A 65472-nucleotide genomic window follows, 5' to 3' on the forward strand; every position below is an offset into this window, starting at 1 on the left:
CTCTGTGTAGCCAATCGATCCAAGTCCCTCTCCTCGCATACACCTCATGATAAGCCTTTTCCTTTGCCACCTGTCTCTTTGCTGTAGACTTCCTACTTTCTTCATCTCCCTGGTTCTCCCACTTTTTTCTTAGCCATCCTCTCTCTTTGGATACTTTCCTGTATTTCCTCATTCCACTACCAAGTTTCCTTCTTTCTTGTCTCCAGAGGATACACCACACACCATCTTGGCTGTATCCCTCACCGCTTTAGCTGTATTCTCCCTGACATCTGGCAACTCTTCAGCACCTCCTGTTGCAACTCCTCACTGAACTCTGCACAACATTCTTCCTTTTTCAGCTTCCTTGCCTCTGCCTTCACTTGTTTTGTCTTCTTGGTTTCCAAAGTCATTATACAGACTCCCACCCGATGCTGCCTCGCCATGTTCTCCCATGGCATCTCCTTGCAGTTTCCTATCTCCTTCAGATGGCATCTTCTCTATAGTATATCATTTACCTGTGAGCATCTTCCTCCACTCTTATAGGTCACTCTATGCTCCTCCCTCCTCCTGAAATGTTTATTTACCACAGCCATTTCCATCCTTTTCACAGTCACATGCAGAGATAAAAATATTCAGTATTTTTTGCATACCTGATAGCAAAATGCATAAATGTAAATAGTATAAAATCTAAAGAAAAAACATGACTGTACTACAAGTAGGCAGCTTGATTTACATACATTTTCTACCGCTTTATCCTCTGCTTGAGGGTTGTGGGGGGGTGCTGTGCCAATCTCAGCTGACACACCCTGGACAGATCACCAGTCCACCACAGGACCACATAGAGACAAACAACCATTCACTCTCACACCTACAGTCAATTTAGAGTGTCCAATTTACGTATTCCCCATATTGCATGTTTTTGGACTGTGGTAGGAAACATGCAAACTCCATGCAGAAAGGCCCTTGTTCCGACCAGGTGTTTGATTTCCATTCTAATCCAATATAGGCTGACATTTCCTGAAGAATGTGGAAATCCATGCACATTCACAAAACCACCAGGAATCCATTCCCAGGGAGTCCAAGTCCTCCGCATACAGACACACTCATAGAAAAGGTGTACATACACAAGATTACAGAATTACTCACTCACTCACTTTCTGTTGTTGCCTGCCGGGCAGTGATAAAATGTTTAACATGACTAAAAAAAACACCATTAACTATAGATTATACGACATATTAGTAGGAGGCACAATTGCACATGCATTATCAAACCTTATTATTCAGCACCATGTTGAATTAATCATAACATGAATGTTTTACTCAAAGCTAATGCCTGCCAGTGTGCTTTCTCAGTATTTTATTACCAGTTTCTAAAAGCATTTTGAATCGTAAATGTGGGTTTGAAGAGAAAGTCCAATAGCTTACGCATCATTCAGCAGTAAAAAAAAACAAAAAACTGACAATCGCCCAGCCAACAAATAGTTTTACATCCTCAGTGTTTCGAAAGTGTGTGGAAGGCAGTCACTAAGAATGAAAGATATTTAGAATAAAAATGTGAAATCTCTCAGTGGCATTATTTCTTATTTTATTTTGAAATGACTTAAGTTATGTCTTTTTTTGCTTATTTTACTACCTGCCTCTGTGTTTTTCCCCTGTGTAATTGGTCAATTAGTCTTTATATGTACCTATATTCTAAGATCCAGAATCCTGTTTTGAATTGCCTTTGTTGTTTTTGATCCACTCCGGTCTCACCTTCTCTCCAGCCTTTTGCTGGACTTGTCCAGTAAATCTCTGTCCATCAATCTTCCTGGTGTCTGCGTTTAGTTCTAATCCCTCGTCAATCCTGTTTACATTGGTAGTGAACAACTTTCACATTTGTGTTTCACTTTTGTCACATTGAAATTAAAGCCTATTTTACAAGATCTAGTCATGACATGCAAGTGGAAAAGCAGGTGAAAACAGTCAGACTAAAATACAAATAATATACAGTAGATGCAAAGAACACAGTGCGATACAGCAACATGTATGCATACATGTACGCATTAATCAAGGTGGTGGTGTCTGTCTGTCTGTCTGTCCATCTATCTATCCATCCACGTTGTAATTGTGCAGTTCCGCCACTAAGTGTAGCTGTAAGCCAACTTATATCTGTGATCACTCATGTTCTGCAGATTATGGCACAGACATAGGTTTCACTCAGTCTAATCATGAGCTGTAACAAAATGCTGCAATCATTTAGCTGAAATGATGAGCGCCTCATCTGTAGTCATACATTTACACATTCAATTTACATTCTTACAAAACACCTGTGCATGCCTGCCTTCCTAAATGGACACACGAGAACTGTCTTAGTTACAGCATATTTGCACCCTTTTTTTTAAAAAAAGAAAAGAAAAGAAAGAGTGTTATAATAAGCGTTGTACAGGATATGCAAAAATAAGCCACGTGCTTCTACCTATTCCTTTTTCAGTTATGGGCATAATTATGTTAAATGACTTCCCTTTATGTTTACTTTTTATATGAATGTAACGGAAATAAAGATATTCATTCATGCATTCATTCATTCATTCAATAACAAGCAAGAGCCTTGTGCCTCACAATGCATGCAGCATTACCATGGCATGTCAAGTTTTGCACTTAAAGAGGGATGTTGATATGTTCCTAATCCATACTATATATATATATATATATGTGTGTATATATGTATATATGTATATATATATATATATATATATATGTATATGTATATATATATATGTATGTGTGTGTGTGTGTGTGTGTGTGTGTGTGTGTGTGTATATATATGTATATATGTATATTGATTCACATATTTCAATACAAAACAGTATCATGACTGAATATAGAATCAGGATGCAACACATTTACACTAAGGGAGAAAAAAAAAGTTTGATTACCTTTTTGGACTTGGGATTTTTAATGTGCAGTCACTTGAAATATATTTTTACGTGTGTATGTGTGTATATATATATATATATATATATATATATATATATATATATACATATATATATATATATATAATTGTATTATTATTTTATTTTACTAATCTAATATATAATATATGGATTTCTTCATCCAAATTATTTTCTACTGTATAGTTGTCCACAATTTTATTTTGTAGTAGTATAGTTGTGTTCTGCTGTAATAGTCTTACTTCAAAGACTGTTGGTCAAATAAACATTTAACCTAGCCGTCATATAGGTAGAATCTGTAGTTGTGAAATTAAACATTGCTGATGAATGTTTTGGAAATCTTTCACGGCTACTTTGACTATAGACTATAGTTTCATGTGTGTTGTACAAATCGTGCAAAGACACATTTTGGCTCCACTTTAGACATGTATGTGTAAGACGGCAGCATTTTAAAAGCAGTGAATTACTTGGGACAAAAAAAGCTTGAAAAGAAAGGGAGGGGGGGAGAGGTGATGGAAGTACTGTGTTTACTTTGTTTGATCAGATGCCATATAATCATTTAGTTGGTTCCTAATTGCCGAGTAATTGTCTGATTGTGACCATTCGCTGCTTGCAATCTGTGTTAGCAAGCAAATACTTTAATCAGGTTTATATCAAACAGTAGCCTGTAAAAACATGACATTTACAACGGAGCGCCATAAAGCTGTGTAAGCCAATCAATAAGTGTGCACACACACACACACACACACACACACACGCACACTCAAACAAACAAGCACAATGCATGATTTAATGTCAGCTTCTCTGCATGGAGCCAAACCAAGCAGCAACACAGGGCAACCATTTGCTCGTTCCATCTGTATGAGTGTGTGTCTTTGTTCCTCTCTACGTTTTTGCTAAATGTGAGAAATATTTGTTATTAAAACGTGGCTTTTAAGTTGAAGACTTTTTTCTTTGCTGTATTATTCTGTAATAAATCAATATATATATATGTATCTATATATATGTTCTAAATCACAAAGTAATATCACTCACCCAAGATTGGCAAATAATTGTGTTATTTAATTTTTTTTTTATCCATCATACATTATTGTTATTGGTTTGAAAAACCTCACAATAACTTTTTTTTTTTTTTTTTTTGGGGAAAAAATTAATCCTACAAAAATGTAGACAGACCTAAGAGCCATTTTAGGTTTGCGCGGTGTAGCACCTCAGTCGTATGTAAATGAGGTTGTGTCTGACTGTGCTGTTTCACCCGTTTTAATCAGTCATTTGAGTCAGAGTGTTTGTGGTTTTCTCATCCCCTGCCTCCGTCTTAAACCCCCACCTCTCCTGCCACCAATTAGTGCCAAATCGCCTGTTGTCAGCTCGCCCATTTCTTTCTTTTTTTTCCTGTATTCATCCATTTTATTATACTCCAGATACATGCTATTACATTATTGGCAGACATGGCATTGAGGATCCCTGGATTATCAATCAATCATGTGTTTGAGTCGGTTCGACAAACAGCAGCTCCTTTCATGTCATTAACTTTCCCTGCTGGTTATTGGATCAGCAAACACACTGTAGTGTGCATATTCCGCTCAAGCACCGTCATAAAGTCGTACACTTAGCCCTCTGCGCCGATGACTCAACCTATCAGGTAAAACACAGCATTGTAAAGATCCGTGCGGCTAAATCACTGCTTTATGGTGGTAAAACATGGAGCGTATTGCTTTTCTGTCTGTTGTTTTTTTCTTTCTCCCTGCATCTTTGATTCTGCGAGTTACAGCTACACAAAGGAGCACTACAAGAATTGTTGACTTGCATAAAGCTGGACAGGGTTACACAAGTATCTCTAAAAGCCTTGATGTTCATCAGTCCACAGTAAGACAAATGGAGAAAGTTCAGCACGGTCACTACTCTCCCTAGGAGTGGCCTTCCAGTAACAATGACTGTAAGAACACAGCGCAGAACGCTCAGTGAGGTGATAAAGAATCCTAGAGTGTCAGCTAAAGACTTACAGAAATCTCTGGCACATGCTAACATCTCTGTTGACAAAGCTACGATACGTAAAACATTGAACAAGAATGGAGTTCATGGGAGGACAACACGGAGGAAGAAAAACCCCATTGCTGCACATTTGAAGTTTGCAAATGAGCACCTGGATGTTCCACAGCACGACTGGCAAACTATTCTGTGCACAGATGAAACCAAAGTTGAGTTTTTTGGAGAAAAAAAAGCACAGCACACCAACATCAAAACCTCATCCCAACTGTGAAGCATGGTGGAGGAGGCATCATGGTTTGGGGCTGCTTTGCTGCCTCAGGGCCTGGACAGATTGTCATCATCAATGGAAAAATGAATTCCCAAGTTTATGAAGACATTTTGCACCTGTCCACCAATGGAAGCTCGACAGAGGATGAAGCAACAGGACAATGACACAAAGCACAGAAGTAAATCAACAACAGAAGAAAATACACCTTCTGGAGTCCTGACCTCAACCCGATTGAGATGCTATGGTAAGACCTCAAGAGAGCAATTCACACCAGACATCCCAAGAATATTGCTGAACTGAAACAGTTTTGTAAAGAGGAATGGTTCAAAATTCCTCCTGACTGTTGTGCAGGTCTGATCTGTTGGTTGAGGTTATTGCTGCTAAAGGAGAGTCAATCAGTTATTAAATCAAGTGTTCACATACTTTTTCCACCCTACACAGTGAATGTTTACATTGTGTGCTCAATAAAAACATGAAAACATAATTGCCTGTGAGGTATTAGTTTAATAAGACAGTGTTTGTTTATTGTTGTTACTTAGATCAGATCACATTTTATGATCAATTTAAGCAGAAATCTGGATAATTCCTAAGGGTTCACATACGTTTTCTTGCAACTGTATATACATATAGATAGATACATATAGATAGATATACATATGTATATGTATACATGTGGTTGACTAATGCTGTGTGTCGTGTTTCAGATGCTGCAGGACAAATGGACGCAGGCGGCGAGTCTGAGCGAGAGAGAGACGGTTTGTTCGCCCTTCACCAGCGACGTGGTGCCATCAAACAGGCCAAAGTTCACGAGGTCAAATGTCACGAGTTCAGCGCCACTTTCTTCCCTCAACCCACGTTCTGCTCCGTCTGTAAAGAGTTTGTTTGGTATGAAAAACTTTGTCCTGAAAGATGTCTCTTTGTCCTGAATGATGTCTCTTTGTCCTGAAAGATCTCTCTTTGTCCTGAATGGCGTTTCTGTTTGTGTTTCAGGGGTCTAAACAAACAGGGTTACCAGTGTCAACGTAAGTGTGACGTTTCTTTCATGACAAGTCTCTGTCAGAATGTAACGCCGTCGTCTCTGTCACAATGTAACGCTGTCGTCTCTGTCACAATAATAACGCCGTCGCCCTGTCACAATGTAACCGGCCGCTTCTGTCACAATGTAACCGCCGCTTTCAGAATGCAACCGCCGCCCTGTCAGAATGTAACCGTCGCTCCTGTCACAATGTAACCGCCGCTCCCGTCAGAATGTAACTTCTTTCAGAACAACCGCCGTTCTGTCACAATGTAACGCCAGTCGTCTCTGTCACAATGTAACGCTGTCGTCTTTTGTCAGAATGTAACGCCGTCGTCTCTTCAGAACGTAACAACGCCGTTGTCTCTTCAGAATGTAACCGTCGTCTCTGTCACAATGTAACGCCGCCGCCTCTGTCACAATGTAACGCCGTCAGTCTCTGTCAGAACAACGCCGTCGCCTTTGTCGAATGTAACCGTCAGTTCTCTTTCAGAATGTAACGTACCGCTGCCTCGTCACAATGTAACGCCGTCGTCTTTCAGAATGTAACCGGGCCGCTCCTGTCACAATGTAACCGTCGCTCCTGTCACAATGTAACGCTGTCGTTTTGTCAGAATGTAACGCCGTCAGTTCTTCTTCAGGAATGTAACGCCGGCCGCTCTGTCACAATGTAACGTTGTCGTCTCTTTCAGAATGTAACGCCGTCGTCTCTGTCACAATGTAACGCCGTCGTCTCTGTCAGAATGTAACGCTGTCGTCTGTTTCAGAATGTAACGCAGCCATACATAAAAAATGCATCGACAAAGTCATCGCCAAATGTACGGGTTCAGCCATAAACAGCAAAGAGACCATGGTGAGATTGTGCTGTTCTGTTACAATGACACGCTGATGATCAGATTATCATCTTTTTTGTTCAAACAGAGGAAGTCTTTGTTTCTGTGATGTTGTTGTTGTTGTTGTAGATGCATAAGGAGCGTTTTAAGATCGACATGCCGCACAGGTTTAAAGTCTACAACTACAAGAGTCCCACCTTCTGTGAACACTGTGGGACGCTGCTGTGGGGTCTCGCCAAGCAGGGACTCAAGTGTGACGGTGAGGACAAAAAAGAAAATCAGTAATAAAAAGACTTGTCTTTTTCATGTAGTGAAGAAATATTACTGTTACTTTGGAGTCACATGACAAAAAAAAAGAAACATTAAAACGTGATTTTTCACATGATCAGAACACAAATAACTGAATATCAGAATAAAGGTCAAAGGTCCATCACAGGGAAGGGTCACCATAATTCTACCACTCAATGATGTTCTTCATCATTCTTTGTGTCGATTCTTTGTGTCTTTGATTGTTTTGATTTGTTTTCACTGTAACTAACGTGTTCTTTGTTCTTCTGGCTTCAGAATGTGGGATGAACGTTCATCACAAGTGTCAGAACAAAGTGGCCAATCTTTGTGGCGTCAACCAGAAACTGATGGCAGAAGCTTTGGCCGTCATCGGGAGCAAACAGCAGGTGAGACTTTAAGAACCTTTATCATCTCTGGATGTGAGAGAATATGCAACTTCATACAGGGATCTTAAAGGGATAATTCAGTTTTTTTAAGCTGGGTTGTATTTGACATTCACGTGACTGAAGACAAACTGAAGACAAGATGTCTGTCCACAGAGACATGACGTCTGTCCACAAAGACACATAAAGTTTTAGGTTAAAATATGGATTGAAATATTCTGATACATAATCTGAGTGTCAGTGATCATAATTTAACTTCATACCTTTAACCTTCAGGCCCGAAGCACCAAAGACTCTGACATCATTGGTCGAGAAGGTCCAGTGGGTGTCGGCCAGGCAGGAGTTGTTCGCGCTCCGTCAGGATTATTGACAAGTTTACCTGTGAACAAAGGTTCGTCACCTTTAAAATCTTTTCTGTGACTTTATTTGAAATATTTATCTATGGTACTGACTGACCTCATGTTCAGAGCTGCAGGGCGTTTCATGGGAGGGGCCAACAGACGTCAGCAGGTCTGACAATGAGGCGTTGACGGAGGAGCAGGAGGAGGAGCCTCTGTACGCCGTCCCGAGGAAAGAGCACCAAGCCAAATTCACCGTCGATGACTTTGTCCTGCACAAGATGCTCGGGAAAGGAAGCTTCGGAAAGGTACAACCTGGGAAAAACAAAGCATTGGGATTATATCTCAGATTAGAAAACCAGCGATGACAACAGAGAATATTGTCATTGTATTTCCAGGTGTTTTTAGCTGAGCTCAAATGCAGCGGTCAGTTCTTTGCCATCAAAGCTCTGAAGAAGGACGTGGTGCTGATGGACGATGATGTGGAGTGTACCATGGTGGAGAGGAGGGTTTTATCTTTAGCCTGGGAAAATCCATTCCTCACACACCTTTACTGCACCTTCCAGACTAAAGTAATAAAAAAACACACCCACATAACTGTGGACGTTCCGATGTCCTCAGTTCTGATGTCTCTGTGTTTTCATGTCCACAGGAAAACCTGTTCTTTGTGATGGAGTATTTAAACGGAGGAGACCTGATGTTTCACATCCAGAGCTGCCACAAGTTTGACTTACACAGATCCACGTACGCTTACGTCATGATAATCCAATCCAATCCAATCCATTTTATTTATATAGCACATTTTAAAAACATAGATTTATACACCACATAAAAAGACTGAAAGACACCAGAGACCACACCATTCTCATACAGGGTTAAAAGCCAAGGAGCAAAAGTGAGTTTTAAGTTACTGAAAGATAAAACTGGTTTAACTTTAGATAAACACTGTAGCTGATAAAAACTGTTGAGTTTAAAAACAGTGTCCATAGTAAAACCAAGCTTTTTGACATAGGGTTTGCAAAAGGTTGCAAGGGACCAGATCAAGAGAGGGGGCAGTCAGAGTCCAACTAGGACCAAACGCAATGACCTCAGTTTCATCATCATTTCGATTTAAAAAAAAGGGTAAATCCTTGATGTCTTTAAGGCATTGCAGTAGAGGTGTCAGGGAGCCTTGATTGTGTAAATTCAAATGTCATGATATAAACGATATAGATCGTGTCGTACATGTGTGATTTATCACATAAACATCAGCGTGTTGATGTGTTGATGTGTTTATATTCACTTATAAATGTTTGACATTAAATCTAAAGATGAAACTTTGTTTTTCAGTTTCTATGCAGCTGAGATCATCTGTGGTCTCCAGTTCCTTCACTCTAAAGGAATCATTTACAGGTGAAGTCTCACGTGGTTTTTCATTCACTCTGACAACAAATTACAAGTCTTGCTGATTTGTGACTCCGCCCCCTGCAGAGACCTGAAGCTGGACAACGTTCTGCTGGACTCTGACGGACACATAAAGATCGCAGACTTTGGTATGTGCAAAGAAAACATGCAGGACGACACGAGGACGTCCACTTTCTGTGGGACACCAGACTACATCGCTCCTGAGGTGAGTGTACGACAGACACACACAGACACACCAGAGTTTCTAAACCAGGTCCTAAAACCTGCGTCGCTCTCTGGCAGATCCTGCTGGGTCAGAAATACAACACGTCGGTGGACTGGTGGTCGTTTGGCGTTCTTCTGTACGAGATGCTCATCGGTCAGTCGCCGTTCCACGGTCGAGATGAAGAGCAGCTGTTTCAGTCGATCAGAACAGATAATCCTGTTTATCCTCGATTTCTCAACAAACACTCCAAAGACATTTTAGTCAAGGTCAGACTCTCAACCTCATGCTGTTCTCATATCTGTCTACTGTTCATGTGTTCACGTGTTCATGTTTGCAGCTGTTTGTTCGTGAACCAGAGGAACGACTTGGAGTCACAGGAAACATCAGACATCACAGTTTCTTCAGCTGCATTGACTGGAACGCTTTGGAGCAACGGCAGGTGGCGCCGCCCTTCAGGCCGACCATAGTAAGTTCACACTGAAGACTGCTAACCTCCAGTTTGTGGAGTAAACTTTAGACTCCTGATCTTTTGTGTGTCGCAGACTTCGCCCAGCGACTGCAGCAACTTCGACAAAGAGTTCATCAACGAGAAACCGCGGCTGTCGTGCGCCGACCGGACGTTGATCAACAGCGTCGATCAGACGACGTTTAGAAACTTCTCCTTCATTAACCCGAGGATGACTCGCATCACAGCTCACTGAAGCTCCGCCCACAACAAAAACAACCTACTACCTACAGATGACGATGATGATGATGATGAACAACCACCAGGGGTCGCTCCTCACTCTAACTGGATTTTATCTCAAGAAAAAAAATGTCAGTGTTGATACAAAGTAACGCATTACATGAACTTATTTATACTTGATGAGTGAATGAATGGATGGATGATGGATGAATGAATGCATGGATTGATGAATGAATGCATGCATGGATGGATGAATAAATGGATGGATGATGGATGCATGAATGGATGGATGAATGAATTAATGCATGGATTGATGAATGAATGCATGCATGATGGATGGATGAATGAATGGATGCATGGATGCATGGATGCATGGATGCATGGATGGATGAATGCATGCACAAATGAATGGATGGATTTGTCATATTTTAATCTTCAAACGGCATTAACTCATAATTCACCACTTTCGGTTTAAACGCTTGAAATTTAAAAAGTGAAGTCGTCGAGAATCAAAGTCAGAAACTTGATTTAATTGAGTATTTGATGGTTTTAGAGCCTTCGTTGTGTAAATCAGTGGAATGTATTGACTTTTATCTGACGTGTGTGAATCACAGTGTCGTCTACTTTTATTCCCGAGTTCAATAAAATAATTGATGTTTGTCATGTGAAGAAACAAACGTTCATCACTAAATGTTTTTTCTGATATCAAACATCGTTCCTACTTTACTGAAAGATGAATCTGATAAAAGAGTCACATGACTCAAACATTCAGTCCCAGTTCATCAACTATAATTAATCATGTTGTTAAAGTTTTAGGAAGAAAAGAATAAAGGAATGTATCGTCATGAATCTAAAGTCAGAGAAACATTGTTACCAGGCTGTAAAAGTGTAGAGACTAAAAACATGACAATACACTTTAAACTTTTCTTCTTCCTCAGAGAAAATGAGGAAGAAGAAAAGTTTAAACTAGAGACAAAATAAAAGTCACGTGACAAACTTTAGTTTGAAAAGAAGATTTTTAAAAACTCACGTGACAAGCATCCACGTCGTTTAAAGATGACAAACAGAAGTCACTTCCTGTTTTCACCTTTTCTTCTGTGGCAGATTAGACGAAGAGAGCGCTAACCTCTGCCCCCTGCAGGTCATTTGTAGAAGTAAAAATCTGACCAAAAAATGAAGAACTTCTTTTGATTATTTCCGTCATGAATGAATGTGCATCAGCTCTTTTTAGTATTATAAAAAGGGATTTACTGTGAAAAAACAGCAACATGTCTCTTGTTCATAGTTCAACAGCCGAGAAAAAACATTAACAACGTGAACAAGGAAAGAAAATGTGCTTCATTTTTATGACACACACTCACACAGGTATATTTACTTTATTGTGTAGTGGTTTAATACTTGGCTTGGAAACACAACTGGACACTTTGTCTTCATACATAATCAGCACACGTCATCATCATCATGGTCAATAAGAAGCTGCATAGACCACAAAGTAAAGAACTTCATACATACTCATTTCATTTTCATTCATACTCCAGGGTTAGGGTCCACAGGGAAGTGTGATTACATGAGATACTGTCATACACTGTTGTCACCAGCAGGGGGCTCTCACAGCACAGTCAGCTCACACTATGACTTCCCCTGAACTACACCTTTAATGTTTGTGAACTTGTTTTCTATGAGAGAGTTGTTTTGTTGACCAGCAGGGGACAGTGTGGCACAGACGGATCATCTCCTGCCCGTGGTTCCGGCCGCTCTGCTGCGGCTCAGCTGAGGGAAGTGGACGGTGGGAGTTCTGGACGTGGGTCCGTAAAGACCGAGGTTCCTCGCTGCCGGCGACTTCCTGGGCTGTTTCACGCTTGGGAACGGAGAGAAGAGCTGCTGCTGTTTGGGAGTGGAGGAGGTGGAGCTTAACACCGGCGTGGACGGGGAGGAGGAGATGAGAGATTTAGAGGATGAGGAGATGGAGCAGAGAGAGGGAGTGGAGGGACAGGAGGTTTTATAAAAGGTGGAGGAAGCAGGAAGCGAGAGAGGGAGGAAGGAGGTAGGGTCTGGTGTTGGAGAGACGGAGCCAGAAGGAAGTGATGTGGGGACAGGAGAGAGAGATGAACTCAGGATGGAGGAGGAGGAGGAAGAAGAAGAAGGGATGCAGGCGGCGGAGAAGTGGAGTGATGGAGGTGAAGAGGTGGTGTTTCTCTCGGAAGCTGAGGAGTCTGACTCTTTGTGCCTGTTTGAAGAAGGAGGAGGAACTGAAGGACCATATCCATCTTCACCTGCAGGAAGATCTACAGCATCTTCACCTGCTGAAACATCGGCAGCTGGAGGAGCTGCAGGAACATCGGCAGCTGGAGGAGCTGCAGGAACATCGGCAGCTGGAGGAGCTGCAGGAACATCGGCAGCTGGAGGAGCTGCAGGAACCTCGGCAGCTGAAGGAGCTGCAGGAACATCGGCAGGTGAAGGAGCTGGAGGTTCAGGGACTGAAGGAGCTGGAGGTTCAGGGACTGAAGGTTGTGTTTCTGGCTTCGACTCGTTCTCTAATTTCACCACAACCTGTGAAACTTGTGCTGTGTTTGTTTCATCAGAAACTTGAGGAGCTTCTTCACAAACTGAACCAGTAACAGAAGGATCAGAAGAAGGAGAAACGGTGACATCACTCTCGTCTTTCTTCAGATCATCATCATCGTTCCTCTTGTTTTCCTCTTCACCTTCATCCTCTCTTTCCTCTGAATCTTCAAATCCCAGCTGAGCTCGAGCCCGGGCCACGTTCCTGCGATGGACCCGGACATGAGCTCGCCACGGTGACCCAGACTCGCCGCTGCCGTTTCCTGGAGGTCTGCTGCCGTGGGAGGGCAGTGATCCCCAGTGCTGCCTGCAGGGGGAGCTGTGACTGGTGGATGTGGGTCTGCTGCGTGGTTTACGACCCAGCAGCAGGTGGTTGATGACGGCGCTGGACGGGTTCAGCTGAGAGGCGAGGACACGAGTTGCAGGACATTTTTCTGGACAGATGTAGAAAGAGGAGACAAAAAGAAGAAGGAGGAGGAGGAGGAGACAAAAAGAAGGGGGGGGAGGAGGAGGAAGATAAAAAAAATATGTGAGATTCAATTCTATTAAATAAATATGTGATAAGACATCCAGAGTTAACTGTATCTGTTACTGGAGGGTCAGGGGGTGGAGCCAATCCCAGCTGATATAGGGTGAAAGGTGGGGTCACCAGTCTAGACCAAACAACCACTCACTCACTCACTCAATCACTCATGTAACCATGGAAAAGGAAGAGTTTGTTATGAAGGTCATTTAAAGAAGTTTGCACACATAAGAGACCAGAGATCACCAGAGAACCAACCCAGAGATCCGACCAGAAGAACCCTAACCCAGAGATCATGACCAGAGATCATCACGACCACGAGATCACGACCAGTGGAACCCTAACCCAGAGATCACGCAGAAGATCATGACCAGAAGATCGACCAGAGATCATGACCGAAGATCACGCACCAGAAGATCATGACCAGATCATGACCAGAGATCATGACCAGAAGATCATGACCAGAGATGACCAAGATCAGACCAGAGATCACGACCAGAGATCACGACCAGAAAAAAGATGCTCCTTGATTATTGATTATAAAAAGCCAGGTTGAGATATTTTCTCATCAGTACCATCAGAGTATCGGTCAGAACTGTTCCTGGGTTTGTCCATCTGCTCCTGAAGAAGTCCTGGACTCATGGGAACTTCATGTCCAAGTCCTACGAGTCACATCATCCTTATCATCGTCATCATCAAACATGTAACAGTGTTATCTTTGTGTCTCTGCAGGTTACCTGTGTGTGTGTGTGTGTGTGTGTGTGTGTAGTTGTTACCTGTGTTGTTGTTACCTGTGTGTGTGTGTGTGTTTAGTTGTTACCTGTGCGTATGTACAGTTGCATGGCCTGTTGCTGCTGTCGTCTCTTGATACGAGTGTACTGTTTCTTTAAGGCATAGATGTCGGTGCTCATCCTCTCCATCATCATACTGTTGATGGCAGCTTGATGTTCCGCCCTGGCCCCTCCCCCTGCTCCTCCCACTGCGCCCGGGCTCAGCTGTGTGAAGTTTCCCTGCTCTGTTCTCTGGTCTGAAAACAAAGAAACATTGAAGTGACTTTCTTTCCTTCACTTATCAGTGATTCTTTAAATCTGTTGACAACAATAACTATTGTTATAATGATGATAATAATAATAATAATAATAATAATAATAATACATCTGATTCACTTATTATTCCAGTCAGACATTTCAATCTATTAACAACAACAATAATGACAATAATAATAATGACAATAATACAAATAATAATAATGACAATAACAATAATAATAATGATACAAATAATTCACTTGTTCAGATCTGATGTTTCTGACTCCTGTGAGTCAGAGACGATGAAGGACGAGGAGATTAGACTGAAGGAAACAGGTGAACAGAGATTAGACTCTCTGGAGGAAACAGATTAGCAGATTAGACTCAGAGTGTGTGTGTGTGTGTGTGTGTGTGTCACCTCGCAGGTGTCTGTGGTATCTCTGCAGCTCTGGGGCCAGTAAACCTCCCAGTGGCCCCAAACACCCGAGAGCAGTGACCACAGAGTCTTCATCATCCATGTCAGCATCATCATCATCACTTTCCCAGCTGCCCACACCACTGCTGTAACCACACATCATCATCATCTGTGTGTATGTGTGTGTGTGTGACAAATGAAAGAGTGAAACAAACTCACCTTCCATTGGGTTTGACAGATGTGGGGAATGGAGTGATGTTGTATGTGTATTTCTCTCTGAGCTCAGACAACTGAGGGAAAGGAAACACCGCCATGGAATACACTTCCTGAGAGCAGAGGACACACCAGGGACAAGGAGGCAGGAGAGGACACGAGGGGAGAGGAGAGAATGTAACAATAGAACAAATGTAAATGGAACAACATGATCAATGTTTCTTTCTTCTCGTACCTGCATGAGTTCACCTGGATCAACGAGGTTCTTCTCTAACATTTCCTGAGTCAAACAACCCATGGTACTGTAGAAGTCATCTGCTGTGGGACAGTACTCGATCCTCCTGAGACACATGAGAGACATGAGACACATGCTGTGGGACAGTACTCGATCCTCCTGAGACGCATGAGAGACATGAGACACATGAGAGACACCAGAGACATGAGACACATGAGACACATGAGAGACACCAGAGACATGAGACACGCATGAGACATCAGAGACATGAGACACATGAGAGACCCATGGTAGAGATGATGTCAAACTAAAAAACAATAATAATAATAGAAATGATAAGATTAATAGGAATAATAATAACAATAACAACAATAAAAATAATAATAATGATAAGAAGAAGAAGAGCAACGTACTCTCCCAGTCGCTCCCAGATAGCGAGAGCGACGCGAAACAGAATCTCAGAACCTTCAAAGAAGACTGAGTCCCAGATCTTGAGAACTGTGGACGAAGGCAGGCAGGTGGCGAACATGGTGAGGAACCACTGCATGGTGAACACGTTAGTGAGAGGAGGCTCGTAACTGCCTGGAACACACACACACACACACACACACAGTGCCCCCTGGATTATTACTGAGGCTCAACATGAGAACCTTCATCAAACCTGAGAAAAGCTTTTTACCTCCAGCTTCTCTGTTTGCTGCTTTTTGAAGGTGATGGAGATGCTGGGAAAGTCTGGGAAGTTTGAGACGCAGCAGGTCCCGAAACACGGCCATGTCCACTGAAGACAAACAAACAAACAAACAACAACAAAACGACAACAACAATAAAGAGCTGAGAATCAATAACATCTGAGAACATGTCCACTGAAGACAAACAACAACAAAGACGAACGTCTGTGAACATGTGATATGAGACGATACAGTAACCATTTAAAATGTAAGCAGCATGGGTTTATTTGAACTGTCGTGTTTATCTAAATGTAAACTTTATGAAGAACTTTTCTAACTTCTGTTGTCGTGTAAATACGACGTGTCCTTGTTGTTGTTGATTTTTCTGTTCATGTTTGTTGTCCTGATCATAACTGTTTGAATCTCATTGACCACAGTTTGTATTTGGTGAACACATGAACATGGACACACACACACATCTTGGTTTGCCTGTTTTTAACGTAGAGGTTTGTGACACAGTATTCTCAGATCAGTGTGTGTGTGTTTGTGTGTGTGTGTGTTTACCTGATAAAGCTCGTAGGTTGTTGGCAAAATAACTTTCTGGCAGAACTTTGTCAATCAGGTAAATCATCACCTGAAAACAAAAAAGGTTTCTTCAAAGTTCATTCACTTGTTACAACTGTCGTTCTGTGTTGAAACGACACAAAACAGCCAGACCCTCCTCTGGCTGTACCCAGCAGCCAGAGGAGCCACAGAAGCCTCAGACCCTCCTTCTGAAGCCTCAGACCCTCCTCTGGCTGTACCCAGCAGCCAGAGTAGCCACAGAAGCCTCAGCAACAGGCTGCTCCTCCCAAAGTACAGGACCAACAGGCTGGGGGACTCGTTTGTCCCCCGGGCCATCAAACTGTACAACTCCTCACTGGGGGGGAGGAGGGCAAACAAAACAAGCAGTACGAACTAAACAAACATATGTCCATAATCACAACTCAGTGAAATGTGCAATAACCACAACAATAACAACATAATAACATGTGCAATAAAACCTTATAGACAGTGCAATAAAACCCTGGGCAATACGGGGTAACTGTAGGTGTGTGTGTGTACCTGTGTGTGTATGTATATGCATATATATGTATATATGTGTATGTATGTATATGTATATATATGTGTATGTATATATATATATATATATATGTGTTGTGTGTATGTATGTATACATACATATATATATAGCATGGGTCATTTATGTTTGTATTTTTATATTTTCTTAGATTTTTATTTTTATTTTATCTTTATTTTTAGCTTATTTTATTCTATTCTATATTTTATGGTGTTTGGTAACTGGGGTGTTTCTCTTTCCAGTCTCCTGAAAAGTGTGACTCTAATCTTAACAGTGCTGTGTGCTGATGTTGGAGCTGTTAATTTCCCCAAGGGAACCTCCCAAAGGGATCAACAAAGTCGTCTGTCTGTCTGTCTGTCTGTCTGACATGTGTCACACTGTATCTCCTGTCACCTCCAGTATTAAAGCAGCCAGGACGTTGTCAGTTATTGTGAGTTGTTGTTGTTGTTGTTGTTGTTGTTGTTGCGTGCTGTCGTACCTTCAGTGCGTCACTCTCGTCTCCCTCCGTCACCTCCAGTATTAATGCAGCCAGGACGTTAAAACCTTGACAATAACCCACACTTTTATTCCAGCGAGCAAACGCCAACAACACCCTCTTCAGCACCACTCGGTCCTGCTCCCCCTCCTGGCCACAGTAAGAACTGCATCCAGTCCTGTGCAGGTCCTGGACATGAGGAGGAAGAATCACAAAATACAGGACAGACAATGATTAATCTACGAAAGATCCTGATCAATAATCAGATTAAAACGCTGGATCCTGTTTTCTGGTGGTTACCTTGACGATTTGGACGCCGAGGGAGTCGTCGTCCGGGTTGCTGCGCTCATTAAAGGCAAAGCGAAGTGTCTTTTCCCAGTCGATGGAGATGGTGTGAAGATACTGGTCAGCGAGTGTGAGCCAAACCTGAGCACAGTGACATTCACAAATATTTAATTTTCTTTTAAGAAGAATGAGGTTTGTTTTTTACTCAATAAATAAGAAAGTTACAAACCCTCTTCCTCCATTCCTTTGGAATCCCAGTATGAAGTCTGGCCACAGCTTTCAGGGCATCGTACCACTGCACGACACAAAACACACGTTTCATTCGTTCATCTGTTTAATCCAGCACAAGTGATGGAGATTAACTCACCTGCTGGAATCCGTTCTTTCCCAGCGACGGTTCGATGGTAAACTTCAACCTGGTGTCAACACCTGAAAACAAACAGTGGTTTAGTTTAATGTCAGTTTTTAAATTCAGTTCAGGAGAAACACGTTGTTTCATGAGTGAAGTCATTAAATGTCACGTCTGTCTGTAAAACTGAAAAAAAACATGAGCAGACCATAATAACCAAACAATATTCTGGACAGAAAACAAAGTTGCAAAATCATGATCTCGTTGACCACTGACGTCATTTTAACACAGATGTTTGTGTTTAACAGGAAAATGTGAGTTTATTCACCCTAGCACCACAATAATAATAATAATAATAATAATAATAATAAACATGATAATAATAATAATGATAATAATAACAAACATGATAATAATGATAAACAAAATAATAAAAGATCTGTGTCTGTAGAAGACACTTTTATCAGAAACTCTGAACTAGTAACTTCAGTTACTAAAAATTAGTTTAGTAACTGAATCATGACAATAATAATAAATAATAATAACAACAATAATAAATAATAAGAAGAAAGACTTTCCTTCTACGCAAATTTGAATCAGTTTACTTTAAAACCTCTTTGCAGTCGCTGTCCACTTCCTGGTGCTGAATTCACTTCCGTGGAAAAATCTCTTTTTCGCTGAACTCAAACTTCTTTTGTGGTTTGACACGTGACCTTTAATGTTTGAAGAGGAGGAGGAAGAGGAGGAGGAGGAGGACATTTCATTTAGAAGTGAAGTTAGGAGGAAATGTGCGGACAAGTTTGTGTCCACAACCTGCGGCCATTTTCCCTCCTCTTCTTCCTCCTCTTCCTTCGACAGTGTGAAGACACATTTTAGTCTAAATAAAGGACAGAATGTGACTTTAACCTGAACGTTCCTCGTCTGTTCTTCTGCTCCGCTCCATCATTCTGCTGCAGCGTCGCATTATTTCGCTTTCAGAGATTAACACGGAAAAACACGCCCATTTCCGCTCACAGATTATTCCACAACCCACGAGCACCGTGCGCGCTGCACATACACACTGAAGGCTGAGCTCGTGACACAGAAACATTTGAAAATAAATCAACGGATCACGTTTCAAAGAACACTTCATAAACTACTTATTCAATATAAAACCCGGATCATCGGTTCGGACCGTGCGCGTGCACGTGGCGGATCACCTGGTTCTAACGTGCACAGCAGCCGCGGCGCGCTCCTGGAAATCCCGTTCCGTTTCTTCAGCACGTTACTGATGATGTTACCGACTCCTCCCGCTGCTTGCTGCCGCTGACGGAGGCCCGACCTCGGCCTCCTGCCGGCGGAGAGCCGCTCCTGCCGCATCACCCACACACAGTCCGACCACCGTGCGATCACAGTCCGTCCACCGTGCGATCACAGTCCGACCACCGTGCGACCACCGTGCGATCACAGTCCGACCACAGTCCGATCACAGTGATCATCTCATATTCCTATTTTCAATATTTTCTTCAGTATTTGTCAGAAAATGACGAGATGATTTCCGGCGTTAAAGACGAAGAAAATGATGTGTCAGATCACTTCCGGTGCAGATTCCTGTTTCAGCTCATCCTCAGTGATGACGCTGCAAAAATACTAATTTATAGAGAATGATTTTAGAAGATAAAGGAGAAGAGACGATCAGTGCAGCTTCATCATCTTCATCATCCTCTGCTCCAGCAGCGTCACCAGGAAGAGGAGAGAGGAGAGAATGAGGAGGATGAAGGGATGAGGAGGAGGACACTTTCTCAAATGTATTATCCTCAATGGACAACACTGGTTTCTTGGTGCTCCGCCTAGTTCTGAAGACCTCCTTCACACAGCGTGGGGAGGGACTGTGATTGACAGCTGGTAACATCCAATAGGTGGCGACAGTGAGGCGTTTCTTCTGGTTTAACAATAACACAAGGTGGCGCTAAACTTCAAAACAACATTGTTAACAGAAGAGTCTTTACCTACAACTGTAGACCATGACACAGCAGTAACCCTACAACCGTAGACCATGACAGAGCATTAACCCTACAACTGTAGACCATGACACAGCATTAACCCTACAACTGTAGACCATGACACAGCATTAAGTATATGATACAGCAGGTAAAAATCATGACACAGCATTAAACAATCATGACACAGCATTAACTAAGGATACATCATACACCCTACAACTGTAATGACACAGTAATGATACAGCAGGTAAAGATCATGACACAGCATTAACCCTGCAACTGTAGACTATGACACAGCATTAACCCTACAACTGTGGACCATGAGACAGCATTAACTCTACAACTTTAGACCATGACACAGCATTAACTCTATGATGCAGCAGGTAAAGATCATGACACAGCATTAACTCTGATATCAAACACGTTTGCTTTGTGTTTTTTTGCAGAATAATATTTGTGGAAAGTCACGTGAGAGATCAACCCATGACTAAGCATTTATTTTTGCACGTGACATCAAACTACAGTAGACGTTAGAGGAAACTAAAGCTTTGATTCTCTTTTGTTTTTTTATCCACATTTTCCTGAGACTATCAACCTGTTTTATTTTCATCCTTGTGTATATCAGAGGAATGACATTGATCATTTTTATAGTTATTTTAAATCATGATGTGTGTGTGTGTGTGTGTGTGTGTGTTCTTACGTCGTTTTTGAGAGACAGCTTGAAGACACGCTGTGATGATGTCATAGTTCTTCTGTAGTTTATGACAAAGACGGTCTCGTCTCCTCAGCTGACGAATCAGTTTGGCTGACTGAAGACTTATACGATATTTCACCTCCTGGATGATCGACTGCAGCTCCCCTGGAGCTAAAACATGATCATGATAATAAATATTATTATTATGAGAATGATTATAACAACAACAATAATGGTAATAATAATAATAATAATAATAATAACAATAATAATAATAATGATCATTGGCGGCTTGTCCACTAATATAATTACACATTATACAGCCTGTGACTCTCTCTCTGTCACACACACACACACTGAACACATACAGAGAACGCACACACGCACGCACGCACGCACACACGCGCTCACCCTTCTGTTGCAGGTAGTTCACTTGCAGTCTCCGGGTGTGTTTCAGCTGAAGCTCCTGCAGGAAACTGGAGCCGCAGTTGCTTCGGCCCAGAAACGCATCAGAACCGGATGCTTCGGTTGAGCTGTCCCAGCTGTCCACGGTTCTCCTGCTGCTGCACGTCTCATACAGTTCCACCAGGAGGCAGTCTAGTATGGAGGACCTGGCCGCGGAGAGTCCGTCACAGCGGGACTCAGTGTCACTGCAGTGTCCGCTCATGGTGCCGCTCTCCTGGGTCACAGAACCGGTGCGAGCCAGAGCTGGTGACGGTTCTGACGGTGACTCGGTCCAGCGCTCAAAGCCGCAGAAATCGTCCTGATGTTTGGGCTCAAAGTTGTCAAAGTTTTCTCCGGTGAACACGTCACATATGTCAACTTGTAAAAGTTCGTTCACTTTAAACTGCGACGACATTTTCCATCAAACTCACGGAAAAGAACCGTGTTTGTTTGTTAGGAACACGGCATTTTTAAACACGGAATAACAAACGGAACAAAGTTTTCCTGAACACGAAAAACTCCCGGAACAATCAATAAAGTTTTTTTTTTTAAAACCGACTGTGACAGGATCAATAAAGTTTCTGAGAAAAAAAACTTCAGGAAGAGTTCATTCTTCTCCACAAAGGTAGAACACCTCCCTATCTGAAGCAGTTTGGTTCAGTCCACTGGTCCACTGTCAGGAGCTATGGACCAATCACAGCGCAGCTAGAACGAGATCAACCAATCAGCGTTCAGGTTTGAGAACGAGGCTCAAAGGAAACAGGAAGTAGTTCTCTTATAAAAGTTTTATATATATTTAAACATTTTCAATATAAATCAACATAAAACAAAAATATAAATATAAACATTTGCTTTAATGTGGAAAATAATAAAACAAAACCACTTCGCGCTTTCACAGCACACCCGGCTATAATTTCTTTAGATAAACTTTATTGAAAACAGGAAGTATGACAGTTGTTTACTTTGTTACAGCTTGTGACGCAGACGTCTGAGTTTTATAAATAACATTCAAATAAATATGTTGTTGCGTCGCGTTTGTCGTTGGACTTTTAAATGAAGTTTCTTTCTAATGTTCGTGAACGTGAGTAGTGGAGTTTTATTTCAAACCGAACATTATTATGATCCTCACTGATGATCTGGACTTCACTATGAACGGACTGGTCAGTTTATTCATATATTTATTCATATTTGTTGATGCTCTTATGATATTGAATCACCTGCTCCACTGTAGACGCACAGTAACTTTATTGTAACCAAACCCCATTGACAAAAACAACAATTTAGATTATAATAACCCATGTAGACCGTCATCATTACAATGGTTCATTTGATCTTCACATACAGTGATTAATCATGTTCAATTATTCGGTTAAAGGTTTTTCTTGTCTTATCATGTTTGTATGCCTCCAAACGTACAAAATATTGTCATTTTAAAAATGTCACTTTGAATTAACATCTTCATAGGCAGTAAATCATTAAGTGTGTTGATTCTTCTCCAAATAACACTTAACACAACTGTTTCTTTATTACATTTCTAGGTCTCATTTAAAAATAGTGACCAAACTGAGGACACTAAAAGTAATTTTAGAAAGAATGACTTGAGTGTAAGGTGAAGCACATTTTAGTTTGTTATTATTTCAATCCAAGACATTTTTAGTCAATTCAATATTTTCTCTTTACTGCTAATTCAAAGATTTAAATATCTTTGCATTAGCAGTGACTTTATCATATTTTTCATTATTTAATGCATGACGTATTTTTTGATCTTTAGGATCTTTGGGCGTCTTAGGTGTTTATTTAGATTTTTAACTCGATGCCAAACCTACAAAACAAATCTTACTAAAGATCTCTGTCTAAATAAAGTCACAGAAATGTGTTTGTGGTTGAAACAAAAACATGATCAAATTAGTCTCATATCAAATGATCTTTTCCCTCCAGTCTCCACCGAACAAGACAAGAGAACTGATCGGTGAAGCAGGAATCTCGTTCTTAAACGCATTGAGTATGGTCTTTATTTTCTGATCCAGTCTCTGATTCAGTCTCCGATCCGGTGTGATATGAAGTTTAGAATATTTCAGTTATAATTCCAGTTTCAGAGAAATTAAATCATACGTCACCTTCAATCTCAGATCATTCAAATGAAGCTGGATTTGTGTTTTTCGAGGCGTTTTCTTTCCCTCAGTTTGTTGCCAGCCCCCTGTGCTGTCCCAGTCGAGCCAGCATCCTGACGGGGAAATATCCACACAACCACCGCGTCACCAACAACACGTTAGAGGGAAAGTGCAGCAGCAGAGCATGGCAACAGAGCGACGAGGCTCACACTTTTCCCGCCATTCTCAAACACGCCGCACAATACCAGACTTTCTTTGCTGGGAAATATCTCAACCAGGTTTGGTTGAGGTGTTTGACTCACTGTGTGCGTGTGTTTCAGTACGGACACTCGGAGGCTGAAGGATTGAAGCACGTTCCTCCAGGCTGGAGCTACTGGGTCGGACTGGTGAGTCTAGGACTAGGGAAATCCTTATGTGATCAGACTGGTTTTAAAACCTGATTTTAATCACAACGATATTAACACATCAGTTCAAGACAAAACAAACTGGACCGCTTGAATCTCCAACATATTCAATCAGAATCTCCTCAAACTGCCATGGAAAAATCAACTGTTCATCAAATCAAACATTTAAAAGCTTGTCAGCAAAAATGACAGAATGTGCCTTTAATAGTGGCGTCATAGTGATGAATACCAGATGCAAAAACACATCTCTTCCGACTCTACCTCGACTAAGACCACAAAAAAAAAAAAACTTGTACATGGCACTTATGACTAGCACTTCATAGTTTGTTCTACTTGAAGCTCTTACTTACTTCTAGCTCTGATTTGTACCCAAATGTTTAAATGCACTTTTGTAAGTCGCTTTGGATAAAAGCGTCTGCTAAATGACATGTAATGTAATGTAATGACCTGTAGGTGGCAGACTCTGCTGTCAGTGGATGATCTGGTGGAGAAACTGGTGAAGACGTTAGAGGTCAGAGGTGAACTGGACAACACTTACATCTTCTTTACCTCAGATAATGGTTATCACACGGGTAACTCAGCTCTTTGTTATAAAGCCATGATTCAATCACAACATGAATGAATGAAATGTAGAAAAGTAACTTTGTGTTTGTTTCAGGTCAGTTTTCTCTTCCTGTGGATATAAGACAACTTTAATCCTGTGTTTCCTCAGTATAAAGTGAATCTGTGTTAATCCTGTGTTTCCTCACATTTGAAGTGACTCTGTGTTAATCCTGTGTTTCCTCAGGTTTAAAGTGAATCTGTGTTAATCCTGTGTTTCCTCAGGTTTATAGTGAATCTGTGTTTATCCTGTGTTTCCTCAGGTTTAAATTTGATCCTGGTCAGATGTTCCTCCGTCACAAATTACGCAGATTACTCCGACAAACATGATGAAATGTTGTCACTCACTTTTTTCAGGATGAATGGATGAAGAGTCACATGACTGTATTATTGTTCTGTTTATTTCAAGTTCTACAATTTTTTTTTAAAAAAAGAAAAAAGAACAAAAAAGAATTTTTATTTGTTGTTTTTTGCAAGTGGAAATTCATCATTCATTCATTCATCCATTTTTACTTTTAATACATAAATTATTATAAGTAAAATAGTTAGAATTATAAATCAAAGTGGTCTTACCTTATATTATTGGTCTAAACAAACATTTCCATCATAGTTTTATGAATGAATTGTTGTTGTGTTTCCAGTTCATTTCCATGTACAGTTTGAGTTAAATGCACTAAGGAAATGTTCATGTGTTCATTTTGAATGAATTGTGATTTAAAGACTCACTGTTTCCTTGTGTTCTGTTGTTGTCGTCTGTCTTTTTCATTAACATTAACTTTAGTCAGAATCAATCATTTATTTCACCACATTCTAATGATATTTATAATCTGATTAATCTCTCTGAATAAAAACATTAACATTAGCCAGATTAACTTTTTCTTCTCCTGGACTGAATAAAGTTTAACGCTCTACTGCCCACCATCGTCCTATTTCTGAGTCGTAACCGAGAAGGAAAACTGAAATGAGTTTATTATTATTCTGTCCTGGAAAACCAAGGAATTCTCCAGGAGGACCTGGAAAAGAGTGACATCTGTGAACGACTGTAGACGTTGAATAAAACCTGGAAAAAGTCTAAAAACTCTAAATTTCCTCGTCGCTGCTCGACAAACATGTTTAAAATAAAATAAAAGAGGGAGGAGCCAGTTTTCCGTGTCCACCGTCAGTTTTCCCAGCGCTCCAGAACAGGCAGGAACGACAGTTCAGTGTTGCCCAGGTATGTCCTTCCTCGGTGCTGGAACACGTCGCTGATGGCCCACGTCAGACGACCTTCGGGGTCATGAAGCGTTCCCACCAACTCGCCGTCTAATCCCAGCTCCAGGACCAGAGCGTAACGTGGCAGCAGCAGATTATACCAAGTGAGTGGAATCACCTATTATAGTTCAAAAACATAAATCCATCCATTTAAATATGTAGTTTAATTTTAATTCATATAAAAGAGAAAAACCTACAAAATAATCTCTGAATACAAACAGTGTGACAGTGTGTGTGTGTGTGAACTTTGAATTTAAAGGAAAACAAAAACAAACCTTTGCCAAAAACCGTTTCACAGCTGGATACGGAGCAATCATATCCAAGAACGGAGGAAGGAACCTCCGGAACCGCGGTGTTGTTATTCCAACCAGGAATGTTCCGTGGTCACTCAGGCGGATGTTGTCAGGGTAACCGATCATGTTGTCCATGACAACTTCCTTCGTTCCGGCCTTCGGACCCTTTAACCAAAATCTGAGCACAAATGAGTCTGAGTGGTTTATGTCTGACATAACGACATTGTGAAGACATCGTAGACTTTACCTGAGGACGCGTCCCACGCTGGTCTCAGCCAGCAGCAGGAAGTCTTCGTCCGGAGACAGGACGATGCCGTTGGGCATGAAGAGAGAATCCAGCAGAACTTTGACTTTTTGTGTTTGAGGATCAAACGACACAAGACGACCCAGGCTGTTCAGCTCCAGCACCTGAAAGGTCAAACACAGACATGTGAGACATGTTAGAGACATGTTAGAGACATGTGAGAGTCCTGCACAGATTCTTCACCTCCAGTTTGACATGTCTCCGTCCCCAGCGACTGGATGAGTCGGTGAAATAAATCATCCCAGTTTGTGAGGAAATGTCCAAACCATTCAGAAAAGAGAAGGGGACACCGTCAGCTCCTGAGGACAAACACGAGGGACATACAGACCATACACTCATTTAACATATACCATGTAGGACAATGTCCACTATTTATGTGAATGGTCACAAACTGATTTATTACATATTCTTATAAAAGATGTTCACACACGCAGACAGAACCACAGGTTTGTTCAAGTGGTCCTCCACAGACCTGGTCCAGGGTTAAAGGTTAAAGGTTAAAGTGAACACCGCTTACCCTCAGAGTTTGACAACAACAACTTCTTTGCTCCAGTTTTCACGTCAACACTGAAAAGTCCCAGGTATGAATCTGCAACAATCAGCTGACCGTCAGCGTCCAGACGAACGCCGTGAGGACGACCACACAGCGGCTCATAGTCTGGACTGCTGCCTGAACACACACACACACACACACACACACACTTATTATTATTATTATTATTATTACTACAATATAATACAATGTAATATAAAATAAGTTAAAGAGAAAACAAACCACACTCTGGAAGATTCTGTCCCATCTGTGTGATCAGAGTCAGAGAATCATCAGGAGAAATTCTCCATAACTTTCCATCTACTGTTCCTGTGTAAACATGACCTGAGACACACACACACACACACACACACACCACACACACACACACACACACACACACACGATTGACAGATTCATCAATAATGAAAATAATAAAAATCATTAGTTGCATTTTTATTTTTGTCAAAAACGTAACCATCACCGTTCTCGTCTGCAGTGAAGGATTCTGGTCCGTGAAGTTCTCCAGAGAAAAGTCTGCGTCCGTTGTGAAGACGATTGTTTACAGCCAGAGGACCCACGAGTTCTGGAGGCGGTCCTTTCAGTCTGGGCGGGGATTAGCGGCGTCAACAACAACAACATCATCATCAGTTGAGGTATGCGCGTTTGTTTAAATGTACCAGTGTTTGTTGTAACGTACAAATGTTTGTTACATTACATGTCATTTAGCAGACGCTTTTATCCAAAGTGACTTACAAATAAAGAGAAAACAAACAAGTGTGTTTTAGTGTACACGTGTTTGCTTTCACACACACACAAGTGTTTATTTTAACGTACGTGTGTTTACTTTAATATAAGTGTGTTTGTTTAAACGTACGTGTGTTTGCTTTAACACACACAAGTGTTTATTTTAACGTATGTGTGTTTACTTTAATATACGTGTGTTTGTTTAAACGTACGTGTGTTTGCTTTAACATACAAGTGTTTATTTTAACGTACGTGTGTTTGCTTTAACACACAAGTGTTTATATTAACGTATGTGTGTTTACTTTAATATACAAGTGTTTATTTTAACGTACGTGTGTTTACTTTAATATACAAGTGTTTATTTTAACGTGTGTTTGTTTACTTTAATATACAAGTGTTTATTTTTAGTCGTGTGTTTGCTTTAACACACAAAGTGTTTATTTTGCGTATGTGTGTTTACTTTAATATATGTGTTTTGTTTAAGCGTGCGTGTGTTTGCTTTAACATACAAGTGCATATGTTTATATGTGTGTTTACTTTAATATACAAGTGTTTATTTTAGCGTGCATTAATGCGTGTGTTTGCTTTAACACACAAGTGTTTGTTTAAATATGCGTGTGTTTGCTTTAACATACAAGTGTTTATTTTTTGCGTGTGTTTTGCTTTAACACACACAAAGTGTTTTACAACGTGCGTGTGTTTGCTTTATTATCGTGTGTTTGTTTAAGCGTCACGATGTGTTTGCTTTAACATACAAGTGTTTATATTAACGTATGTGTGTTTACTTTAATAACCGTGTGTTTATTTTAGCGTGTGTTTGTTTAAAGATGCGTGTGTTTGCTTTAACACACAAGTGTTTATTTTAACGTATGTGTGTTTGCTTTAACACACAAGTGTTTGTTAAATATGCGTGTGTTTGCTTTAACACACACAAGTGTTTATTTAACGTGCGTGTGTGTTTGCTTTATTACTCGTGTGTTTGTTTAAGCGTCACGTGTGTTTGCTAACATACAAGTGTTTATATTATATGTGTTTTACTTTAATATCGTGTGTTTATTTTTAGCGTGTGTTTGTTTAAAATGCGTGTGTTTGCTTTAACACACAGTGTTTATTTATGTGTGTTTGCTTTAACACACAGTGTTTAAGTGTTTGCTTTTATTATACGTGTGTTTGTTTAAGCGTCGTGTGTTTGCTTTAACATACAAGTGTTTATATTATGTGTGTTTACTTTAATATTGTGTTTTATGTTTTAACGTGTTTTGTTTAAAGTGTTTTGCTTTAACACAAAGTGTTTGCGTGTGTTTGCTTTAACACACAAGTGTTTATTTTTGTGTGTTTGCTTTAACACACAAGTGTTTGTTAAATATGCGTGTGTTTAACACAAGTGTTTATATTAACGTATGTGTGTTCTTTAATATACAAGTGTTTATTTTTAACGTCGTGTGTTTGCTTTAACACAGAAGTGTTTATATTAGCGTATGTGTGTTTACTTTAATATACAAGTGTTTATTTTAACGTGTGTTTGTTTAAAGATGCGTGTTTGCTTTAACACACAAGTGTTTGTTTAGCGTGCGTGTGTTTGCTTTAACATACAAGTGTTTATATTATGTATGTGTGTTTACTTTAATATACAAGTGTTTTATTTTAGCGTGTGTTTACGTATAGGTGTGTTTGCTTTAACACACAAGTGTTTTTTAACGTCTTGTGTTTGCTTTAACGCACACAAGTGTTTATTTTAACGTACGTGTGTTTGCTTTATTATACGTGTGTTTGTTTAAACGTACGTGTGTTTGCTTTAACATACAAGTGTTTATATTAACGTATGTGTGTTTACTTTAATATACAAGTGTTTATTTTAACGTGTGTTTGTTTAAAGGTACGTGTGTTTGCTTTAACACACAAGTGTTTGTTTTAACGTACGTGTGTTTGCTTTAACATACAAGTGTTTATTTTAGCGTACGTGTGTTTGCTTTAACATACAAGTGTTTATTTTAGCGTACGTGTGTTTGCTTTAACACACACAAGTGTTTATATTAACGTATGTGTGTTTACTTCATTATACGCGTGTTTGTTTAAACGTACGCGTGTTTGTTTAAACGTACGCGTGTTTGTTGAAACATACATGTGAGGTCTGGGGTGGATAGGTGAAGGCAGCATGTAAAGTCCAGCAGACACAGCGAGCAGAACCACGAGTAATGATCCACAACTCAACCTGAAAAACACAGAAAATAAAGAAATTAAAACGTCAGTCAGTCAGTCATCATCTAACCGCTTTATCCTCCACCAGAGGGTCGCTCTCCATGCAGAAAGGCCCTTGTTCCAACCGGGGCTCGAACCCGGGTCTTCTCGCTGCAAGGCGAGAGTGCTAACCACCACACCACCGTGTGGCCCAGAAATTAAAACGTAATTGTCTTAATTACTTTAATCAAATATAAAACAACTATTGTTTAACAGTTCGTCAATAATTAAAACATAATGGATGAATAATCTGAACTATTTTAAATTCTTTTCATTTTTATTGTAATGAACAAGTCACACTTCTGAAGTGACGATGATTGGAAGTGAAAAACACGTGCAGTCGTCTGTGATCGAGTCTCATTATCACCTGTTAATCTACTCACTTTATAAGAAAAGAGCATCCATATATATGTTTATCATTTGAGCCGAAGCGCGGACGAACTTAAAATGGTTCCCTGGGTTAGGGATCATTTTACACGGCGTGAGATCTAATGAAAATAAACGTTGAATTGTCATTTTTGTGAACGAGGTTAGGCGCCACGCAGGAGTTTTTATAGTCGTGGTTGTTCGCGGGCGTTAAAAGTAAAAAACAAACAAACAGGAAAAACGTAAATTATTGTTTATTTTTTGTTAAAAGTGAATACGTTTCAAACTTACATGTTTGAGAGTCTGCGTGGGTTCGTCCTGCGGGATTTCACGCTACACTGACGAAAACAGAGCTGCAGTGCAATGACATCCGGCGACGACTTTCAAAATAAAAGCATAGTTTTACGCATCAGTATTTTCATACATTCCCGGTCAGAAAAGTAACAACTTTACATTAATCAAGATTTGAACCGATACTCAATGACACTAACCAAAACCGAACCTGGACGCTTTAAACAGAGGGTCGTTGAGTTTAAATAACAGCGTCATCGTTGTGAGCTTTTATTTTGAAGATTGAGCTTCCATAAACTGTGTGTTGGGGTCAGACAGAGTCCAGAGGGAGGAGCTAAAAGAAAAACACATGATTTTTGACATTTTAAAGATGAGACGTTTGAGGAATAAACTAAAGTGAATTATAACAAAGTAATAAAACATGGTAATGTAAGGGTCAATCACTATAGTTGATTATTTTCTTTATTATAGACAAACTCATAAAAACAACAAACACATTTTAATTTCACCTTTAATAAAAAAAAACATTTGAGGAAAAAGGAATATTTGATTTTAATTTTAATCAAATTTCAGTACATTAAAAATCTTCAGTTTTTCTGCTGCTGTTAAAAAAAACTGAAGACAAAGTTCAGACTTTAATGCAGAATCATGAGATCAGTGAATTCTAATCCTCATCTATGTTAAGTATGTGTGTATCGTGTGATCATGTGACGTGAACTCGCCAGGTTCACGTCACATGATCATGTTTGTCTAAAGTACAACAGCACGAGTAAACACACACAGATTTAACTTTTGTCAAAAATCAGATTATGTGAAATTATCAGGAACATAATCTGAAAACACAGTGGATAATCTGGGACTTTCAATAATTTCTAATCATCGTGTTCAAATGTGGAGAAAACAGATTTATATTAAAGAGCCTGCTGCTGCACATGTAATAATATATTATAATAATAATAATAATAATAATAATAAAAATAATAAATGTGAAGACGTTTAAACACACAACGAGTTTCACAGTCAGAAAAACAGGAAAATAAAAATCACACAGAAGTTTTTCAGGTAACTTCTGTTAAACTGTATTTCCATAAGATTAAGTAGAAAACAGAGTTGATCTTTTATATAAAGATGAAAATGTTAAAATAATGTTTCATGGCCACAGTTTGGAAATTCATCTGAATAAATCCCTGAATTCAGAGTTAAAGTGCCTAAAAAAAGGAAGAAAGTATTCATAATAAAAATAAGTGACACAACTTATCAGGTGTGATGCGTTTACATAAACAACAACATCATCATGGCTTTAAGATGCATCAACAGTTTTTATGGTGACATTTGTATCAATTTTCATTTACTGTACGGAAGCAAAAAGAGGCCAAAAAGCTTAACGTTTATAAAGTTTTTACAAGAAAATAAAACATACTGGAATTAAAGGAAGTTCAATTTAAACCCCACCTTTCGCCCTATGTCAGCTGGGATTGGCTCCGCCCCATGACCCTAATGTAAAGGTTAAAGGAACTGAATCAATCCCAAAAAAATGCCCATAATGCAACTGAACAAATCTTCACACATCAGCAGATTGAACCTTTAAATGTTTAATGTGGCCTTTTTTTGCCTCCACAGATTAAACCCAGTGTTTAATAATAATAATAATAAAATCGGATTAAAAACCCTTTTTCTTTGGTTACAGCAAAACAAACGAACAACAAAATGAGAAATAAACTCTGTAAGATAATTATTAAATAGAGTAGTTTCAGTGTTTGTCCACTGGGTGGCACAATGGTACAGCGGGACGTCTTTTTTTTTTTTTACATCAGATTCGTATCATTGATGAAATATTGATCTGTGATTGATCAGTGAAAATGATTGTCTTTGGTCTTTAGAAAAAAATCCATGTATATATTTAAAGCAGCTTCATAAAAATCTCTGTCAGTCATGTTGTTGTCATGGTTACAGTCAATGAAAAAAACTCCTCTTCCTCTGTTTTAAACGTCCTCTCAAACTCTCAGTCAACGTCCAGAAACCTTCATCATCGTCGTCATCATCATGTCTGACCAGGTGTCTCTTTGTCCTCTTCTTACTTTCCTTTGATGTGTTTAAGTACTTCTGTCTTTGTCCTCTTTACTTTTATTTGATGTCTTTGAATGTCTGTCTTTGTCCTCATCTTACTTTTATTTGATGTGTTTGAATGTCTGTCCTCTTCTTAGATGTTTAAACGTCTCTGTCTTTGTCCTCATCTTACTTTTATTTGTTGTGTTTGAATGTCTGTCCTCTTCTTAGATGTTTAAATTTCTCTGTCTTTGTCCTCGTTACTTTTCTTTGAAGTGTTAAATGTCTCTGTCTTTGTCCTTGTTACTTTTTTTGAAGTGTTAAATGTCTCTGTCTTTGTCCTTGTTACTTTTTTTTGAAGTGTTAAATGTCTCTGTCTTTGTCTTCTTTACTTTTCTTAGATGTTTAAATGTCTTTGTCCTCACACGTCTTATTGTGTCTGTCTGAAGCTGTAGAGATGAAGACAAACACAGATAATGAGGACGTTCACACTGCTAATGGTCTTTTGGAATAAAAACAAAAATTGTAGCTTGAATGAAAGCACATGAATGATTTCTATGATTCATATTTACATCCATTATTAAATGATGTGAATAAATGATTATCTGAGTCAAAAAAGACTAATTTTTAAAAGAAAACAATAAAAACTTCACCCATATAAATAAAAAAGTCAATAAATAAAACTCTTAATTAAATTGAAAAAAACAAACAAAGAAGAAGATCATTTAAGTGAGAGAGTGAGAGAGGAAGAAGAGCAGGATGATGGATGAGAGAATGAATGAATCTCGATGAGCACATATGTGTTCATTTGTCTGCATCAATCTGTGCTCACATTCTATCCTCACACATGTAGGTCAGAGGTTAAATCCTCTAAGAAGACGCTCATACTCCCCACAGTGCATCCTGCAGTCTGTGGCGGTAACTGTTGTAGCGGCAAATAATGGCCTCCCTTTGCTCCTCCTCCTCCTTGTCAAGGATCCGCAGGAAGTTCCGCAGCTCAGGGATGGAGAAGGCGTCCCACTGAGGACAAAAAAAAAAACAGATTTGTTCAAATCAGGTATTTTTATGAGATTGAACATTTACATTCTCAAGTTAGTATTTTCATCAATTACATTTATTAAGTCTTAGATGTTTGAGATACTTTTAACATCACACACACACACACACACACACACATACGCTGCTGCCTCCATCACTAAGTTCAAATGTCTGATTTTGTCTCTTCAGTGTTTGTAATCCAATGTTCAGATTGACCTCAGTGACACAAAGTGACCACACGAGGCAGCAGAGGACCAGCAGCGCCTGTGTGGACTTTGGTATTGGGGTGTGTGTGTGTGTGTGTGTGTGTGTGGGAGAGTGAGAGTGTGTGTGTGTGTGGGGGGAGAGTGAGAGTGTGTGTGTGGGAGAGGGAGTGCTTTACAAACTTCTGTCTAAGAGTGAGATAAAGACGTGATCATGTGACAGAGATCGTAGACTTAAACTGAAGTAGATGTTTAGTTTAGTTTAGTTCAGTTCAGTTCAGTTCAGTTCAGGACAGATGAGAACAGATGAGGACAGATAAAGACAGATATAGACAGGTACAAGATGGTGGCGTGTGTGCATCGTGAGGCCCGGCGTCTCTCCCAGTTTTGCAATTTTGCAGTGATTTTCTGGTTAATTTGGGGTCTGTTCGTACGGAACAGTTTCACTTTAACATTCTACACCCGACGGGAACTTTGGGATCTTGGATTAAATCTCCCTGATGACATTACCACCAATCACTGACTCATTCCTGAGATCTCCAGAGCACCCGAAGCTACGCACTCTACCCGGCCGGGCGGAAGTGCTCACAGGCGGTGTCGGGACCGTAAACAAAGGCGGGGGAAGTGCGGAGGTATACGAGCTAAGCTAAAGCTAACACCACACCGGCTCGCATTACCCAGCATTTTCCTCGCTAATGTGCGGTCCTTGGTAAACAAAATGGATGAGTTACGACTTCGCATCACCCAAAGCAAGAGACTCGTGGACAGTCATGTCATGATTTTTACCGAAACATGGCTAAACAACGGAGTACCGGACAATGCTATCACGTTAGCCGGCCGACACACACACCGAGCAGACAGGACAGCAGCTGACTGTCCAGAGGAGGAGGACTCTAAGACCAGAGGAGGAGGACTGTGCATTTATAATAACAATGCTTGGTGTACAGAGTCTATCACTGTCCGGAGACACTGCTCAACAAACCTTGAGTTGATAATGGTTAAGTGTAGGCCATTCTATCCGCCCAGAGAGTTCAGCTCCACTATTGTAACTGCAGCCTACATCCCCCCAGATGCTGATGCCAAAGCTGCAATGAGCGAACTTTACACTGCCGTAAGTAAACAACAGACTACTCATCCAGAGGCTGCATTTATAGTTGCTGGTGATTTTAACCACTCCAACTTAAAGACAGTGCTCCCTAAATTTCTCGTCCAGATGGCACCCCCGGGCGTGTGCTTAGGGCATGTGCGGAACAGTTTACAGGGGTTTTTACTGACATATTTAACCTGTCCCTTGCCCAAGCAGCTGTGCCAGCAGGCCTCAAAGCTACTTCCATTGTCCTAGTGCCGAAACACTCCAGCCCGACGTGCCTGAATGACTATCGCCCTGTAGCACTCACACCCATTATTATGAAGTGCTTTGAGCGACTGTTCCTGGCACGCATGAAGAACTGCCTCCCACCCGCACTGGACCCTTACCAGTTTGCCTACCGCAGCAATAGGAGCACAGAAGATGGAGTCTCCACCGTGCTGCACTCTGTGCTCACACATCTGGACAACAATAGCACCTACGCAAGAATGCTAGTCGTTGATTTCAGCTCAGCTTTCAAAACCGTCATCCCCTCCAAGTTAAACACCAAACTTGGAGACCTGGGCTTCAACACCTCCCTCCGCCACTGGATTACAGACTTTCTGACCAACAGACCTCAATGTGTTAGGTCAGGACACTCCTGCTCCAGCACCATCACACTCAACACAGGCGTACAGCAGGGCTGTGTGCTGAGCCCGTTCCTCTGCTCCCTCTTCACCCACAACTGCAGGCCTGTACATGGAGTTTGCGGATGATACAGCGGTGATTGGCCTCATCAGTAACAACGATGAGACAGCCTACAGGGAGGAAGTGAAACATCTGGCCACTTGGTGTGCTGACAACAACCTGCTCCTTAACACCAGCAAAACAAAGAAGCTCATCGTGGACTTCAGGAGAGAAAGAAGAAACACAAACAACCCCATTCACATCAACGGGATGGCTGTTGAACGTGTTTCCAGCTTTAAGTTCCTGGGGACCCACATCACAGAGGACCTCTCCTGGTCCACCAACACCTCCAGTCTGGTCAAGAAGGCTCATCAACGCCTCTTTTTCCTGAGGATCCTAAAGCGATCTTCTTCCACTGTGTGATCGAAAGCATCCTGACGAACTGGTACGGGAACTGCTCCGTCACAGACCATAAGGCACTACAGAGGGTGGTCAAAACCGCACAGCTCATCACAAGGACTCCACTTCCTGCCATTGAGGACGTTAAGAGGAAATGCTGTCTGCGTCGTGCTCACAGCATCTTCAAAGACTCCTCCCACTCTGCCCATAGACTGTTTATCCCCTTTCCCTCCGGCAGACGCCTCAGAAGCCTCCGGACCAGAACCAGCAGACTGAAGAACAGCTGTTTCCCCAGAGCTGTCTGCCTTCCCCGATCTCTGTACTCTGCCTCCCTTCCGATCTCTGCCCCCCACTGACCCCCCTGCACAACACCTTACACCAGTTACCCCCCGTTTTGAATTCTGCCCACCGAAGAATGTCTTGTTGTTTGTTTATTATGTAGAATGTTCATACCACCTCAATCAGCTAGCAACCTGTAAAATATGACCATAATCTGTAAAATATTCTGTAAATTAGCATTTATCCATATGTCTATTAATATAGCATGTTCGCTGCACCTTAACTGTATATAATAATCTGCACAATATAATTGTATTTATAGAGCTCATTTATATTCATATTTGTTTTTTTTATATTTATACTTATTCATAGATCAAATCTACTTCTGTACATATATATATTCATATTCTTGCACTTCCAGTGAGATGCAAACCTCATTTCCTTACCCGAAACTTGTATTTGAGTAATGACAATAAAGTTGAATCTCATCTCATCTCAGATGAGGACAGATGAGGACAGTTGTGGACAGATGAAGACAGATGAGGACAGATGAGGACAGACGTATTTACACTAAAAACAGTGTCAAAATAAAAAGAGAAGAATGTACCATGATGACTTCTCCGGTCTGTTGTTCCCTCAGAACAAAGCTGAGCGTGTCAGCGTCAGGTCCTGATACGAGACGAAGAAACAACGGCTGCTCGCCATCTGCCAGTTTACACACATACGCTACACACACACACACACACACACACACAGCGGGTAAATTTAGTCTCATCACACCACAAACATGCAGTCAGTGCAGTTGTGGTGTGTGTGGATCAAAGGAAGGACTGTGACACAGTAACAACCAGTGATTTACAAAAACACGGAAGAAAGAAACATGAGAAACAAATATTAGTTACATATTTACATCATCTCAACTCAGAACTGTCAAACTCCCTTTATATTGATCCACACACACACACACACACACACACAGTCTGTGAATCAGCAGCTGTTGCTCCTTGAGAATCCACTAACATGAGGGTGAGGCATCCAGAAATACACACACACACACACACACACAAGCATCTGAGACTGAATTAGGCATGAGTGGAATGAAACATTCTCCAGTCCTGTAACTTTCACTCTCTCTTTCTCTCACACACACACACACACACACACACACACACACACACACAGTCTTACCCTGCTCCTCCCTGCGGTAGCGTTTGTACAGAGCATATTTCGCTGGGTTGTCTGCGACAGTGAACTTGTTCAGCAAGGCAACAATCACCTGTGTACACACACACACACACACACACACAGTGAGTAGATGTTTAAATCAAAGCTCAGAGGGGGAAAAAAAAAAGTTTGTACAAGTGTAAAGAAAAGTTATATGAAGACAAGCAGTGTGTGTAGCACCTCTCTGACTGTGTTATTAGAGCTGATGTGCAGTGTGTTGCTGACGCCTCGTGGCAGATAAAAAGCTTCCTTCTGCACAGTTCCTCCTCTCTGTCCACCGTGCACTGTCACCGGCCTCCGCAGGTCCATCTGCACTTTAATGAACCCAGTGTACACGCCTGACTGAGCCTGAGACACACAGAGACACAGACAGAGACGCAGAGACAGAGAGATTGTAAAGAAAGGTTATATGTGAACAAACTGTCATTTATTTCAATTCTGTTGTTGTTTTACCCTCATGTGAGTGAGTGAGTGAGTGAGTGATGTTAATACTCATACAGTGTGTGAGTGATTTTTGTACTCACCAGTGTCATTTTTAGATGGTCTTTGGTCAGACAGTTGTAATGTTCAATCTTGTGCCTGATTTCCTCTCTGCTAAACTCTGTGCGTAACTCTCTCTCCTTTTCCACATCCTGAGAATGAAAGGATGAATAAATGAAAACACAGTAAGTCATGAGTGAACAGTGGCAGAACATGAGGATGAGGAGCAGGTTTTATTTTCAGAGATGGTAAATAACAAATCCTTCCTTTATTCATTTTTTAATTCCTGATCAAAAACATCTGTGTCAACATTTAGGAGACATATTATACCCTATTTCCCCCATTAAAATAGTTCCCTGGTGTCCTAATGAACATGTCAGTGACATGCTTTGGTCAAAATACCATAAGGATGAAGCACCATAGCAGTTCAATAACCCTGTTAAACACGCCCCTTTCAGAACACTTGGTTTTGTGCATGGTCCCTTTATATGCAAATGAGACACAGGCAAACACACGCCCACTTCTTCCAAGGGGTTTCTGATTTGTCCTCTTTACAGCGCTCACTCGCTCAGCTCCTGTTCCCTCCGCTCCATTCCTCTCCCCCTCCCTCCACTAGTTCTCTGACAATATCAACATGGCAGCGTGCGTCACAGGAAGAGACGTCCTACATAAGGATGGAGCCGAACACTGTCCAACTGTAAATCAGTTAAAAGCACTTAGGGACAGCACCGCTGATCCACCGCTGACCTTTGTATGTGACTGTATCAGACTGAGTGTGTGCTCCGGTCATGGAGGACGTACTGAACAAATATGTTAAAAGAGGACGTGTCAGAATGGTCAGTTATGACCTCTGTGTGACCTTTTCTTAACAATGTGTGTGTTTGTACGTCGGTGAAATACAGTCGCTGACTAAATACTGGTGTGAAGTGAATAAATGTGAATAAAACTTGCAGTAAGAGAAACTGTGGCGTAGTGGTAAAGATGTCAAGCATCACCTCTCTTCCATTTTCTGCTATTCAACACTCAGCAGCTCAGCTCCTGGTCTGGACTGTTCAGCAGTTTTCTCCACTGGTCTGGATGTTTCTCTGGATGGTGTACTGTGCAGTGTTGTTTTTAGAAGCCATTCTAGATTTAGTCTTTTGGACTAACACGCTTATTAGTTTTAGTCACGTTTCAGTCATTTCTATAGTGCACTGTCACACATAAGTTTGACATGAAATTTCCTCATCACACGCGGCTTGGAAGGGCTCAGGGCGAAGGTGGTTTACAGCAAACCCCCGCCCGGACCTCGCCGCGGACATGTGCACTCGCTGCGGCTCCTCCTGTCTGCCTGCCCTCGGCGCGACTGTCGATCGGGGCAGACTGTCCTCAGAACACCCCGACATCGACGCGTCATCAGGAGGAGGAGCGTTGTCTGGGCCCCCTGCCAATCGGGCCCTAGGCACGTGCCTAGTTTGCCTTTGCGTTAATCCGGCTCTGAGCATGTTGCATGTACACATGTTGCATGAGTTCAACTCACTGACAACTCGCTGATGTATAAGAGCAGCTTTAAGTTGCATCACTTCATTCCAATGATCACAGAATTTGACAGAAAAAACAACAGAGCTGGAAACTTTTGCATACATACATATATATATATACATATATATATATATATATATATATATATATATATATATTATATACACACACACACACACTAATCCATGAACACAACCAGTGTAGAGTCAGTGCTTACATGGGCATAGAGCTGCACTCCTCAACATCTATTAAAAACCACACACACACACACACACACACACACACACACACACACACACACGCGCACACTCACGCACACGCACAGAGTTTGAAGCCTTGTATGGGAAACACACGCTGTTCCAGACAAAGACAAAGGTGCTGATAAAACAAAGACTGCAGAAATTACACAAACTAGCTTCTTTTGACATAATGCAACCCCCTTACCCTTGCTTTTAAACTTTAACCTTTAACCATAACCCTAAATAAAAATAAATATAAGTAAATAAAATAATTCAAAATATGTGATTAAAGGTACAGGCTTAAACTTAATTAGTTGACAAACAGTTGCTGGATAATTTTCTACCAATCAATGATCATCAATAACAATGAATCAGGTTTAAAGGTGTGGACATTCATTAAGTTTCAGTTCTTAAATAAATAAATCACAATCACTGCCGTTTGTTCTTGATTTTCTTTTTGTAACAAGGATTTTGAAAGACATCATTTTTATTTCAAGCTTCAGCTTCTCAATTAAAATCAACAGTTTCTCTTTGTCTTAGTGGACAGCTGAGACAACAATCAAAGTCTTTGCAGCTCAGTTTCTTCAAAATTTTACGTTTTATGATCACAAAAGGAAGTCTCGTCAAATGTCGAGGACACGGAGAATCACAAGGAACCGGAGACGAACCGGAGAGTGAGGACAACGAAATCTAAACAAACAGGAGAAGCAGGGCTGAAACAGTGAGGTCATCGTCCAAAAGAAGACCAGAGACACTGAAACAACAGGCCGAGAGACTGAGACAGAGACTGAGACTGAAACAACAGGCCGAGAGACTGAGACAGAAACAACAGGCCGAGAGACTGAGACAGAAGACTGAAACAACAGGCGAGAGACTGAGACAGAGACTGAGACTGAAACACAGGCAGAGACTGGGAGGAAGACTGAGACTGAGACAGAGACAGAGACTGAGACTGACTGAGACAGAAAGACTGAGACTGAAACAACAGGCCGAGAGACTGAGACAGAGACAGAGACTAAAACGCAGACTGAGACAAACACCTGCAGCATTCCTGCTTTCGTTTACTGTAAACACATGACATCAACATGCGCGTGCATGCGTGTGCTTTTTGAAGAACAAAAACCAGTTGGTCCAGTTTAAGTTCTTATGTTTCCATCCTTGATGTGGTAACATTTTATAATATAAAGCTGATATATCGTCTTTTATAGTATTGATTTGGTGATAATGATAAAAACGAGACACATTTGCTTTATTTCAGCTAATTGAGTTAAATCATGTTTTTTTGTTTTCATCATCAGCATCTTCTGATCTGATCACACACACACACACACACACACACAGACACAGACTCCTCCCCCTCCTCTCTGTTACTTCCTGTTTCGTCCATGGGGGAAGTAGAGAAAGACCACACCTTTCCTCCCAGCATTCCTGCTCTAATGGACACACGTGTGGACACACACTTTGTTCACCAGGGAAACTGAAAGATAATTCTACACAATCAAACCTGATGAAACCGAGATAATTTGAAGAATCACTGCTTTAAACAAAAGAAGAAGAGAAAGAACAAAATAATAAAAACAGTGAGACCACCGTGATGTGAAGCAAACTGGACCAACTGTTTATGTCCACTGTGGTTCTGTAAGAACCACATGGAGACATGGACAGCAGAGGACAGGACACAACGTTACACTTCACATCTTTGCACAAGTTTGTTTGAAAGGACCACCCAGAAAAATGAATAAAGACAGAGGACAAAACTGTTCCCGGTAAAATACTGCAAACTTCCAGCATGAATGACTTTTTAAATGAACCTAATGTCACTTTTCAACATCCAAAGATCGGCTGAGAATAACTGAAGAAAAAGGGAAACAGTGAATTATTCTAATTGACTATTAATAATTAATAATTCTAAATAAATAAAATCTGAAAGTTAAATAAACAGACTTAACATATCGTGACCAACTCACAGCTTTTAAAATAATATTATTTATAAATGATTAATAGATATTATTAATAATCTACAAATAACATATATATTACTTATATATATATATATATTAGGAGTGGAATGGGTTCACAAAATCCACAGTTCGTTCACACCATGGTTTTCAGTTCAGCTGCTTTGTTTTTTTTCAACACTCTAAAAATACCATGTATCAGATCTATAGCCTAATAATTAGATTTATTTATTTCTTATCATATATTCTCAAGGACTTATCATGCAATCATTGCACAAAGTGAAATAATGAGGCAGCTTGATCGGAGATTTAGAGACATTTGTGTCACGGCTTGTGTCAGTGCTTCACAAAGATGCTCACTTGTGTGTCTTTCATAAAGTGGGCGGGTCCTCTCATCTTCTGCTCTGAATGAAGTAACGAGCAGTGACAGTGAACTGGAGCTCCGTTCATCTGTGGTAAGAGTGACGGCGGGATAGAATATTATACCGCGTCTCAACGACTTCAATCATAATGCTGAAATCCTGCGTCCTCCACCACGACTTAAGGCTGAATATCTTTTGTTCTTGTCCTGTCTGACTTCTGTTTAAATGCTGCAGAAGCTGTCAAGCTTCACACTGGGCTGATGTCTCCACAGATGGGGTAGCATGTTGCTGCTAGCATAAGTAACACATGTTGTGCAGCACTTCCATAAAGTCACAGTTTTGTCCACCGACTTTTTACCACTGTCATTTTAGGTTACAGTAAATCTGAAACGCTCCCACACAGAAGGAAACGATGCTGCTGCTGGTGCATCCTCCGACTGGAACTTAAAAAAACAAACTTCACTGGGTTTCTGGCACAAGGCTAACGCTACGCTGCGCGTCATAAACCGAACGGTACACGTGCCCTGAACGGCGACAAGCGTACCCAACGGGATGGATTTTATTAATGAACCGTTCCAGCCCTAATATATATGTATGTATATATGTTTATTACAAGTATCTGTCATATATATATATATATACATTTATCTGTAAGTGTATTTTCATAAGAATCATGTTTAGAATATCACTGATATGTAAATGAACATATTTAGGTTTATACTGTGGTCTGATTATCCAGCATTAGACAGTGTGTGTGCATGTGTGTCTGTGAGATGGTGAGTTCAGCGTGTGTGTGTGTGTGTCCGTCCTGGGGGTCGTGTGGGCTAACCCACTGGTCAGTGTGACATTTCTCCACAGAAACACCATTCACACACTGACGTGTGTGTGTGATGTTGTATAATTCAGAGAGGACACAATTCCCTCTTAGTCTGTTACAGTTCACAAGAGTCTACTTCACAGTCTGTTACAGCTGCGACAGATTATAACACTACTACAGCTACTCTTCAGAATAAAGACACTACAAACAGGAAATGAAATCAGTCCAACACTAAACATCAAGAGTCACTCAGTCATCATTTCATGTAATCTATTACATCATCTATCACCGTTTCACAATTTCACACAGTCATCTCACACACACACACACACACACACACATCCATGAGGAATGAGGTGTGTGTTAAAGGGGACATATTATGCAAAATCAACTTTTTAATCATTTGAATACTTATATTTGGGACTCTGGAGGCCCTACCAGTCGCCAAAATGTGGAAAAAGAATACTCAGTCATGTTTTCGTGGTCCCCCTTAGTGTAAGCATAGGCGATAAAACACTCCATGCTGAATTCCCTGCACTTATGACGGCAGCGTGCGCATTTCACCGCAAATGTTACCGCCCCACCAGTAAGTTTACTTGGAGAGCTCCACCATAGCTCCACCCTATAAAATACGAGAGCGCAGGAGAGGGAGGAAGAGCGGTATTATGTCAATGTGGAGGGACAAGTGTGCTGTTGGTGGCTGCACAGTGGAGCACAGAGGATTTTATATATGAAGCTAATGTGCCGGATAAAGTCAGCAAACGTGTGTTCGCACCACTTCACATCAGTATTTAGTCAGCGACGTACAAACACACACATTGTTAAGAAAAGGTCACACAGAGGTCATAACTGACCATTCTGACACGTCCAAATTAAACATATTTGTTCAGTACGTCCTCCATGACCGGAGCACAGACTCAGTCTGATACAGTCACATACAGCAGCAGTTTTTAAGTGTCTCAGTGCTTTTAACTGATTTACAGTTTGGACAGTGTTCGGCTCCATCCTTATGTAGGACGTCTCTTCCTGTGACGCCATTCTCGCTGTTTTCCGCGCACGCTGCCATGTTGATATTGTCAGAGAACTAGTGGAGGGACGGGGGAGGGGGAGAGGAATGAGGGGAGGGAACAGGAGCTGAGTGAGTGCAGTGATTCAGTTACAGTGTTTTGAGTCTTCAAAGAACAAAGCAGCAAAGAAATTGTCAGTCTGTGTGTGTGTGTGTGTCACACCGATACACACACCAGGATTAAAGACAAAAAGACAAAAGTCTTTGATCATTATTCCAAAGGACAAATTGGACACTAAATTGATTGCCTGTGAGACTGGACAGACTTTTGTCTCTGTGTCCCTGTGATGGACTGACCACCTGTCCAGGGTGTGACTCCGCCTTTCACCCTGTGTCACCCTTGTGGGTCCTAGTGGTTCTGGTTCTGTCCAGCTGATGATCACAGACTTTTGACTTTTAAAATGTATTATTTTTAACAATGTGTGAATGAGTGAAATCTATGTGCAGGTGGAAACACCACACTTTTCAAATGAAATGTAGACCAAACATGACAAACTGTCAAGTCGAAAAAGTGGATTTTTTTCTGTTGTTATGCAAATAAACCTGGATTATGTGCTAACTTTTACAAAACAACATAATGGCAAGTTTGTGTTTTTAGGGTCATAGATAAGCCAAACTCGTTTTAAGTTTAAAGTTCTATCACAGGATACAACATAACCCTAACCTTACTTGAAACCAGTGCTGTCAGTGCTGATTATTCATTGGTTGAATAAAGTTGTCAATGTCGTGTTTACCTTCTTCTCTGTGACCTTTCCGGGAGGTTTTCTGAAGAACGAGGTTCTGGCTGTGAAAAAGAACTCTTCAGAGTCTTCTTCTAAACTACTGTAACCGCTGCTCATCGTGCTCGTCCACGTCATTGACGACGAAAACGTCTCCACAGCAGCTCGAACACATGAAAGCCGCACAAATCCACAGCGTTAATCCAACTCCCGATGACCCGGAAATAAACAACAACACACAGGTCTTAACCAGGTAAGACCAGGTGACCTCAGTGTGTGTGTGAGTGTGTGCGTGAGCCGCTGATTTCCTCATTCAAATCCGCTCAGTTGTCTCTTCTCCGTCAAACACGACGACTTTACTCCATTCAAAGCCACTGAAATGTGTCCATTGTTGACAGGAAAGAGTAACCGTCACTTGTAACAAACAAACGTTTCCACGAGGTTGTTATTTTTCTTCAGTTTGGCGAGAAAAAGAGCGTGAAAGTTCGTCCCGCTGCGCTTCATGAACTTTACTCACTGTCGAACAGCGCCTACAGTAAGACCACGCCCACAAACTACAGCAAACCAAACGCCTGATTATGGTCCAAGTCACGCCCATTTGATGTCTGACAGCCAATCGGCGCCGTGTACGTCTGTTTCAGTGGAGTCAGTTTTCAGTCAATAAAAATGTTTTACTGAATATAGTCGCTGTTTACGTTTATATTCCGTCACGTTGACGGAAAACTTTATTTACAAAAATTTAAAAAACTGTTCACATATTTGTAAAAGAATGGTTTAGTTTTAAAAAATAAAATAAAAATACTGATCATGTGAGGTCATTGATTTATCAATTATTTATAACTATTCAAACAATTTGAGGTCACAGGTTAAACATCATTATCTTAACTGTCCTGGTGTTCAAACGCTAATAAATGATAAATAAATAACACATTCAGTCAAATCCTATATGGTATATATCCTAATATATCACTTCTAATTAGAAGCAGTAATGACTGAGTGAATGATGAGTCACACTCATCTTGTTTGCTTCCTTTTTTTTTTACTAAACATTAAACCTAACCGTCAAGGATTTTCCTCATGGTCAGTTTGTCATGTCATGACACTTAAAAATGTCATGACATGTCATGTCCTTAAAAATGTCCGTTCTACCTTTAATGGGTGGGTTAGCTCAGTGGTTAAGACCTGAGTGCAGAGGCATCATGGTCACAAGTTCAACTCCACCCCTGGCAGGTTGTACTCTACTCCCTTGTAAGTCGCTCTGGTTAAAAGTGTCTGCTAAATGACATGTAATGTAACTCACCAAACAAACGTGAGGAAAGGCCTCTGGGTCGAAACTTTAACCACTCCCAACTCTGTTCATTGGGGAAAAAAATCTCAATTCAAACCAACATAAAACAAGACAATAAAATTAATAATTATTACTATTATTAATAAATAATAATCAATAACTGAAGCACATAATACAAATCTGGTTGACATGTTTGGGATGAAAATGGACAACGGGAGAATTGGATTCAAATCAGCTGAAACCAAATGCGTCGAGGTTTGTATCACCATCAGTATTCACCATCAAGACTCCCTAGATTAAATCATGTGTACTCTAACCCAGATTAAATCATGTGTACTCTAACGCTAACATAGATTAACAAAACTCAAATGTAGCACCAACATGAAGTTGTGTTCTAACATTCTGTAGGTTAACATGTTTCTGTTAAATGTAAATGTTTCTCATGTGATTAAATATGTTTCTTGGTGTTTATAGAAAAGAAGGAAGCTTTAAGATCAAAGAATGAAATGTTGAAATGTAACCACAGTCACTTTATGTTCACTGAGGCGCGACACCAGGACCCTCGTAAAAAGGATCAGAGTTTCACTCGTTTTTCTGGGTGGTGTTTTTCACTCTCTTATATTTCACCATCATGAAACAATGAATTGAAGATTTAAGATCATTAAAAGAGATCATTAAAAGTTTATGTGGCTTTTTCTCTAACCTTAATCTTAACTTAACCCTTTACCAGCAACAACAAGCACACAGTTTAAGAAAGGAACCAAAAATAAAGACACATGTGGGATGGACTTTATCCTTTAAAATACTACAATGATCCGTCACACGCACACACACACACCTGATTGTATGTTATTGTAATGTGTAGCAGTTAATTTTATTTTGATTATAAGAGGGTGAGTATGTCCTGCATCACCTGTGTAGATACTCTGTAACTTGTGTTTTCAGGTTGACGTCACAAAAAAGAACAGTATGCTTTACGACATACGTCATAGTCACATGTTCCCTTAATATATATTTAATGACAGTAACAAACAATACCATTTACCAACTGTAAGGGGAACTAGAGAGCAAACCATACATAGTGTTACGTTAAAGCTCATTGTTTTATTTATGATTTCATTACGTGATGAAATTAATTCAGTTGTTCATTCATAATCTGTATAATAATCAGTGGTGATTTGGGTCTGACAATTGTGGTGGTGCCATGCAGAAAAATCTTATAATGCAATCCAGAAATACCACATATTGCTCTCTCATACCCTCACAACAAAAACAAAGTAGCAAGTCAGAGAGGGGACCACAGCACCTGCAGCTGAATAATGCCATCACACATATATATGTGACAAATATTATCATATCAATCAATCAATAAAATCTCACAATATCAAATGCTCAAGATCGAAAAAACAACGCGACAACAATAAAAACACAATGACTCATGGTGTGAACGGCACACACCCAATATACACAGCCACCACACACAATAGCAAGACCTGTGCAGTGGCCACCCATGCTTCAAATCAGCCAATGAGAAGCTCTCTGGGGCTACCCCCAACTGCCCAAACTGAAGTGTGCGCTGTACATACACATGCACGCGAAGCAGTTCACCCGTTCACAACCCTGCAGGCGCAGGGTTATCTAATCTGTAATCTGTAAATTCATGACTAACCTACAGACTCTGTAAATTAATGACTAACCTACAGACTCTTTAAGATAATGACTAACCTACAGACTCTGTAAGTTCATGACTAACCTACAGACTCTTTAAGCTAATGACTAACCTACAGACTCTGTACGTTCATGACTAACCTACAGACTCTTTAAGCTAATGACTAACCTACAGACTCTGTAAATTCATGACTAACCTACAGACTCTTTGCTAATGGCTAACCCTACAGACTCTGTAAGTTCATGACTAACCGACAGACTCTTTAAGCTAATGACTAACCCCTACAGACTCTGTAAGTTCATGACTAACCTACAGACTCTTTAAGATAATGACTAACCTACAGACTCTGTAAGTTCATGACTAACCTACAGACTCTTTAAGCTAATGGCCCACAGACTCTGTAAGTTCTTGTGCCTACAGACTCTTTAAGCTATGACTAACCTACAGACTCAATGACCTAACCTACAGACTCTTAAGCTACAGACTCTGTAAATTCATGACTAACCTACAGACTCTTTAAGCTAATGACTAACCTACAGACTCTGTAAGTTCATGACTTACCTACAGACTCTGTAAGTTCATGACTAACCCACCAGACTCTTTAAATAATGACTAACCTACAGACTCTGTAAGTTCCCTACAGACTCTGTAAGTTCATGACTAACCCTACAGACTCTTTAAGCTACTGACTAACCTACAGACTCTGTAAATTCATGACTAACCGACAGACTCTTTAAGCTAATGACTAACCTACAGACTCTGTAAATTCATGACTAACCGACAGACTCTTTAAGCTAATGACTAACCTACAGACTCTGTAAGTTCATGAATAACCTACAGACTCTGTAAGTTCTTGACATATATATGACACATAAATATAGAACATATATATATATTCCACTGGTTTACATAAATACTGTTATAATCTATGCAAATGTGTTTGTGTCATTTAAAAGCTCAGTTGTGTTTGTGTGTCATTTAAAAGCTCAGTTCAACAATGTGGCTCAAAAGTACCACAGTAACACTGTGGTGCATTCATGGTCCTTTAACCTCTGTGGATGCTTTTGTAGTGACAGGTGTTAAATTTCTAACCTGAGCTTCATGTTTGCCTCAGGGCATGAAAGTGATCCACAGTTTCCATTATGTGCAGATACTTGTGGTATATTTTCTGAATTCCAGTTATTGACATGACACACATGTTGTGCCCCGCCCCCAAAGGCCCTGTATTTCACCTGGACAGACAAAACAATCACATAATCACACGCAGCCTGGCAGAATCACATGATCAGACACAGCCTGGCAGAATCACATGATCAGACACAGCCTGGCAGAATCACATGATCAAACACAGCTTGGCAGAATCACATGATCACACATAGCCTGGCAGAACAATTACAGGAGGAAGCTGGAGCGAAAACTCCAGCAAAACAACATGAGAGAGGTTTGGAGTGGTATGAAAACCATCACTGGTTTCACGGCATCCAACAAAAAGGGAGCTGAAGGTGGGGAGGACAGGGCCAACGAGCTGAATTTGTTTTTTAACAGATTTGACAATGCAGTGACTGCTCCCCCTCCCCCACAGGCTTACCTGTCGGCCTGCAACCCCCAGCTACTCCACTCTCTCCTCCCCCTCCTCCTCTCTCCAACATTGCCTCCTATGTGGGACCCCTCCCACACCTGTCACCTTCACTGACAATCAGGTCCAGAGGCAGCTGATGAGACTCCACTCAGTCAAGTCTGCAGGACTAGATGGTGTGAGCCCCAGGTCCCTCAAAGTCCCCCAGCTGTGTCTCGACTCTTCTAGATGAGAAGCTGCGGGCTGCGGTGGACTCCTTCGTCAAGTGGTGCATGCAGAACCATCTCCAGCTTAACGTGACGAAGACTAAAGAACTGATTGTAGACTTCAGGAGGCCCAAGACACCAGTGACCCCTATTTCCATCCAAGGGGTCAATGTGATCAAGGACTACAAATACCTGGGAGTCCACATTGACAACAAACTGGACTGGACAATAAATACACAAACCATCTACAAGAAGGGCCTGAGCCGTCTCTATTTCCTGAGAAGGCTTAGGTCATTCAACATCTGCCGGACCAAGCTCAGGAGTTTTTATGAGTCTGTCGTGGCCAGTGCGATCCTCTATGCTGTTGCATGCTGGGGCAGCAGGCTGAGGGTTGCTGATGCAGACTGAACAAACTGATCCGCAAAGCCAATAACGTTATGGCGGTGGAGTTGGACTCTCTGACTGTGGTCTCAGAGAGGAGAATATTATCCAAGTTAAGGACAATACTGGACTACAACCTCCATCCACTCCGTGATGTGCTGGTCGGCCACAGGAGCTCGTTCAGTGAGAAACTGATTCCACCAAGATGCACCACTGAACGGCACAGGAAATCATTCCTGCCTGTGGCCATCAGATTTTACAACTCCCATCTGTAGATGTATCTGGTTCATTTATTAATTATCATATTGATAATGTCTATCTGTACACATTGTACATTTTGTCATGTTGTCATTCTTGTTTAAACAAGGGCGTTATATTTATTTTTCATTTAATTTTAATCTTAAAACCTTTTTAATTTCTTAATTTCTTATTTACCTTTTAACTTTTGTGCTCTTTAAAAACTGGTACTTCTGAGTCTGATATGGAGCAACTGTAACAAAACAATTTCCTTCGGCATAATAAAAGTAATCTGATTCTCAATCATGAATCAAATTAGAAATGGTATAAAAGAATAATCAAAAGGGGAAAGTGTTTGTAGTTGTAACGCGAGGCTCAGCAGATGTGTTTGCTGCTCACTTGACTCTGTCTGGACTTGTTCGGAGCAGGAAGTGAAGACATGAGACACGTCTGGTGTCCTGTTACTGTAACAGGCAACTGATGATGGGGGAGCTTTGTCTGTGAGACCTGCAGCAGACCATCAGATAATCCCCCACAATCCACAGAGATTATACTGGCAGCTATGAATGTTGTTACTCACTACTGCAGGATAAAAAAAAACATTCAAATGCTAAACTTGTACATTATCATATGATCAACCATTTTATGAAAGATGTTTTTCTTTTCTGATGAAATTATGTTATGTATGTATTTAAACTTCATGAAAGTGAAACAAAACCAAAGATAAGTGTTTAAAACATCATCTCATCAGATGACAGAATAAAATATTTATATCATGGAAAATGTTGTATTTTATATATATACTAATTATATTTAATTATAAGTATAGATTATTTTGACATAAACATAGGAACTTTGTTGTCCATTTGGTTTTTGCATGTGTTGTAGATTCAGAGCGGCTGATTCAATTGACTGAGTAATATAATTATAATAATGTAATTTAATGATCAGAGTCAGTGACTGATGTTTCAGTCTGATGTTCCACACTGACACACTTTGATCTCTGCACTGGTTCCTAACTCACATAATATTCATTATCAATTTTCAAGTTTGTTATGGGTGTTTTATTTTCTAGCCAATATCATTGTTAGTGTAGTTATACTTTATTATGAATGTCTATGTCTTTAATCGTAAAGGGGTAGTTCCTGTGTTTTGGAATGTGGTTGTAAAAGTTAGCCATAGTTCTTGTATCTAAGAGCAACTACATCCATGAGCTAAATAAAAACATCAACAGCTCACTGTTTTCCAGCGTTTGTAAACCATATTTTTAAACTTGAAGCTGCAAAACATAACAATGAATGAAATGTACATAAAGTCCCACAGCACTGCATGGAGTATGACTCAGCATGCTGAGAATGTGTGGCTGTTCATTAGTAATTGAAATAATTTAAATTCATCTTGTAACCTCAAATATTACACTACAGCACCCTCTTCTGGATGAGCACAAAATTACAGTAACATCACTTTTATTACGGTTTTATCACAGATTTACAGATTTCTTTGTGTTGAAGAATAATACACACACACACAGTGTGCACTCACATGTGTGTTGCTGTTGTTGATCTGGTCTTGATTGACAGGTGAAGCAGCAGGTTGACAGTCCAGTGACACTCGGTCTCGACACGTTGTGTGACATGTGTATTTACAACCTGCACACAAATTCATCCATTAAACATCAGTTACATCCAGACTTAATGTAAATATATACACAATGTATTAGACAAATCTAAACTAACACAAACACTTATAGACAGACACACACTTACAGAGACACTCTCTCAGAGAGTCTTTGTCAGTGTCTCTCAGCCACACTCTGCTCTACATTAAGACTCAGACACAGACAGAGAGACAGACAGACAGAGAGACAGAGAGAGGCGATGTCTGAGGTTTCCTCATTCTCTTCACAGAGGAGAGACAGATACAGAACTGCTGACTCTGCCCTCTCTTACGTTTGTTATGACATGTGTTTGTGTGTCCTCTCTCTCTCTCCCACACACACACTCTGACCCCATCTGTGTTTGTTAACATAAATGAATGAATAAGTGAGTGAGTGAGTGAGTGATTCATTAACTTCCACAGTAAACTGTCACAGCCACTGAACAAACAAGTGACCAACAGCTGACACACACACGCACAATGAAAAACCCTGAAATTTCATCCACAATCTGCTACTGTATACATCTTATACACAATACACATCTGTGTATAAGATCTGAGCATACATACCATTATAATTACACCAGAAAAACTTCACTTGCTCAAAAAGCTCATAAGTGAATATTCTGAGTGAGTGAGTGAGTGAGTGAGTGAGTGAGTGAGTGAGTTCAACATTTTTCTGTGTGAAGTCTCAGGACGTCCAGTTTCACCTTTGGACATTTGTTCTTCAGCAAATGTCCAATTTTTTGGGTGCAGTCATTCTGTCAACCTTCAGTTATGCAGTAATGGACTTTTAACAAGCTTCCTGAACTGAACACACACACACTATCTTCTTCTGTTATCGTTAGTTATCTTCACAAGTTCTTCAGTTATCGCCAGTTATCTTCACAAGTTCTTCAGTTATTGTCAGTTATCATCAGTTAATGTCAGTTATCATCATCAGTTATCATCATAAGTTCTTCAGTTATCGTTAGTTATCATAAGTTCTTCAGTTATCATCATTTACCATCATAAGTTCTTCAGTTATCGCCAGGTAGTTATCCTGAGTTATCTTCAGGGCTTCAACAAACGATTATTTTGATAGTCGACTTATCACCGACTATTTTTTTCAAATCGTTATCAAAATCGTTATCGCTAATGTTAACGTTTACAGCTATCAATATGAGTAAGTACTAAGTTAGCTCTCTGTTTACGCTAATGTTAGCAGCTAACTAACTGCTAACATTAGCGTAAACAGACGACAGCGTTTTACCCTTTTGGACTAAAACGCTTATTAGTTTTAGTCACATTTTACTCATTTCTATATGTGATAGTTTTAGTCACATTATACTCTACGGAAACTCAAAAAAGTTTTAGTCAGTTTTAGTTTTGAAAAAAAAAGAAAATAGTATAGTATTTTAACAAATCCATTTAGGTCAATAAGTATTGGCGATTACTGTTGGGCAGAAACCTTTAATCTCCATATTTCCCCTTTTCAACCTTTTTTTTTCATGAATTGATGCCGACTTCATCATACAACAGTGTCACACATAAGTTTGACATGAAATTTCCTCCACCGATGGTGCGCCGCGACCGACTCATGGAAGGGCTCGGGGCGAAGGTGGTTTACAGGGCCGCGGACATGTGCACTCGCTGCGGCTTCTCCCGCCTGCCCCCGGCGCGACTCTCGACTGTCCTCAGTGTGCCCCAACACGGGCGAGGAGCATAAATCGTCTTGAAACACGGACCAAGTCATTTTTAGGTTTTGACTGACAGATTACTTGCACAATAAGCAGAAATGTTGTGCACTCTGAACGTCTGACAAACCACACACTGACATTTAGCATTCTCGTCTCGTCAACGAAAACTCACACATGTCTCGTCATGTTTCCGTCGTCAAACATGAGATGTTCCTCTTGTTACAGTCTCGTTATCGTCATGAAAAAAAAGACAATTTCGTCATCGTTGACGAAAACAACGTCCCAACAACCCTTCATCGTCGTTGTCAGCCACAACGTGCTTCCTTTTCAGGTGCTCGTGCATCGCACTTGTGCTGCCGTGAAAGGCAAGTTTTTTCTTTTGATTTCTTTAAATCCTCCCACAATTTTGAGCTCCGTTGCTGCCGGGTAGCCATGATACCAGAGAGCCCATCTGGTATAACTTCCGGTGACATCACGGCTGACCCAGATTATCACGACTGTGCATGTGTGTGAAGAACAGAAAGGCAGACGTGGCAGTGGAAGGTGCCGCAGCAGTTTTGAGAGAGAAAACAAAGTTTAAAAAACAAACAAAAACGATGCGTGGACTATTAAATTAGTTGTCGACGATTTTAATAGTCGACATAATCGTGACTAGTTGACTAATCGTGGCAGCCCTAGTTATCTTCATAAGTTCTTAAATTATTGTCAGTTATCAGAAAAGTTCCTCAGTTATCATCAGTTATCTTCATAAGTTCTTCAGTTATCGTAAGTTCTTCAGTTATTACATTACATTACATTACATGTCATTTAGCAGACGCTTTTATCCAAAGCGACTTACAATGGAATCAAGTACAATTAGCCAGGGGTGGAATCGAACTTGCGACCATGATGTCTTTGGTACACAAGGTAGGGTCTTAACCACTGAGCCACTCCACCCCCGTGATCATCAGTTATCAGATGTCTTCATAAAGATGTACACAGTAAAGTGTTGGAGTAATTGCAGTGATAAATGTGGATGTAAAAAAAGTCATTTCATAACGACATCACATATTTAAAAGGCAAATAACATGAGAAAACAGTGAAGAAGGAAGTAAAAAAGGAAAAGTAACAGGATGTTAATTGCGAGTTATCATAAAAACCCTAACAATACACCATGGCAGCCATGTTTGGACCACAACACATTATGAAGACAGGGAAGTAGAAGAAGAAGGTCCAGTTTGTGCTCGAGGAGACACCGAGACTCCTTTTTCTTTTTTTTTTTAGTCCTGAACCGGTCTGTTTACATATCAACTGCATTCCAGCTGTAGAGCCTGTGACTTTGAGCCCCACCTACATTCATTCATTCATTTTAGAGAGTTTGCACATGTAAACCTCATTCTGTCACTCTGCTTCAGTATGAACACACTGCACACTTAGATACGATCAGTTTTGAAAACAAACGGTCTACTTTTTATAAAAACTGTCATTCATTGAAACTGTCACGTATGTTGATTTTGTTTGTTTTTTCAATGCACCTAACCCTAACCCTAACCCTTAGAAACATGTTTGGTATATAATATTATTCACATAATTTACTTTAGTTTAAATCTAAAGACCAAAGTGAGATTTTAAAACAGCAGGTTTTCAACAGGTGAGTTCCTAAAGTATCAGGAGTGTCATGACTCAATAATTCATTATTGTAATGTAATTGTTTACATAACCTCAAAATATCAGTCACTATCATTTATATATGGGTTAGTTATGTATATGCACACTGTTGGTCACAGATTTAGTGCAGAAAAAAAATCAGTCTTACAAAAGAGGAACATCCAGGATATTTAAACATGCATTTATGACCATTGTTTAAACATTTTAACGTTTGTTTTCTGACCTGCAGTAAAAGCTGATGAAACTACCTAAATCCTCGAATTAATCAGCCTCTGCATCGTTATGTCGTCATCATCATCATCATCATCACCCACCTGCACAGGTGAGACCAGGCTGGAAGATGTACTCGCAGCACACATCACACCAGGTGTCCTCCTCTGTGTCCTCGAAGCTGTGCCCCTCCCCGGACTCCTGCTTTACCCTCGGGTCTCTCTCCTCGGGGGAGAAAATGGTCCGGACGTCCGGGGGTTTGAACCCCTTCTTCCTGCTCCTCGGTGGCCCCCCTCCATGTCCGCTCACACAAGCTTCTCCGTCACCGTTCAGTCTCTCGGGGACCGGTAAACTCCCTGGTGATTTCACCTCCCGTTGCACTCTGTCGCTCCACGCCGCCTCCAGGCTCTCCAGACTGGCCGGCTGAGGTGACGGATGCCGGCGCACAGCCCTCACCACCGCCGCACCCTTGTTACCCTTGGAGATCCGCATATTATCAACCAGTGGCGGCCACGTCGCCTCCGGTGCCTCGTAGAGCTTCTTCGGGGACTTGTTGATGTGAACAGCCTGTACGGTTAGCGAAGAGTTGTCAGTGACCGAGGAGCGCGTGGGGACATATTTCCGACCCTGGACGTTAAACATTACGCACGCTCTTCATTAACTGCTGCGTGACGCCGCGGTGAAGGAGTATTTAACAGTGACGGACACGAGACAACAACTGATTAAACGTGTCCTCGAGAGCAGTAGAACGGGTTAGTTCTCATTTTGTAGAAGAAACAACAACAGTGCTTCAGATGGTAAGTTCCAAACCCTGTTCATAAAAACGCTGATTTAATATTTATTCATTTGTAGATGTTGTTTACATGTGATCATTTCCATGGGGATTATTAGATGAATTTATTTGATTGCTGCCTTAAATTCGGCGTAGGTCACTTCTTCAACATCCGTGTATTTAAAAAAGAACTTACGCTGGCACGTGCCGCTTTCTCGGTGTAAATAGTTGCTGCGCATGACACCCACAAGCAGGGACCTTCCAAATTATGTTTGCACGTATTGGCAGCCGCTCATTCGTCTCAAACTCCACATGAGTTAAGTCCTTCATTATTTTATTCTCATATGTAATGCAGCAAATATCATACATCTCTACATATCTACTGTCAAAACAATGTGGACCTGCACTGTAAAAATGACTAATTATTCTAAAGGTAAAACAATACATTAAGTTGTTTTGGTTGATTTTATTTAGATTGTGAAAAACTGTGGAATATTAATAAAGGGAATATGAGTCTAAATTCAACAGCTGTAAAATAATTAAAATGGTACAACACATTACTTTACTATCTACTTTGATATATTGTAATTGTAACTCTTGATTAAAAAAATCAAAACATCAAACTATGAAATGGATTTTTGAAGCACTGTTTATTTCTTTGCACAGAGTCAAGATGGACACACCTCAGAGGCAAGAGAAACGTGAAAATAGTGCAATTCACAAATATCATCATCACACAGAAGTTCACACACATTTAGGTGAATATCTTTGACCCACGTGCTTTGCACACAGTGTGGGTCACCACCATGGAGAGGTTACTTGAACATATGACACATGGTAGCATGGAATCCATCATTTCACAGTCGTTTGATTATCAGCATAAGGTGAAATATGTGATATCAATTCAAAGTTATTGGTTCATTTTCTAAACCCATGGTGGGCTACTGATCATTTCATCATTTTTAACAGCATTACATTGCTTTGGTTTACTGTAGTAAATTAATTTAACCTGTTTTAACTCAAATGTCTTTAAATGCACAACATTTAATTTAACAAAAATTTTCAACCAGCTCATTAACTCAAAAAGGCATTCTAGGAGCACCATGAAGAAAACCCATTTACACCCCATGAAACCAAGCAAAAGCTCAACGGCTGCTTCTTCCTCGTTTATTCTGCACATAGTGGTTTTTGGATCCTCAGTCCATGTCAGCTCCCAGCTCCCACTGCTGCTCTGCACTGAATGTGTGAGTGTGTGATTATCAGATCAGCCTCAGCTGCTGCATTCAGGCTGGAATGGGTGTGGCTCACAGTTCACCTCAACAAACATGATAAACAGTGTCCAATTAAAATCATTTCAAAGTACCTGTCAATAAACACACACACACACACACGTACATTTTTCCTAAGATTTCTTTTCTTAAAACACTATGCTGACACATTTTTATGCAATGATGTCTGTTATATCATTTATTTTTATAAAGATTTTTTACAGAAAAATCTTCAAATAATCATTTTTTATTGCAGCATCCTTCTCATACTGCAAGACACCTGGGTGTGACACATGATGACCATCTCTCCCTCACTGCCAACATTGCTGCAACAGCTCGATCTTGCAGATACATGTTGCACAACATCAGAAGCATAAGGCCTCTTCTAACCCAGAAGGCCGCACAGGTTCTGGTCCAGGCTCTTGTCATCTCAAGCTTGGATTACTGCTACTCCCTCCTGGCTGGTCTTCCTGCGTGTGCCATACGACCTCTGCAACTCATCCAGAATGCAGCAGCTCGACTGGTCTTCAACTTGCAGAAATTCTCCCACACTACACCGCTCCTCCGCTCCCTTCTCTGGCTTCCTGTAGCTGCTCACATCCGCTTCAAGACTCTAGTGCTTGCGTTCCATGCTACAAACGGATCCGGTCCAGCCTACATCCAGGACATGATCAAAACCTACACCCAAGCCCGCCCACCCCGCTCTGCATTTGGCAAACCGGCTCGCTTCCCCCTCACTGAGAGGATTGCAGAGGTATTCACAGAAATCAAGACTGTTCACTGTCCTCGCTCCCAAATGGTGGAACGAGCTCCACATCGACACCCGGACAGCGGAAAGCCTCCACATCTTCCACCGCCGACTTAAAACACATTTCTTCCGAATCTACCTCGACTAAGACGACGACAAAAAAAAAAAAAAACGGAAAAAAACTTGCTTATACATCGCACATATGACGAGCACTTCATAGTTTGGATTACTGGAAGCTCTTACTTACTTCTAGCTCTTATTTGTACCCAAATGTTTAAATGGGGTTAGGGTAAGTCGTTCTGGATAAAAAGCGTCTGCTAAATGACATGTAATGTAATGTAGCATATTTAAATGTGTTTTTGTCTTTCACTGAATTTTAATAACATTCAAGATAACTTTCACATTTACATCTATTGTCTTACATTTTGATCAATATAAATGTATTTATAGAAGTAGATGTGGGTAGGTGATCTATCATGGATGGTAAAGTGGAAGTGATCATAGATGAGACATAGTTTTTGTCCAGATTTCTGCTGGCTGGTCTTTCCAGCTCAATGCTCCCTTCTGGAAAGGGTGACCAGAACAAGTACGGCGGGCACAACTCGACTGTCTTTCTGAAGGTTTATTCCACATACACAGTTAAGCAGACGTCAGTTAGCAGTTAGACAGCATCTTGTTAGTTAGCTAGACAGCATCTTGTTAGGTTGTAAAACCGACAAGTCGTACAGGTTCTGATGATAGATAGCTTTACAAAGGCGCATACGAAGGCGATATATAACAAAACATGGCTTTGACGATGCACCTTAAAGGCACTTTAAAGGCAACGGTGCTTTGATACCAATTGCAGCAATAAACAGATAAATAGAATGAAAGACAAATAGCTTTGCCTGCTAGAAAGTTCTACAGTTTTGCTAGACAAATTTTTTTAGGATCTGCATAAAATGTCTCTCCTCCCGTTTTCTCTGCCCCTTTCTCCTAAATGGCTGTCTGTTTCCCCTGTCTGCATGAGTGGGTGTGTCTGTTTGTCTTTCTCCCTGCAGGCTGGCTGGAGAAACCCCTTACCTGGTTTCCCTCCAACTCACCTGCTGCAGATTACTTTGATTGCCACCACTCACTCACTCTTGTTTTAAATCTTGGAGCAGCTCACCAGTGTTTGTCAGATTGTTTTGTATTTAGCCTTCTCAGTGTTTATCCCAGCCACACTAAGTTATTTTGCTTTTAATTTTTTCCAGGATCACCTCCAGCCATTTCAATTGCTCCACAGTGAGTGAAATGTACCTCTGTACTTTTTAGTCATTACCTTGAGAAAAAATTCTTGACACATTTTATTATTATTTTTTGCACTTTTTCATGCTGAAAGTGTACTTTTTTAAACATTTTTTGCTGGTTATTGCCTTACAGCTCCTGTGTTTCACTCACCTTTGGTGATCTTGTTCCTTATCTGCCTGTCCAAGTGCTACATGTGTTCAAATAAAGACTGTAACTTACCACCGTTCCTGCATCTGGGTTCAGTTCTGTTCTGTAATAACCACATGTTGACTTTGACGTGCCACTTCTCAGCTTTCAAACTGTGGAATAACTACGGTAACATTAAGTGTGCTTGTGCCAGTGTGTGGTCAGCGATACACTCAGTGTTTAAGGGTTAAAAGATGTGATTGATTCTTTTGTAATATTGATATCGAAGGAAACTTTGCGGTTCAACTGTATGTTCGAACCAGAGTCCGACCCTGAACAAGAGGAAGCTACGGAAGAAGTTGTATGTAGACTGCAACAGGGCGTGTCAGAATGGTCAATTATGAGCTCTATTTGACCTTTTCCTAAAAATGTGTGTGTTTGTATGAAAGGTTAAATATGGTCGCTGACTAAATACGGCGACCGCTGGCCGCTGTTTGTGGAATTCATTGCTTATCAAACTCTAGATTTGTTTCAGTAACTAGCATGCTACTTCCGTGTTCTCCACAGCAGTGGGAATGTAATAGCACCGTTTTTTTATTATTAATCTTCTGGTCAGTATGGAATTGATTGTACTGACCAAGGTTCACAGAACAGTCTGGTGCGAACACACAAACACACCTTTGCTGACTTCATCTGGCAGATTTGCTTCATATATAAAATGTATCCACTGGACACACAAATCCTCTGAGGCTGGAAGTTTGTGTAAAACACTGTGCAGCCACGAACAGTGCACTTGTCCCTCCATGTTGACATAATACCGTTCTTCCTCCCTCGCCTTTTATAGGGACAAGGTGGCGCTCTAGAAGTAAACTTCGTGGTGGTGTGGCAACATGCGTGGTGAAATGCACGTTGTGTCGTCACAATGCGCAGGAATTAAACATTGCGTGTTTTATCGCCTCTACTTAGACCAAGGGGGAGCACGAAAACATGACTGAGTCTTCGTTTTCCACACTTTGTCGACTGGTAGGGCCTCCAGAGTCCCAAATATAAGTAATAAAATGATTAAAAAGTTGATTTTTTGCATGTCCACTTTAAACAAATGAAATCACTCTTACAGTCATTTGACTTTGTCTCCATCTAGTGGACAAAAATAATCTGTCACCTGAGAGACATAAGAGTATATAATCAGCAAATATCTAACTATATATGGTTTTTGTCAAGTGCTCAATGAATAAATCAACATTAAATCTTCTGTCTTTTTGGTAAAAAATGTTTCGTAAAATGTTAATCTGTCTTTGTCAACCTGTAAACAAAGATGAACAGCTCACATTTACACTGTTACACATCCATACAACACAATCACAGGTAAACACTTCCACCTACTGGCCTGTAGTTTTTTCTGAAAAATGAAACTGTTGATGGTGTGTTTCCTAATTACAATTGATCACTTCAACACATGTAACAGCTGTGAACTTTATTAACCTTTACAATGAGTGAGAGGACATTTTGTTGACTGGAGAAATGATAGAAATAATTGGTTCAGTTTCTATGGTAACCGTTAACAACCACATGGAGAGAGAGAGAGAGGAGATCTGAGCTTACAATGTCTTCATCACTCTACATTTATTGTATAATGTAGTGGGATGTGTGTGTGTGTGTGTGTGTTAGTGTGTGTGTGAGTGTGCATGGGTTGTTATTTGACCCAGAGGACCCCCAAAACAATGCCCTCACCCCCACCGTGACAGGAGACGTACAAGTGTGTTATGTATTTAACTGAATCCTGTGTGTCACTAAAGAGAACAGTTAGTATAAAGAATAATATTAAACTTTTAAAGACTAATTTATACTCACAGATTAAACACAGAGGAACATTTACAATCACATCAATCATCAAGTATTTACATTCATCATCGTCATTATTATTATTATTATTATATTATTGTTGAATAAAAACAAGCACACAGCACTTTGTTGTAAAGTGCTTCATAAATAAAGTTGGATTGGATGTAAAATGTCTTTATTCAGATGATATATCATTAAAAAGTACAAAAGTACCATTGCATTCATAATTCTCACAGAGGTTTAATGTATGGCTAAAAGTCCACAATAAACAAGTGCAGAATTATGGGATGGAAAATGTCTGGAAATCTATGTTTTTACTACTGAAATAAGTTTGTCAATAACGTAGAGTGAAAACGTTTCTTGCAACAAATAAAACTAAAGATTCAATTTCCTCAAAAGTCCTTTAAAGGTGACATAGAATGCTTGTATCACACATATATGTGAGTTATGGAGGTCTACTTACATATATGAACTTGTTTTCATGATTAAAAACCTCCTAATCGCTGCAAACGAGCCGATCAAAATATCTCCTCACTGACGCTCTCGTCAGCCGCGCTGTTTCAGACCAAAACCACACCCCTAGAATGTGGACTGTGTTGTGATTGGCCAGCCAACGAGAGCTTTCCCACTGTCCTGTGATTGGCCAGGTACCTGGAAGTGACGTAATAGATAGGCCAGCTCTCAGATACACAGCTCCCCCTCTGGCACGATGGATGCTCTGCATCTCAGCAGCTACAACGAGAGTAGTTCTTCTTCTTCTGCGGTTGAATGTACACAACTGGATGTGCCGGGACTAATGCCTCACCAGGAGGCACTAGGGTGGTGAGGATTTTTGATGACGACATCAAATTAAGGAAGTGCCAATCCGCTTCGCAGAGCCCAGGAAAACAATACAACACTCTTTTCTCAGCAGTGGCTGAACTGTTTGTTCTGAAACTTTAGGGTTTCATAAACGAGGTCTTGACGCAGATACACACACAAACACAGTGTTAATTGGAGCTTCCGGTCTATGTGGGCTTTAACATCAGTGCAAGTGAGACGTTGACGTAAAATGATCTTTTTTGTCAACTGCATCCACAAACTGCCTCTAATTATTTTACATCAAGTTGTTTATTTACAACTTAGCACTTGTTTATTTACAAAATCCCCTAACCCTCTTTTTGAAGGGTATGTTGTTTCTTTGTCAACGTTTGTGGAATGTTTTAAATAAAGTTATGGTTAAAAAAAAGTCAGTCACAGCGCACCTGTTTTCAATAATAAGCCCCACCAGAGGGAGAGGAGATGCTGACAGATCACAGACGTAAGTTTTACATTACTTTGTTTCCTTGTTTCCTCAATGACACCAATCTTCTTCTCATCTCTAGTCTTACCCTAACGATCACAATTGCGTGTTTGTGTCTCACTCTCTGTTTCCAGCAACAACGCTAACCTGCTACAAAACCCAGACTGGATTTCATGGACGGACTGGACTGGATTCGGTTTGCTGGCGAGAGTACAACAGAAACTCAGGATAGGGTAACCAAACCGAAAGAAACACACTTAACACTTAAATGTAAGTGTACAATCAAACTTTAACACTTTTATTTTTTTATCATATGACATTTCAACTAATATTTAATTAAACATTTAGTTTGGAATGAGTATCAAGTAAAACCTGACGTGGAGCTCCACTGAATATTATTATTATTACTAAGTGATGAGGGAAAAAACCCATGTCAGTATTTTGTACCCTAACCCTTACCCTGTAAGTCATTATTTAAATATATTAACTTATATTATTAACTTATTAACTTACTAACATATTTATTAACTTAAGTAACTAATGACACTTAAGTAATTATTTAATGGTGTATTTATTAATTTAAATAATGAATGACACTTAAGTCATTATGTAATGGCGTATTTATTCATTTAAATAATTAATGACACATTTGTGATTATTAAAACATTTTCCTTTGTGAATAATTACGCTATACTTTGTTTTATTACCCTGCATTCATGTGTACACCACAGTTCAACAGTAAAGACTCGTGGAAGGAGGCTCAATAGAATAGTTATCCTAATCCTAACTAATTTTGTTGTTATATTACTTACTATACTACACAAGTTAGATGTACACAATAAAATTGATGTAGTTGTCATCTCCACGAAGTGACAGCACGCTCTACAAAACAATGAGCACAATGTTAGAGATGCAAAGTATCTGTGCTTCAAGTAGCATTGATGTAAATGAACTGCAAAGATGCTAAAGTTAGCTCAGCTGGCATTATATGGCAAGAGGAACAAACATGATGGTAAAAATAAATATAAAAATATGTAACAAAAGTGGGCGGAGCTCACCATGGCTAGGGATTTCGGTGCTCACGGCCATGTACTGGCTGTGGACACTGGTGTGGGTGGGTACACAAAATTGGTAAGGGAAAACCTGATTTTTTTACAACTCAGTTGAAAACTGAGGGTTAGAAAAAAAGTATTTGGACCCCCCTGTCCACAAGGGGCAGAGGAGTCAGTGCACAGACCATCCAGGACATCCCCGGCAGGGCCTGCCCGGCCCCCCAGTGCCCGTCCTGCAAAAGAGAGGGAGAGAGAGAGACATTTTGAAGGGTCAGAGCCAGGTCAGGATTAGGGTTAGGTGTTGGGCAAGAAACCAGAGAGGGTAAGGTTAGAGGGGTAAGGTCTAGAAGAATTTGAATCTTAGGGTTAGGGTTAGGGTAAGGGTTAGGTGAAGGAAGCAGAGCCTGTCTCCCACCTGAGTGGGAGACAGGAAAAGCACGGTCCTTCCCCCGAACAGCGTCCCGCCCCCTCTCCCAAGACCGAGGACCAGCAACATCAAAGTACCTCACACTTTTTGTGTGGGCAGCAGTGTGAGCGTATGGGCTCCTTTTTCTCCTCCCATATCGCACCTCCGTCCATAACCCTTCTTGCGGACGGACCATCCTGAGTCCCAATCCAATGGGCTTATTTCAAGAATCAAGTTTTTAACAGGCAGCTTTGTATCATACGTAATAATGTTGTATTTTATTTATTTATTTATTAGAGCGATATGAATTGTTTATTCATTTATTTATTTATTTACGTATCAATTGTGTCCAAATTTTTGTACAGGCAACTTTGTATCATATGTAATAATTATTTATTTATTTATTTATTAGAGCGATATGAATGATTTGTTTATGTATTTATGTGTTTGTGTCCAAATGTTTTTACAGGTAGCTTTGTATCATATGTAATAAGTGTGTATTTATTTATTTAGTTATTTATTATCAAGATATTAATTATTTATTATGTAGATATTTATAGTTAGTTAGGTGTATATAATATATAATAATAAAAAAGAAAAAAGAAAAGGAGAGAAACAGGGAAAAAGAGAGAAGAAGGGAAACAAACAAGGTAGATGAAGGAGTGTGTGTGTGTGTGTGTGTGCGCGCGCGCGCGTGCCGTCAACCCGCAACGTTTCGACCGTAAAAAAGGTCTTCTTCAGGCGGTTTTTTCGGCACAAAGTGAACGTGGACTGATAGTTGAACTCACTGCTAACGAAGGACAATCTTCCCCTTTCGAGAGCTGTGAAAGGAGTGAGTTCCAAAAAGCAAATTCCTCCCTCTTATACTCCAGGAGTCGGAGACACACCCCCGAGTGAAATTGCTCCAGACATACCGGAGCCAGGCGCTGCAGGCCAGCTGTCCTCTCAACCAGCAACCTAACAGGCAGATTTTTTCTGGCTCCTTCATCAATTTTTTCGAAGCAACTCAATTGGACGCACCGAAATCAAGTCCTTCAGGGCCTCACAACCCTCTACATCACACAATTGTTTTTTCATTTTATTTATTTTGAGTTAGGGACAGACATAAAACAAATAGGGTAAGTTTAGGGATTAAAGACAGGGTCAGGGATAGAGAAGAGACAGGTAGGTTAGAATGAAAGCATTTGGACCCCACTGTCCACAAGGGGCAGAGGAGTCAGTGCACAGACCATCCAGGACATCCCCGGCAGGGTCCGCCCGGTCCCCCAGAGCCCGTTCTGTAAAAGAGAGGGAGAGAGAGAGAGAGAGAGACACAAAAATCTTCTGAAGGGTCAGAGCCAGGTCAGGATTAGGGTTAGGTGTTGGGCAAGGAGTCAGAGAGGGTTAGAGCAAAAGAGTCAGGGCTAGATGGTCAATTTTTAGGGTTAGGGTTAGGGTTAGGGGTAGGGTTAGGGTAAGTGCCAGGTCCAACATGTACCTGACAAAAACCACTCAGGAGCATGTTTCAGGCCATTTGGAGGCTATCTGAAGCCAAACTGACATTGCTAGATTTAGTGACCCAGGAATGTGCTAGACAGGTGAGTAACGTCGGGTTTTGTTCGTAG

The 65472-nt window shown here is 40.5% G+C and overlaps 4 protein-coding genes and 1 long non-coding RNA gene across 12 annotated transcripts; 2 read left to right on the top strand and 3 right to left on the bottom strand.

Annotated features, from left to right (window-relative positions):
• Positions 1 to 5362: 5362 nt before the first annotated feature.
• Positions 5363 to 10550, top strand: LOC122761307 (protein kinase C theta type-like). The gene is made up of 15 exons (XM_044016487.1): positions 5363 to 5413; positions 5874 to 6054; positions 6160 to 6191; positions 6952 to 7037; positions 7147 to 7276; positions 7582 to 7691; positions 7965 to 8079; positions 8156 to 8334; positions 8425 to 8598; positions 8679 to 8770; positions 9356 to 9418; positions 9497 to 9635; positions 9713 to 9901; positions 9973 to 10101; positions 10178 to 10550. The coding sequence occupies exons 2-15, from the start codon at positions 5888 to 5890 to the stop codon at positions 10334 to 10336; spliced, it is 1764 nt and encodes a 587-aa protein (XP_043872422.1). The 5' UTR covers positions 5363 to 5413; positions 5874 to 5887; the 3' UTR covers positions 10337 to 10550.
• A 1127-nt stretch (positions 10551 to 11677) lies between these two features.
• tbc1d30 (TBC1 domain family, member 30) lies at positions 11678 to 21873 on the bottom strand. Of its 6 annotated transcripts, none has more exons than XM_044016490.1 (15): positions 21281 to 21873; positions 20876 to 21040; positions 18212 to 18273; positions 18074 to 18139; positions 17860 to 17985; positions 17563 to 17748; positions 16529 to 16598; positions 15976 to 16074; positions 15710 to 15878; positions 15297 to 15402; positions 15068 to 15174; positions 14852 to 14991; positions 14226 to 14432; positions 13981 to 14067; positions 11678 to 13316 (listed from the first exon to the last, which is right to left on the bottom strand). In XM_044016490.1, exons 1-15 carry the CDS (start codon positions 21726 to 21728, stop codon positions 12049 to 12051), a joined length of 3306 nt encoding a protein of 1101 aa, XP_043872425.1. In that variant the 5' UTR covers positions 21729 to 21873; the 3' UTR covers positions 11678 to 12048. The 6 variants fall into 6 exon arrangements, with proteins under 6 accessions (XP_043872425.1, XP_043872424.1, XP_043872426.1 ...); XM_044016489.1 differs by having other exon boundaries at positions 14852 to 14994; positions 21281 to 21872; XM_044016491.1 differs by lacking the exon at positions 13981 to 14067 and having other exon boundaries at positions 14852 to 14994; positions 21281 to 21872.
• Positions 21874 to 22264: 391 nt separating this feature from the next.
• LOC122761311 lies at positions 22265 to 25150 on the top strand. 2 transcript variants are annotated; one of them, XR_006358541.1, is made up of 3 exons: positions 22265 to 22473; positions 23745 to 23810; positions 24282 to 25150. It is a non-coding gene; the product is annotated as an uncharacterized LOC122761311 (long non-coding RNA). The 2 variants fall into 2 exon arrangements; XR_006358540.1 differs by having other exon boundaries at positions 22265 to 23810.
• Positions 25151 to 25379: 229 nt separating this feature from the next.
• zgc:194209 (uncharacterized protein LOC570908 homolog) lies at positions 25380 to 30928 on the bottom strand. Of its 2 annotated transcripts, XM_044016497.1 has the most exons (10): positions 30651 to 30928; positions 30451 to 30539; positions 29678 to 29767; positions 27293 to 27414; positions 27052 to 27153; positions 26794 to 26946; positions 26460 to 26575; positions 26220 to 26380; positions 25955 to 26150; positions 25380 to 25797 (listed from the first exon to the last, which is right to left on the bottom strand). In XM_044016497.1, coding segments are annotated over exons 2-10 (1152 nt in total). In that variant the 5' UTR covers positions 30453 to 30539; positions 30651 to 30928; the 3' UTR covers positions 25380 to 25587. The 2 variants fall into 2 exon arrangements, with proteins under 2 accessions (XP_043872432.1, XP_043872431.1); XM_044016496.1 differs by having other exon boundaries at positions 30451 to 30928.
• Positions 30929 to 30983: 55 nt separating this feature from the next.
• Positions 30984 to 55745, bottom strand: rassf3 (Ras association domain family member 3). Its single transcript, XM_044016488.1, has 7 exons — positions 55208 to 55745; positions 51454 to 51560; positions 37917 to 38024; positions 37573 to 37740; positions 37357 to 37444; positions 36776 to 36894; positions 30984 to 33516 (listed from the first exon to the last, which is right to left on the bottom strand). The coding sequence occupies exons 1-7, from the start codon at positions 55743 to 55745 to the stop codon at positions 33379 to 33381; spliced, it is 1266 nt and encodes a 421-aa protein (XP_043872423.1). The 3' UTR covers positions 30984 to 33378.
• Between the last annotated feature and the right edge of the window lie 9727 nt (positions 55746 to 65472).

The sequence above is a fragment of the Solea senegalensis genome, unplaced genomic scaffold (assembly GCF_019176455.1).
Source record: "Solea senegalensis isolate Sse05_10M unplaced genomic scaffold, IFAPA_SoseM_1 scf7180000014534, whole genome shotgun sequence".
NCBI lineage: Eukaryota > Metazoa > Chordata > Actinopteri > Pleuronectiformes > Soleidae > Solea > Solea senegalensis.

Excerpts from the sequence above, each read along its gene's own strand:
- LOC122761307 (XM_044016487.1), top strand. The coding sequence starts at position 5,888 with ATGGACGCAGGCGGCGAGTCTGAGCGAGAGAGAGACGGTTTGTTCGCC. Across the intron at positions 7,038-7,146 it reads TAAACAGCAAAGAGACCATG|ATGCATAAGGAGCGTTTTAA; the intron begins GTGAGATTGTGC and ends TTGTTGTTGTAG. Across the intron at positions 8,599-8,678 it reads ACTGCACCTTCCAGACTAAA|GAAAACCTGTTCTTTGTGAT; the intron begins GTAATAAAAAAA and ends TCATGTCCACAG.
- tbc1d30 (XM_044016489.1), bottom strand. The coding sequence starts at position 21,728 with ATGTCGTCGCAGTTTAAAGTGAACGAACTTTTACAAGTTGACATATGT. Across the intron at positions 15,879-15,975 it reads AGCAAACAGAGAAGCTGGAG|GCAGTTACGAGCCTCCTCTC; the intron begins GTAAAAAGCTTT and ends TGTGTGTTCCAG. Across the intron at positions 14,433-14,851 it reads ATACCACAGACACCTGCGAG|ACCAGAGAACAGAGCAGGGA; the intron begins GTGACACACACA and ends CTTTGTTTTCAG.
- zgc:194209 (XM_044016497.1), bottom strand. Across the intron at positions 27,154-27,292 it reads CTTCACTGCAGACGAGAACG|GTCATGTTTACACAGGAACA; the intron begins GTGATGGTTACG and ends TGTGTGTCTCAG. Across the intron at positions 26,151-26,219 it reads AGCGTGGGACGCGTCCTCAG|ATTTTGGTTAAAGGGTCCGA; the intron begins GTAAAGTCTACG and ends ATTTGTGCTCAG.
- rassf3 (XM_044016488.1), bottom strand. The coding sequence starts at position 55,745 with ATGTTTAACGTCCAGGGTCGGAAATATGTCCCCACGCGCTCCTCGGTC. Across the intron at positions 37,445-37,572 it reads CTAATAACACAGTCAGAGAG|GTGATTGTTGCCTTGCTGAA; the intron begins GTGCTACACACA and ends GTGTGTACACAG. Across the intron at positions 33,517-36,775 it reads AGACCGGAGAAGTCATCATG|TGGGACGCCTTCTCCATCCC; the intron begins GTACATTCTTCT and ends TTTTGTCCTCAG.